The sequence below is a fragment of the Pan troglodytes genome, chromosome 19 (assembly GCF_028858775.2).
Source record: "Pan troglodytes isolate AG18354 chromosome 19, NHGRI_mPanTro3-v2.0_pri, whole genome shotgun sequence".
Lineage (NCBI taxonomy): Eukaryota > Metazoa > Chordata > Mammalia > Primates > Hominidae > Pan > Pan troglodytes.
Genome location: NC_072417.2, coordinates 18,844,154 through 18,910,448, shown reverse-complemented (window position 1 = coordinate 18,910,448; position 66,295 = coordinate 18,844,154). Strand labels below are relative to the sequence as shown.

General features: G+C 49.8%; 3 protein-coding genes, 1 long non-coding RNA gene and 1 other non-coding gene across 30 annotated transcripts; 3 read left to right on the top strand and 2 right to left on the bottom strand.

Moving 5' to 3' along the window:
* The first annotated feature begins 17,437 nt into the window (after nucleotides 1–17,437).
* On the top strand, nucleotides 17,438–17,509 carry TRNAQ-UUG (transfer RNA glutamine (anticodon UUG)). The gene has a single exon. It is a non-coding gene; the product is annotated as a tRNA-Gln (tRNA).
* A 10,476-nt stretch (nucleotides 17,510–27,985) lies between these two features.
* Nucleotides 27,986–35,489, bottom strand: GNGT2 (G protein subunit gamma transducin 2). Of its 3 annotated transcripts, XM_009431794.5 has the most exons (5): nucleotides 35,254–35,486; nucleotides 34,734–34,771; nucleotides 33,699–33,808; nucleotides 32,185–32,290; nucleotides 27,986–31,728 (listed from the first exon to the last, which is right to left on the bottom strand). In XM_009431794.5, the coding sequence occupies exons 4-5, from the start codon at nucleotides 32,266–32,268 to the stop codon at nucleotides 31,603–31,605; spliced, it is 210 nt and encodes a 69-aa protein (XP_009430069.1). In that variant the 5' UTR covers nucleotides 32,269–32,290; nucleotides 33,699–33,808; nucleotides 34,734–34,771; nucleotides 35,254–35,486; the 3' UTR covers nucleotides 27,986–31,602. The 3 variants fall into 3 exon arrangements, with proteins under 3 accessions (XP_009430069.1, XP_009430068.1, XP_001172632.1); XM_009431793.5 differs by lacking the exon at nucleotides 34,734–34,771 and having other exon boundaries at nucleotides 35,254–35,489; XM_001172632.5 differs by lacking the exon at nucleotides 34,734–34,771 and having other exon boundaries at nucleotides 35,298–35,472.
* On the top strand, nucleotides 35,409–48,098 carry ABI3 (ABI family member 3). 12 transcript variants are annotated; one of them, XR_010152792.1, is made up of 8 exons: nucleotides 35,471–35,695; nucleotides 41,421–41,588; nucleotides 42,569–42,803; nucleotides 44,438–44,523; nucleotides 44,756–44,851; nucleotides 45,069–45,223; nucleotides 46,969–47,103; nucleotides 47,429–48,098. XR_010152792.1 is itself a non-coding variant. In XM_063798274.1 (8 exons), the coding sequence occupies exons 1-8, from the start codon at nucleotides 35,579–35,581 to the stop codon at nucleotides 47,590–47,592; spliced, it is 1,098 nt and encodes a 365-aa protein (XP_063654344.1). In that variant the 5' UTR covers nucleotides 35,471–35,578; the 3' UTR covers nucleotides 47,593–48,098. The 12 variants fall into 12 exon arrangements, 9 of the variants coding, with proteins under 9 accessions (XP_063654345.1, XP_009430073.3, XP_063654347.1 ...); XR_675190.5 differs by having other exon boundaries at nucleotides 46,948–47,103; XR_675189.5 differs by having other exon boundaries at nucleotides 45,066–45,223; nucleotides 46,948–47,103.
* Nucleotides 48,099–48,234: 136 nt separating this feature from the next.
* On the bottom strand, nucleotides 48,235–55,816 carry PHOSPHO1 (phosphoethanolamine/phosphocholine phosphatase 1). Of its 13 annotated transcripts, none has more exons than XM_016931501.4 (5): nucleotides 55,564–55,799; nucleotides 54,242–54,356; nucleotides 51,517–51,628; nucleotides 50,526–50,647; nucleotides 48,235–50,001 (listed from the first exon to the last, which is right to left on the bottom strand). In XM_016931501.4, exons 3-5 carry the CDS (start codon nucleotides 51,559–51,561, stop codon nucleotides 49,116–49,118), a joined length of 1,053 nt encoding a protein of 350 aa, XP_016786990.1. In that variant the 5' UTR covers nucleotides 51,562–51,628; nucleotides 54,242–54,356; nucleotides 55,564–55,799; the 3' UTR covers nucleotides 48,235–49,115. The 13 variants fall into 13 exon arrangements, with proteins under 13 accessions (XP_016786990.1, XP_016786987.1, XP_016786988.1 ...); XM_016931498.4 differs by having other exon boundaries at nucleotides 55,455–55,786; XM_016931499.4 differs by having other exon boundaries at nucleotides 54,242–54,392; nucleotides 55,455–55,780.
* A 21-nt stretch (nucleotides 55,817–55,837) lies between these two features.
* Nucleotides 55,838–63,302, top strand: LOC107969136 (uncharacterized). The gene is made up of 3 exons (XR_008540374.2): nucleotides 55,838–55,911; nucleotides 61,150–61,349; nucleotides 63,210–63,302. It is a non-coding gene; the product is annotated as an uncharacterized LOC107969136 (long non-coding RNA).
* The last annotated feature ends 2,993 nt before the right edge of the window (nucleotides 63,303–66,295 follow it).

Genomic DNA, 66,295 nt, shown 5'->3' with positions numbered 1-66,295 from the left:
GAATTTGCCACGTGGACAGCCAGTGCTGTAGAGAAATGATTGAAATGTCTGCTCCTGTATCTACCAAACCTTTAAATTTCTTTCCCTGAATAGTTATTTCACAGGTAGGATGTTTATCAGTAATTTGATTCACCCAGTAAGCTGCTTTGTCTTGTTTATTTGTGCTTCCAAATTCTCCTATTCGTTTAATTTCACTTTTCCCCATTTCCACATACGGCACAATCAGAAGTTGTGCTATACGCTTTCCTGGCTCTGCTTTCCAAGGAAAAGAAGTAAATATAACAATTTGAATTTCCCCATTGTAATCTGAATCAATGACTCCTGTATGTACTTGCACTCCTTTTAAATTTAAACTAGATCTACCTAGAGGTAATCCTATCATCCCCCCTGGTAAGCATCCACAGACCCCTGTTGGAACTTTTTGTGGGGATTCCCCAAGCATAAGGCTCACAGCTTTTGTGCAGTATAAATCTACTGTGGCACTACTGGCTGTGGCGGGGGACAGACATTGTACAGGGGTGAGGGAGTGAGCTATAATATTTCCCTGTTGATCTGGGGGGTATGTCCTAACAGGGAACTGCCAAGCCTCTATATCACCCTCTTGTCTAGCTGGCTCAATTCCTGCCTGAATAGAACTGAGAGCAGTCACTCGAGGCACTGCTAGAACAGTCACTGGGGCAACTACTTTTCACCCAGTGTCCTCTGGAAAAGAAAGATCTGTAGGGTCAGGTCACTCTTTTTCTTCAAAATAATGAGGGGGTGAAGAAGAGTAGGGACAAACCTCTTCCTCATTTGCCGCTTTAGCTTCAGCCAGCAAACAAACCTGCTGTGTCATCTCTTCTGTTACTTTGTTATACTTTCCTTCCTTCTCATCATTAGTGTGAAAAGGTTCTAAGGTGGAACGCACCAGAGCCCACACTTGTCCCATTGTTACGCTGATGTTTCCGAGCTCCCCTTCTTACTCACCATGGGGATTGCTTAAGGGTACTCGGGTGTCCTCCAGCTTAGTTCCATATTCTCCAACCGTCACTCCGGCGACCCTTCAACTGGGGTTCAAGCCCCACGTTGGGCGCCACTTGCCGACACCAGCTCGGTCGTGGAGACCCTAACCCAGCGGCGCTAGAGGAATTAAAGACACACACACAGAAATATAGAGTGTGGAGTGGGAAATCAGGGGACTCACAGCCTTCAGAGCTGAGAGCCCCGAACAGAGTTTGACTCACATATTTATTGACAGCAAGCCAGTGATAAGCATTGTTTCTAAAGATTATAGATTAACTAAAAGTATTCCTTATGGGAAACAAAGGGATGGACTGAAACAAAGGGATGGGCTCTGGCTAGTTATCTGCAGCAGGAACACGTCCTTAAGGCACAGCTCGCTCATGCTATTGTTTGTGGCTTAGGAACACCTTAAGAGGTTTTCCCCCCTGGGTGGGACAGGTGTTCCTTGCCCTCATTCCAGTAAATCCACAACCTTCAGTGTGGGTATCATGGCCATCACGAACATGTCACAGTGCTGCAGAGATTTTATTTATGGCCAGTTTATGGCCAGATTTGGGGGCCTGTTCCCAACAGCAGATTCTATGACCACTTCAGCCCTGCCTTTACAGTTTCTGTTTACCTGTAAACTTTTTCTTCCTGTGGCCTAGGGTAGTTCAGGATCGCTAAAAATGTGTTCTGTGATATATTAATAAAAATTCCTGAAAAATGGACTTACAGCAAAATTGATTTTGGTACTCAAATAATTTTGAAAAATATTGCATGCTATGTCTCCTTCTTGTAAGGTTGCAGTTCACATTAGTGTAGTAAAGCCTCTGAGAAGACCTGAGGTAAGGAAATCTCTTTAACTTTGTTTAATTCAGCATTTCTGAAGTACAGTTAGAGACTAGCAGTCATTTTTTATTCTCCCAAAACAGAACTGAGCACACACCTCATTCATTGTATGTTGTAAAGATTATATTGCTATAACTTTTTTTGTATAGTAACATAGCTATAGGCCGGGCATGGCGGTTCACACCTGTAATCCCAGCACTTTTGGAAGCCATGGCAGGAAACTTGCTTGAGCTTCAGGAGTTTGAGGCCAGCCCAGGCAACATAGCAAGACCCCATCTCTAGTAAAAAAAAAAAAAAAAAAAAAAAAAAAAAAAAAAGATGAGCATAGGCAGCCTTTGATTGGAATAAAAAAAAAGATAAACAAGCATAGCTATATAGGAAAACAACATTGCATTGTCCCATCCCAATGCAGTCCCATATGACTCCCCTTAGTTCCAAGCAAGAAGAGCACCTACCTGGACCTTGTGCTCTAGAGTACCTTGCATGTCACAAACGTGCACTTACTGACAAAGCCCAGGGCATCTCTGTCACTTAGGATCCAGTGCTTGGCACTAGTACAGCATGACTGGTAACCCTAAACATCCATTCTTGGGACTAATGCTATTCAGGCCCCAGGGAAATACTTCTCCGCATCTCTTGCCTTGTGTCATCAAAAGACAATTGCATCCAAATGCAACGAAAGTTTGTGGACAGCGCTTTGGAGTACTGATAGGATTTTGGCTGCAATGTGCCTAGGTAAAAGGAAAAGACAAATTTTTAAATTTGCCAGATTCTGCCGGGCACAGTGGCTCAAGCCTGTAATCCCAGCACTTTGGGAGGCTGAGGTGGGTGGATCATTTGAATTCAGGAGTTTGAGACCAGCCTGGCCAACATGGTTAAAACCCTGTCTCTACTAAAAATACAAAAATTAGTCGGGTGTGGTAGCACATGCTTGTAATCCCCAGCGACTTGGGAGGCTGAGACAGGAGAATTGCTTGAACCCGGAGGTGGAGGTTGCAGTGAGCTGTGATCATGCCACGGCTCTCCAGCAGCCTGGGCAACAGAGTGAGACCCTGTCTCAGAAAAAAAGAAAGAAAAGAAAGTGTTGGTCAGGCACAGTGGGTCATGCCTGTAATCCCAGCACTTTGGGAGGCAGAGGCGGGAGGATCACTTAAACCCAGGAGTTCAAGACCAGCATTGGCAACATAGTGAGACCCTGTCTCTATATTTAAAACTTTTTTTAAGTAAAAAAAAAAAAAAAATTAAAGTCTTGCCATGAAAAATGTCAGCTCAACTAAAACCTTGTGCTTAGGAATTCTGACACAAGCCCTTATCTCATTGCAGGCTGATAACAAAGAGCTCCCAGACCAGGCCTCAGAGCACACTTTGAATAGAATTGCTTTAGATTAGTGATCAGCAAACATTTTTGTAAAGGACTAGATAGTAAATATCTTAGGTTTTGTAATCCACATAAGGTCTCTGTTACATATTCTTTTAAAAAGATAACTCTTTAAAACTGTAAAAGCCATACTGAGGGCTTAAGGGGCCATTCAAAAACAAGCCATAGGCTGCATTTAGCTCTTGGCTGTAGTTTGCTGCTTTACTTAAAACTGTTCTTAGAGTACAAATTATGTGAACAATCTTGATTATAAAAGCATAATTAGTGATTTTGTTGAAATAAAAGCAAGAAAATTAAATTATGTGGGATAAATATATGATAATTTACAAATTATATATATGTGTATGTGTCTTTGTTTTTTTGTTTGTTTTTGAGACAGAGTCTCACTCTGTTGCCCAGGCTGGAGTGCAGTGTTGTGATCTTGGCTCACTGCAACATCCGCCTCCCAAGTTCAAGCAATTCTCATGCCTCAGTCTCTCTAGTAGCTGAGATTACAGGCACCCACTACCATGCCCAGCTAATTTTTGTATTTTTTGTAGAAAGGAAGTTTCACCATGTTGACCAGGCTCATCTTGAACTCCTGATCTCAAGTGATCTGCCCACCTTGGCCTCCCAAAGTGCTGGAATTATAGCCGTGAGCCACTGCACCCAGTCAAGTGGTGGTTTTTTTGAACAACTGAGAGTAGGCAACATATCAAAGCAATGGAATTTATTTATTTGTTTATTATTATTATTATTATTTTGAGACAGAGTTTTGCTCTTGTCACCCAGGCTGGAGTGCAATGGCGCGATCTCGACTCACTGCAACCTCCGCCTCCGACATTCAAGCGATTCTCTTGCCTCAGCCTCCTGAGTAGCTGGGATTACAGGCATGTGCCACCACACCCGGCTAATTTTGTATTTTTAGTAGAGACAGGGTTTCTCCATGTTGGTCAGGCTGGTCTCAAACTCCCAACCTCAGGTGATCCGCCCACCTCAGCCTCTCAAAGTGCTGGGATTACAGGAATGAGCCACCACGCCCAGCCAATTTAATTATTATTATTATACATACCTTGGTGTTCAGTTGATGGATTATTGATGTTTGGATGAGTAAGAACAAATGGCTCAGTGCGGTGGCTCACACCTGTAGTCCCAGCAGTTTGGGAGGCTGAGGTGGGCTGATCACCTGAGGTCAGGAGTTGGAAACCAGCCTGGCCAACATGGTGAAACTCTATCTCTACTAAAAATACAAAAAATTAGCTCAGCACGTGGCATGTGCCTGTAATCCCAGCTACTCGGGAAGCTGAGGCACGAGAATCACTTGAACATGGGAGGCAGAGGTTGCAGTGAGGTGAGATCATGCCACTGCACTCCAGCCTGGTCAACAGAGCAAAACATATTTAAAAAAAAAAAACCCCAAACAAACAAAACCACCACCACTTTACAATTCTTTTTAATTTTGCCACTATAATGACATCTTTGTCAAGGTAAGAGGATAGAACATTAAACAGTTTGCTAGCTTCATTTTTTATAGCTTTAAATATTTACAAATAAGGATGTTGGTTTTCATGTGTACTCTTTTTTTTAATCTTTAGAGACAGAGTCTCACTCTGTTGCCCAGGTTGGAGTGCAATGGCGTGATCTCGGATTCAAGTGATTCTTGTACTTCAGCCACCCGAGTAGCTGGGACTACAGGCATGCATCACCATGCCCAGCTAATTTTAGTATTTTTTGTAGAGATGGGGTTTCACCATGTTGGCAGGCTGGTCTCAAATACCTGGGCTCAAGCAATCCTCCCACCTCAGCCTCCCAAAATGCTGGGATTACAGGCTTCAGCCACCACGCCTGGCTTGCTTAACCTAATTTGAGTTGGTTCCTGTTACTTATAAACAAAGTGTCCTAAATAATACAACCATGCTGTACAACTGCCTATTTCCAAAACAGAAAGGCATACATAAATAGAAGGTTTTCTCCTTTGGGCAGTTTGGAAGCAAAAACCAGGTCACAGACAATACCAGCCACATAGGCTTTCCTCCAGCCTTGAGTTTCAGACACAACCAAAGAGCCTGGACCAAACCAATGACAAAGCTATCCTTCCAGGACACTGAGTATCCCCCTGATATTTTCTGCTAAACTCCAAATTTCAGGAAAGCTGGGTACAAATAGCCAAATAATTGCATGGGCCTCCAGGGGGCGCTCAAGCCTGCCCTCCCTGTTTCCTTTACTTCTTCCCCACCCGCTTAACCCAGGAAAGGAAAACTGCTGCTGTGCTTTTGGAAAGGACGGATCTTATTGGCTACTGGGCTACTGGTCTCTTTCTTGCCTGCATAGGTATGTCTATTTCCTGCGGCTGAAATAGAAGTTCGGCCTGAGGTCAGCTGGCTTCTTCTCCACTCTTAGGAAGGTATTTGATTTTTTTTTTTTTTTTTTTTTTTGAGATGGAGTCTTGTTCTGTCGCTCAGGGTGGAGTGCGGTGGTGCGATCTTGGCTCACTGCAACCTCTGCCTCCCGGGTTCCAGCAATTCTCCTGCTTCAGCGTCCCGAGTAGCTGGGACTACAGGCGCGTGCCACCATGCCCGGCTAATTTTTTTTTTTTTTTTTTTTGTATTTTTAGTAGAGATGGGGTTTCACCATGTTGGCCAGGATGGTCTTGATCTCTTGACCTTGTGATCCGCCCGCCTCGGCCTCCCAAAATGCTGGGATTACAGGCATGTGCCACCACACCTGGCCAAAAATCTCATAATGGTTTAAGAAGGTTTACAAATTTGTGTTGACCCGCATTAAAAGCCGTCCTGGGCCACAGATTGGACCAGCCTGCTCTAGGAGAAGCACCCCTGTCCTTTACCTTCCAGATCTACATCTGGTGGGCAGTGGGCAGGTTGACCTTTCTGAAACCTACACACAGCTTTAACTGCTCACTTCCTGTTAGTGGTGTTCACAGGCGTGGGCATGGCCATAGGAGTAAAAACTCATTAGCTGTTAACAGTCAGGGTTTTAAGGAAACTGAATTGCCAATGAAATCTGATTGGCAGTTCCTTAAAACTTACAGGTTTCCTGTCACTTCCAGTCACTTCCAGACATCTCGTCTAGACATATCTTTGAGACTGGGGAACCTATTCTTGTAACCACAGGCCACCACCCAGGCCTCTGGCGCTCAGTTAAATGGCTTCTGCCTTGAGGCTATTCACAATAGTCGTCTCTAGTACAGAGGGACCATCTATAATCTGCTCTTTGCCCCAGTTTTTCCTCTTTGTGGGCAGAAAATGTTTAAAGCATTGTGATGCAGCAAGCTGGTCTCTTGCCCAAATCAGTGTCCTGCTAAGTCCCCTGTCTCTGTGGATGCTAACTTTCACTTGGGGTACAGAATTCAGCTTTTCCAGCCCTGTAACACTCCAAGTTGTAGGATTTCCGGTAAACTTGGATTGCAAGCCACTCTAAGCAAAACTGAAAACTTAAAACAGGGCACCTTCAGCCTAAAAGATGTCTCTTATAGGACCTGAAGACTGCATGAAATCACTAACTCCTGCCAGCATTCCAATTTTTTCCTACCATTTCCCCTAATTCTACAGTCCTGATAGGCACATAGTCTGTGTTCCAGACCCCAGCACCAATTTCAGGATCATTAAATTTTGAAGAGGTGCCTGCTCTCCACCCTACCTCTTCCACTCAACCCTGCATCTGTCTTGACAGAGGATTCAAGTTAACACACAGCTCTTCTTTTTCTTATTCCTTTGTTTGGATGCTGCTTCCTTTATGCCCTTCAGTTTCAAACAAGTTCAATTCAAGTTATATTCAAATTAGAATATAAATTCTAATTCCCTCATCTTTAAATTTTACCAAGGGATTATCAAGATGTTCCTCATGTAATTGAGTAATCTATATAACTGCATATGCCTCTCTCCTATCCCATTGTGCTTGTAAAGATCCCAGCTCTCCACATGCAAAGGACACAAAACGCATTCATCATAAAAGAAAAAAAAGATACATTTGACTTTATCCACCAAAATTTAAACCTTCTACTCATCAAAAGACATTGACATGGTTTGGCTGTGTCCCCACCCAAATCTCATCTTGATTTCCACGTGTTGTGGGAGGGACCTGGTGGGAGGTAATTGAATCATGGGGGCAGGTCTTTCCCATGCTGTTCTGTGACAGTGAATAAGTCTCACAAGATCTGATGGTTTTAAAAAGGGGAGTTTCGGCCGAGTGTGGTGGCTCATGCCTGTAATCCCAGCAATTTGGAGGCTGAGGCAGGCTGATAACCTGAGGTCAGGAGTTCAAGACCAGCCTGGCCAACATGGTGAAACCCTGTCTCTACTAAAAATACAAAAATGAGCCAGGTGTGGTGGTGCATGCCTGTAATCCCAGCTACTTGGGAGGCTGAGGCAGGAGAATTGCTTGAACCCAGGAGGTGGAGGCTGCAGTGAGCTGAGATCATGCCACTTCACTCCAGCCTGGGTGACAAAGCAAGACTCTGTCTCAAATAAATAAATAAGTAAATAAATAAATAAAAGGGGAGTTTCCCTGCACAAGCTCTCTTCTTGTCTGCCACCATGTGAGACATGCCTTTTGCCTTCTGCCATGATTGTGAGGCCTCCCCAGCCACATGGAACTGTAAGTCCATTAAACCTCTTTTTCTTCCCAGTCTCAGGTACATCGTTATCAGCAGCATGAAAATGGACTAATAGAGAAAGTTGGTGTTACTGGGGGTCAATTTTTCTGGCTGGAAATCTCTGTAGCCACAGTGCCTTTGCCTGAGTTCTTGTCCTGCATCCGGAAGAATGAGGTATGCAGACAAGTAAAAGGTGATGAAGAGTTTTATTTAGTGTTAGGACAGCTCAGAGGAGTGGGTACCTCCTCTCTGCAGGCAGGTCGTCCAGTCAAGTGTTTAGCTCTTAGCAGAGAGGAGGCCCTGGAGAGGATAGTTCCTCTCCTCAGCCAAGTCATTCAGATGTCTCGGTAGGTCTCTGAAGCTCTCAGCAGAGAGGAGTACACTCTCTGCTGGTCCCTCATCTCTGCAGTTCTCAGCAGAGAGGGTATTCCTCTCTGCAGCTGGTTGTCCTGTCCCATAGATGGTACTCCTCTCCAGAGCTGGAGTAGATGGTACTCCTCCTCTCTGCAGCTGTTTGTCCTGTCCTGTCCTGTCTCCCTGCCCTCTTTGTCCTCTGGCCATCCTCTGCCTGCTCTGGCTGAGCCCAGGGCTTTTATGGACCTCAAAGAGGAGGAAGTGCATGCCGATTGGTCCATGGGCAGCCATGGGCAGGCCGGAAGAGGTACCACAAGTCTGCACTCCAGTCTGTGGGACTGGCAGCCCAGCCCCCAGCCCCCAGCCTTCAGGCCCTCCTTGGCCTGACAGTGGGGCCTTACTAGGGACCCCACCCACTTCTGCCCAGGACTGTCTGCCTCCTTCTACTATTCATGGCTCTGGGGCTTGGCCTTAACCCTGCTCTGAGATGGGAGTGTGTGCCAGGAGTGGAGAGAGGCCAGGCAGTGGGAGCAGACACCTCTGAGCTTGCAGGGGGGGGGTGGGGGGGGGTCCTTTCTGGGGCACCCGAGGGTGCAGGGTGCAGAGACGCCTGGGTCCTGCACCTGGGAGGGCAGCCGCAGCTGCACCTGGGAACTCCTACCCTGCTAACTTGGAAGAGGCAGGCCTCCCGCTTGTCCCTGGCTCCTGCTTGCTTCATGGAGTGGGAGGCCAAGGTCTGCAGTTGCGCGTCTGGCAGCTGCCGCTGCACCCAGGAGGACAATCCTGTCTGGACCTAGCTCCCCCAAGAGCACAGGGAGGCTCAGATCCATAGCTGCAGTTTGCATAGCCCCAGGAGGGTGAGGCTTCTGCCTGCTCTGTAGAGCAGGAGGGCTGGGTCTGCAGCTACAGTTTGGGCAGCTACAGTGGCATGGGGCACCCCCGTCCCAACTCAGAAGGGGCAGGTCTCCCACTGGCTCCATGGAGTGTGCAGCCCCAACCATGCCTCCCTGATGCAGCTGGCAGAATGGCAGCAGCCACTACCGTCATTGGTATTGAGAGTGAGGTGCTGCTGAAAAGATACTCAAAAATGTGGCAGTGACTTTGGAACTGGGTAACAGGCAAAGGGTTGAACAGTTTGGAGGGCTCAGAAGCAAACGGGAAAATGTGGTAAAGTTTGGAACTCCCTAGAGACTTGTTGAATGGATTCAACCAAAATGCTGATAATGATATGGACAATGAAATCCAGGCTGAGGTGGTCTCAGATGGGGATGAGGTACTTGCTGGGAACTGGAGCAAGGGTGACTCTTGTTACGTTTTAGCAAAGAGACTGGCAGCATTTTGCCCCTGCCCTAGAGATTTGTGGAGCTTTGAACTTGAGAGATGATTTAGGATATCTGGTGGAAGAAATTTCTAAGCCTCAAAGCATTCAAGAGGTGACTTGGGTGCTATTAAAGGCATTCAGTTTTAAAAGGGAAACAGCACAAAAGTTTGGAAAATTCACAGCCTGACAACACAATAGAAAAGAAAATCCTGGCTGGGCATGGTGGCTTTCAGTCTTCAAAACTTTCTCAAATCTGTCTGGTCTCATACCTGTAATCCCAACACTTTGGGAGGCTGAGGCAGGCAGATCACTTGAGGTCAGGAGTTTGAGACCAGCCTGTCCAACATGATGAAACCCTGTCTCTACTAAAAATACAAAAATCAGCCAGGCATGGTGTTGTGTGCCTGTAATCCCAGCTACTCGGGAGGCTGAGGCAGGAGAATCACTTGAACCCAGAAGGTGGAGGTTGCAGTAAGCCAAGATTGCACCACTGCATTCCAGCCTGGGTGACTGAGCAAAACACCATCTCAAAAAAAAAAAAGAAAAGAAAATCCCATTTTCTGAGGAGAAATTCAAGCCAGCTGCAGAAATTTGCATAAGTAATGAGGAGCCAATGTTAATCGCCAAGACAATGGGGAAAATGTCTCTACGGCATGTCAGAGGTCTTCACGGCAGCCCCTCCCATCACAGGCCTGGAGGCCTAGGAGGAAAATATGGTTTCATTGGCCTGGTCCAGGGTCCTTGTGCTGAGTCCACCCTAGGGATTTGGTGCCCTGCATCCCAGCTGCTCCAGCTGAGGCTGAAAGGAGCCAACATAGAGCTTGGACTGTAGCTTCAGAGGGTGTAAGCCCCAAGCCTTGGCAGCTTCTACATGGTGTTGAGCCTGCAGGTTCACAGAAGTCAAGAATTGGGATTTGGGAACCTCCACCTAGATTTCAGAGGATGTATGGAAATGTCTGGATGCCCAGGCAGAAGTTTGCTCCAGGGGTGGGGCCCTCATGGAGAACCTCTGCTAGGGCAGTGAGGAAGGTAAATGTGGGGTCAGAGCCCCCACACAGAGTCCCTACTAGGGCACCACCTAGTGGAGCTGTGAGAAGAGGGCCACCATTCTCCAGAGCCCAGAAAGGTAGATCCACCAACAGCTTGCACTGTGCACTCAATGCCAGCCTGTGAAAGCAGCCAGGAGGGAGGCTGTACCCTGCAAAGCCACAGGGGGGTGCTGCCCAAGACCACATGAACCGACCTTTTACATCAGTGTGACCTGGATGTGAGACACAGGGTCAAAGGAGATTATTTTGGAGCTTTAAGATTTGACTGCCTCACTGAATTTCAGACTTGCATGGGGCCTGTAGCCCCTTTGTTTTGGCCATTTTTTCCCATTTGAAACAGCTGTATTTACCCAATGCCTGTACCCCCATTGTATCTGCTTTTGATTTTACAGGCTCATAGGCAGAAGGGACTTGCCTTGTCTCGGATGAGACATTGGACTGTTGACTTTTGAGTTAATGCTGAAATGAGTTAAGACTTTGGGGGACTGTTGGGAAGGCATGAATGGTTTTGAAATGTGAGGACATGAGATTTGGGAGGGACTGGGGCAGAATGATATGGTTTGGCTGTGTCCCCACCCAAATCTCATCTTGAATTTCCATGTGTTGTGGGAGGGACCCAGTGGGAGGTAACTGAATCATGAAGGCAGGTCTTTCCCATGCTGTTCTCATGATAGTGAATAAGTCTCACAAGATCTGATGGTTTTAAAAAGGGGAGTTCCCTGCACAAGCACTCTTCTCTTGTCTGCTGCCATGTGAGACATGCCTTTCACCTTCCATCATGATTGTGAGATCTCCACAGCCACGTGGAACTGTAAGTCCATTAAACCTCTTTTTCTTCCCAGTCTCAGGTATGTCTTTATCAGCAGTGTGCAAACGGGCTAATATAGACACTATTAAGAAAGTGAAAAGGCAGCTGGCCACAGTGGCTTGCACCTATAATCCCAGCACTTTGGGAGGCTGAGGTGGGCAGATCACTTGAGGTTAGGAGTTCAAGACCAAACTGGCCAACATGGTGAAACCCTGTCTCTACTAAAAATACAAACATTAGCCAGGCATGCTGGTAAGCACCTGTAATCCCAGCTACTCAGGAGGCTGAGGCATAAGACTTACTTGAACCCAGGAGTCAGAGGTTGCAGAGATTGTGCCACTGCACTCCAGCCTGGGTGACAGAGTGAGACTCTCTCTTAAAAAAGAAAAAAAAAGAAAGTGAAAAGGCAAGCCACAGACTGGGAGAAAATGTTCAACATACATATATTTGATAAAGGATTCATATCAGGATATATAAAGAATTCCTGTAAATTAATAAGAAATTTTTTTGTGTGAGACAGGGTCTTGCTCTGTTGCCCAGGCTGGAGTGCAGTGGCACAACCAGCCCAGCTAATTTTTTAATTTTTTGTAGAGATGGGGTCTTGCCATGTTGCCCAGGCCGGGAAAAACATTTTCTTAATGAATAAAATACTTGAAACAGCACTTAGAAAAGAACATATCTAAACAGCTAGTAAGCATGTACAATAGATGTTCAACATCATAACCATCAGGGAAATACAAATTAAAACCATAAAAAGAGATCATTATACACCCACCAGAATGGCTAAAATTTAAGAGACTAACAATGCCACCTACTAACAAAGATGTAGAACTGGAACTCTCCCATACACTGCTGGTAGGAGTATAAAATAGTACAAGAACCTTGGAAAACTGTTTGGCAGTTCCTAATAAACTTAAGTATACACATAGCCTATAGCCCAGCAATTCTATTCTTAGGTTTATACCCAAGACCAAAAAAGAGTTGTACAAGAGTGGTCATAGCAGATTTATTTATACTAGCCCCAAACTGTAAACAACCCAAATGTCCATCAACTGGAGAATGGATCAACAAATCGTGGTATAGTCATACAATGCAATATTACTCAGCAATGAAAGAATGTACTACCGATATATAAAATGACAAGGATGAGTCTCAAAATTGTTATTTATTTATTTATTTGTTTATTTATCTGAGAGGGAGTCTCACTCTGTCTCCCAGGCTGGAGGGCAGTGGCGCTATCTTGGCTCACTGCAACCTCTGCCTCCCAGGTTCAAGCAATTCTCCTGCCTCAGCCTCCCGAGTAGCTGGGATTATAGGCATGCACCACCACGCCCAGCTAATTTTTTTGCATTTTTACTAGAGACTGGGTTTCACCATATTGGCTAGGCTGGTCTCAAACTCCTGATCTTGTGATCTGCCTGCCTTGGCCTCCCAAAGTGCTGGGATTACAGGCGTGAGCCACCATGCCTGGCCTTCAAAATTATTGATTTAATTTTGTTGATTGATTTTGTGTCTGGCAAAAGAAACCAGACACAAAATACACTACAGATAAGTGAATTTCATATATGTAAAATTTAAGAGCAGCCAAAAGTAATTTATGGTGATAGAAACCAGTACAGTGATTCCAGGGAGGTAGGAGGTAATGGCTTGAAAAGAGTACCAGAGAACTTTCTGGGGTGATGGAAATGCTTTATATCTTGATCTAGGTGATGGTGACACAGGCGTATACATTTGTGTAAAAAAAAAAGTATTGGTTTCTCCAGTTACGATTTGTGCATTTTCCATTATATAAATAACAATTCAATTACATGTCATTTAAAGGGATAAGGCTGGGGGCAGTGGCTCATTCCTGTAATCCAGCAATTTGGGAAGCCAAGGCAGGAGGATCACTTAAGGCCAGGGATGCAAGACCAGCCTGGGCAACACAGCAAGATTCCTGTCTCTATTTTAAAAAATGAGATAGATTTTATATATTCTGTTATTGAACAATCTTCAACATATGCAACATACGGTGCTAATAAAACAAGGTGCAGAACAGTGTTTTGATTTTTTCTAAGAAAAAGAATATGTGCTGGGTTCAGTTGCTCACATCTGTGATCTCGTCACTTTGGTAGGCCAAGGCAGGAGGATCACTTGAGCCCAGGAGTTCGAGACTAGCCTGGGCAACATAGCAAGACTCTGTCTCTACACAAGAAAAGAGAAAAGGAATATTCATATTCATATACATGTATATTTGTTGGGTTTTATTTATTTTTTAATATTTGTTGGGTTTTATTTATTTTTTAGACGGAGTTTTGCTCTTTTTGCTCAGGCTGGAGTGCAATGGCACAATCTTGGCTCATCGCAACCTCTGCCTCCCAGGTTTAAGCGATTCTCCTCCCTCAGCCTCCCAAGTAGCTGGGATTACAGGCATGCGCCACCATGCCCGGCTAATTTTATATTTTTAGTGGAGAAGGGGCTTCTCCATGTTGGTCAGGCTGGTCTGGAACTCCTGACCTCAGGTGATCCACCAGCCTCGGCCTCCCAAAGTGCTGGGATTACAGGCATGAGCCACTGCACCCAGCCTCATTTTGTATTTTGTTCAGGAATGCCAGATCCTTCTGGGCAATAGGGCTTGGGGCAGAAGGGGCAAGCCCAGAGACTCAGGGCATCCCTCCTCACACTGCACAAGGAGGTGCTGGCAGCTTGTCTGGCTCAGCCGGGGATCCCAAGGTAAAGTAGGGGATTCGTGGCAGGTATCACCTAAGCTGGGTGATGAGGACACAGAGCAAGACAGATTCTATCCCAGCTAACTGTGAGAAGCTTCAGAATGGACAAAGGAAATGGACTGAATATGGCTATGACAGTGAACAGGAATACTTTCCATTTAACTACTCAAAGCACCTGTTATTCCATCCACTATATATTTACAGGCTTACAAAAAACTTGAAGTCCCTAATCCTTGCCTTCAGGTTTTTTTTTTTTTTTTGAGACAGAGTTTCGCTCTCGTTGCCCAGGCTGGTGTGCAGTGGCACAATCTCAGCTCACCACAACCTCCGCCTCCTGGTTTCAAGCGATTCTCCTTCCTCAGCCTCCTGAGTAGCTGGGATTACAGGCACGCGCCAATACACCTGGCTAATTTTGTATTTTTAGTAGAGACGGGGTTTCTCCATGTTGGTCAGGCTGGTCTGGAACTCCCGACTTCAGGTGATCCACTCACCTGGACCTCCCAAAGTGCTGGGATTACAGGTGTGAGCCACCGTGCCCAGCCTTCCTTCAGGTCCTTCCTAACCCCTGGCCTCACTGTTCTCCCCCTCTGCCTGATTCAGCCCTCAGTCTCAGTGCCAGGGCTGAAGCCACACTGACCCCACCTCTAGCAGAACCTAGGACTCTCCCATGCTTCAGGAGCCACTTGAGGAGGCTGGGTCTGTTCTCAAAGATGCCATGGGTTGCCATCTTTACAATGTCATGAACTGTGGCTTTATGTTAATAGAAACTAGTTATTCTGGGGAAGGAAGATTACATCCTGTCTCCCTTTTCTCTCTTATCATTAAAAAATTAGTAAATGTGGCCAGGCGCAGTGGCTCAGGCCTGTAATCCCAGCACTTTGAGAGGCAGAGGCATGTGGATTACTTGAGGCCAGGAGTTTGAGACCAGCCTGGCCAACATGGCGAAACTCTGTCTCTACTAAAAACACAAAAATTAGCTGGGCGTGATGGTGGTGCACTGTAGTTCCAATTACTCAGGAGGCTGAGGCAGGATAATTGCTTGAACCTGGGAGGAAGAGGTTGCAGTGAGCGGAGATCATGCCACTACACTCTAGCCTGGGCAAAAAAGCCAGACTCCATCTCAAAAAAGAAAGAAGAAAGAAAAGAAAAGAAAAGAAAAAGCTAGAGAATGGGAGTAGGGAGAAGTGGAAGTAGGAAGGTGGAGTCACCTTTACCCTCACACTGGACAGAAGGAACTATCTCCTATGCATTGTCAAAGAATATCATCATGGCCCTTTAGGGTTTCTAAAGTAGCTTTTGAGAAATTAATTTCAATGCACTCTCACTGGTGCTCACAGAACCCGCGTAAGGAAGAAATAAACAGGAAAGCTGAGGTCCAAAGATGCTGAAGTCATTCAACTTCAGCTTTAATAGCTCACCCTTAAGTCATAGGCGCTTAAGGGGAGATTGGCTTGTTTCCCAAAATGGAAAATCTTTACTGTTTCTTCTGACAATATACAAGAGTTATTCTTTTATCAAGCCATATGGAAAAACAGAAAAGTCCTTATAAATTTACTCCCCAGAGATAAATCATCAACAGAGCATTTCAGATTTAGGCTACCATGCTCTTGACTGCATGCAACGGAAAAGGACTGGGTACATTAAGCAAGAAAAGAGACTTTTTGGAGGGATGTGAGATAGCTCAGAGCACCAGAGAGAGGCTGGAAAAGCAAACTTCAGAAGATGGGCAGAGCCAAAGGGGAACTGGGCAGCCAGGACCTCAGGCAAGGTCAGGATCCTGGGCCGTGTGGTTAGGATGCCAGTTCTGCTGCCAGTGGGCATGGCCTGGCTGCCCCCACTGCCCCTGGGACACTGGGTGTCACAGCCACCACTAGTAGCAGAACGAGTTCTAAAATGCCCGTTTCTGGGCATCAGTCTCTGGATTTTAAGTCTAATTGGCCAAGCTACATCTCATTCTGACTGCTGGAGAGTGAGTATATCCACCTTGGAGCACAGCTGCTGTCACCCAGATCCACACAGTGTTGGCGCCCTCAAGAAAGGAAGTCAGATGTCACACGTCAAATAAATGGTAAATGTTCATTACACACATGTAGAACTTTTCTGTTTGTTTATAAGTCATGGGATATTATACATATTACTATATATTGTTAGTATATAGTATATATGAATTAGATCTTATTAGTATATATTATTAAATGATGTATTTTATTTATATATAATTAATGTTATATATAATTAATATATACTGTATTATTATACACACTAATTGGTACAACACTATTATACATACAAATTGGTAAGTAGATTTTACCTACTATTATCATATTGTTATACATACTAATCGGTATGTATACATACTAATTGGTAAGTCGATTTTATTATTATTATACATAATTGGCAAGTGGCTTTTTTGTTTTGGCTTTTTATATTATTACAATAAGTTATTCCCTAAATTCTTGCACAATATTTATTGTGTAGATATTGTTATTACCAATTTTCACTTGGACGTTTATTTTCTGTTTTTTACTATTATAAACAACACAGCTGAGAACATCCTGGAACATACGTCTTGGCACTTGCCTTGGTGTTTCCGTAGGTTAAAGTCTCAAAGATGAAACTGCTGAGTCAAATGGCGTGTAAAAATTTAATGTAGCCAGACTGACATGCAGAAACTTCCGTTTACATACACGCTCACTAAAATGGGGGAGAGAGCCCAGAGGGGAGTGTCTTTTCCACTGATCTGATTTAATCCTTGAGTTAAGGATAATCGCCCAGCAAGGAAGGGTATCTGAGTGTTATCTCAGCAGTCCCACCTGGTGGTTTTTAATTAGGCACACACGCATGTGGAGGCGAAACTTTGGAACGGTTTTCTCGTGAGCTCCAGCCACGTGAAACAGTAGGACTCGCACCGACGCAGTCAGGCTAGGGGCGCAATTTCAAAGTCTCCGTTCGCGCGTCCCTGGGGCGCCTGGGGTTTGAACCGTTGTTCCCCACATGCCAGTCCGCTTCCCTTCCCGCTTGGCCAAAATACCTTTTCTAAGGCACTTCCCACGTAAATAAATAAATAAACAACCCAGGCTCCGTGCGCCGCGCCTCCTGCCCTGGAGTTGGGGTTGGAGCAGGCTTTCCCCGGACCCAGTCCGGCCCCACATCGCCAACCCCGCCAGCCTGCTGCCTTTCCGACCTCCCAGCCCCCGGAGGAGCGCAGGAAGACATGATATCCCCGGGACCAGAAACGCCTGGAACGCGAAGGACGCAGAAGCCCTCGCCACGCCGCCCGTGGGGCCCCGGCCCAGTGCCCAGTCCGGCAAACACGGACACCGCTGCCGCTCTGAAAAGGCCGCCCAGAGCCCTCCTAGCTTGAGGAGACTCGCGGCCGCCTTAAGCAGCTAGCAGGTCCCATGGTGTAATGGTTAGCACTCTGGACTTTGAATCCAGCGATCCGAGTTCAAATCTCGGTGGGACCTCAGGAGACTTTTTGGTCCTACAATTCCTGTTTTGGAGACCGCTTCCGGCAGCAGCCACCTCGAGCTGTGTGGGTAGCCTCACTGATCTGGCCTACAGCGGCTTGGGGTCCCTCCTCCTCTCTCAAGATGTTTTCATTTCAGGGCCGTCCTGGGGGTGTCAGTGCGCACGCGCGAGAGTCGGGCAGAAAAATTAATGTGTTGATGGGAGAGCGAACGCGACTTCACCCTGGAGGGCAGCTTCCGAAAGAACCCGAAGGATCCGGAGGATGCTGCTTCGGGCGGGGCATAGCTAGGTCGGCCGGTCTAGGAGGTCCCAGGTTGCCGAGGGTGCCGTCATGCTTCTTATTGGCTACTGAGCAAGCGCGATGCGTTACTGCTGCCTGAGCCGCCAATGAAGTGGCTCGACCGAACCAAGGGGCGGGGAAACGGCGCCTGCGGGACTCCAATTGGTCACGAACAAATAACGAGGCTGCGGTCCCCAGAGGGGTGTGTTTTTGGGGTCTGGAACGCACCCTAGTGTGTTTGTCTAGGTTGTCCGGTGCTCAGTGAGGTTGTCTGTGTCTGTCAGTCAGAAAACAGGCCCTTAGGCTGTATGCGGTGGCTCACGCCTGTAATCCCAACACTTTGGGAGGCCGAGGCGGGCGGATCACCTGAGGTCAGGAGTTCGAGACCAGCCTGGCCAACATGGTGAACCCTCGTCTCAAAAATACAAGAATTAGCCGGGCGTGGTGACGCGCCCCTGTAATCTCAGCTACTGGGGAGGCTGAGGCAGGAGAATGGCTTGAACCCGGGAAGTGGAGGTTGCAGTGAGCCGAGATCGTGCCTGTGTACTCCAGCCTGGGAGACAGAGAAAGACTTCATCTCAAAAAACAAACAAACAAACAAACAGTCCCTGGATGCTGTAGTTGGTGAAAGAGAAGAGATTAAAAGAAAGAAAGAAAGAAAGAAAAAACAGTCCCTTAGATGCTGTAGCTGGTGAAAGAGGAAAGGAGAGGGAGAGAGACAGAGAGAGAGAGAAGAGGGGAGAGAGAGAGAGAAGAGGGGAGAAAGAGAGAGAGAGAGGGTGAGGGGAGGGGAGGGGAAGAGAAGAGAAAGAAAGAAGAAAAAGAAAAACAGTCCCTTGGCCAAGGGACCGGTTCTTCAGCCCGCCAGGGCGTCTTAAGCGAGTCCTCAGACGGATTGAGCGCGTCTCTCTGGGCGAATCTGTCCAGGATCCGTGTTTAGGGTGCCGAGCAGGCGCACGTGCTTTGCAGGAAAGGGCGTACCTTTAGGATTGTATGGGAGAGACCTGCGTGAAGCAGCTTCTTTGGATCAGCATCTCGGTTTTGAGAGGTGCCTGTCCCTCTAGGATAAGTAACAAGGGAGTCCGCTGACGCATTTATGATCTCCCCACAGGGTGATTGGCACTGTGGTTATATGTTCCCGCCCCTTGGGAGGATGCCATGGAAACACAGAGGATCCTCGCGCTGCTCTCCCACCTCTCCCCTGAGCACCCGTTCTCCCCACCCCACCCCACACTCTCCCTAAATGGTTGAATGGATCTGTGTGTATGAGCAATCCCAGCCTCAAAAATACCTAGCCATGAGACGTGGGAGGATTTGCTCCACCAGAGCGTAAAGCTTATTATCAACTGCAAGCTATAGAAATTGAGGTAGTTCAGTACTGGTGCGAGGATGGGAAAACATGCCAACGCAACAGAATAGGGAACCCAGATTCAGCCCCGCAAGTATCTGGACAATTGATTTATGACAAAGGTGGCACAACAGAGGAGTGGGTAAAAGAACTTTCTTTTCCTTTCATTCTTTCTCTCTTTTTTCTCCTCCTCTTCCTCCTCCTCCCCCTCCTACTCCCCATTCCTCCTCTCCCCTCCTCCTTCTCTTTTTTTCTTCTTTTTGACAGGGTGTTGCTCTGTCACCCAGGCTGGAGTGCAGTGGCACAATCACAACTTACTGCAACCTCGAACTCCTGGACTCAAATGATCCTCCCCCCTCAGCCTCCTAAGTAGCTGGGATGGCAGGCACGTGCCACCATGCCCAGCTAGGGCCTACTTTTCGATAAATTGTTCTGGGACAATTGAGTGTCCATATGGAAAAATACGAAATCGAATTCCTCCCTAACTTACATTAAACAGAGAAATAAATTCCATGTGAATTGTAGACTTCAATGTGAAGAAAAAACAATAAAGCTTCTGGAAGACAACATAGGAGACTATCTTCATGACCTCAAGGTAAGGAAAGTCTTCCCAAAAAAGACAAAAAACGTTCTAAAATGTTGATATACTTCACCATATTAATGTGATACTGTATGTTCTCCTTGTCAAAAGACCCCAATAATAAAATGACAAGGTCAGCCACAGAATAGGAAAAGATATTTGGGTTTTTTTGTTTGTTCGTTTTGTGTTTTGAGATAGAATCTCACTTTTATCCCCCCAGGCTTGAGTGCAGTGGTGTAATCTCAGCTCACTGCAGCCTCAACCTCCCAGGTTCAAGCGATTATCCTGCCTCAAGCCTCCTGAGTAGCTGGGATTAGAGGCCTCCAGCTAATTTTTGTACTTTTAGTAGAGACGGGGCTTTGGCATGTTGGCCAGGCTGGTCTCGAACTCCTGACCTCAAGTGATCCACCCGCCTCAGCCTCCCAAAGTGTTAGGATTACAGGTATGAGTCACTGCGCCCGGCCTAATTTTTGTATCTTTAGTAGAGACAGGGTTTCACCATGTTGCCCAGACTGGTCTCGAACTCCTGAGCTCAAGCGATCTGTCCACCTCCACCTCCCAAAGTGCTGGGATTACAGGTGTTAGCCACCTTGCCCAGCCAGGAAAAGACATTTGTAATGCATAACTGACAAATAACTTAAATATAGATTACAATAGAAAAATCCAGCCAGGAGTGGTGGCTCACACCTGTAATCCCAACACTTTGGGAGGCTGAGGCAGGCATTACTTCAGCCCAGGAGTTGGAGACCAGCCTGAGCAATACGGCAAATACCCATCTCTACTAAAAATACACAAATTGGCTGAGTGTGGTGGCACAGACCTGTGGTCCCAGCTACTCAGGAGGCTGAGGCAGGAGGATGGCTTGAGCCCTTGGGGTCAAAGCTTTAGTGAGCCATGATTGCACCACTGCACTGCAGCCTTGGTGACAGAGCAAGATCCTGTGTCAAAAATAAAATAAAGTAGGGAAAATACATAGTCAGTTTGGGTTTAAAAAAAAAACCCTAAAAATCAATAAGAAAAGACAATCTAATAGAAAAATAACAAAAGGCTTGAACGGGCACTTCACTGAAAAAGGAAACTGAAAATAACTGATATACATATGAAAAGATGCAAGAGATCATTAGTCATCACGCAAACGCAAATTAAAAACTCAATCAGATACCACTACACACTCACCAGAATGCCAATGCTGATGTTAAGAATATGGAATAATGTGAACCTTCGTAGAAGTGTAAATTGGTGGAAAACAGTTTGACATTACTATAGTTGGAAATGCTAGACCCTATGATATAGCAATTTCACTCTTGCCCATATATTCACAGAAATGTGTGCATATGTGCACCTAGAGACATACATAAGAATGTTAGGCTGGGCAAGGTGGCACATGCCTGCAATTCTAGCACTTTGGGAGGCCGAGGCAGGAGGATCACTTGAGGCCAGGAGTTTGAGACCAGTTTGGGCAACATAGTGAGACCCCATCTCTATTTTAAATAAAAGAAAACTTTGTCCACCAAGGGGAAGTCAGGATAAAGATTTTCTACTTTGGGCCAGTCAAACCACATCTGGAGGATTGAGATCAATTCTGGGTATCACACAAAGACATTGGTAAATTTCATCCTGCCACTAACTGGCTGGGTAATTTGGGTAAGCAATTTAAGTGTTCTGAGCCTCATATGCAAAAGGATAATAGTAGTACCTTTTGCATAGCAGTGTTGTGAGAATTAGTAAAATAGAAATGCAAAGTCTTTATATCTATATCTGATCCATAATATAGTCAAGAATGGTAACTGCTAGAGAAACAACTGAATAGTGAAGTCTATGGAAGCTCAGATACTTGAGAAACACAAATACTTACACCAGGAGGAAAACGAAACTTAGAGGTCACAAGATAGCTTTCTTAGTTTATTTGCTTATTTGTTCCTAGTCTGGATTACAACAGAGGCAGAGAATTAGAAGTCATGGGTGGAAGTTAGAGGGGCAAAGAGGATGAACTTTCTAACAACTTGAGCTGTCCATTGGCAGAACAGTGTATTCACCCAGGGGATTCTTCCTGCCGGCTGCACAAACCAAATCAATTCACCAAGACCTCAGCATTGCATTAAAGAAAGAGTTCAATTGACACTAGGTCTGCCACGTGGGAGATGGAGTTATTTTATTTTATTTTTTTAGACAGAGTCTCGTTTTGTCATCCAGGCTGGAGTGCAGTGGTATGATCTTGGCTCACTGCAATCTCTGCCTCCTGGATTCAAGCAATTCTCCTGGCTTAGCCTCCCAAGTAGCTGGGACTACAGGCATGCACCACCACACCCGGCTAATTTTTGTATTTTTAGTAGAGATGGGGTTTTGCCATGTTGGCCAGGCTGGTCTTGAACTCCTGACCTCAGGTGATCTGCCCGCCTCAGCCTCCCAATGTGCTGGGATTACAGGTGTGAGCCACCGCGCCCAGCCTGGAGATGGAGTTATTACTCAAATCAGTCTCCCTGAAGGCTCAGAAGTTGGGGTTTTTATGAACAATTTGATGAGCAGGGGGCTAGGGAATGGACACTGCTGACTGATTAGGGATTAAATCATAGGGGTGTGGAAAACAGTCTTTCTGTGCTGAATCTGCCTCTGGGTGGGGCCACAGGCCCGGTTGAGTCATGAATCACTGATCTAGGTGGGGTCTGTCAGTTGCCAGAATGCATCTCAAAAGACCAAGCCTAGGTTTTACAATAGTGATGTTATCTACAGGGGGCACAAATCACAAATCTTGTGACCTCTGGCCACATGACCTCGGAACAGTAAAGGATTATAGAAATTATGCCTACATTTTTGGTCCCTGAGCAAGGAGGAGGTTGGTTTTAGGGAGGGACTATGATCATCCTTGCTTTCAAGTTAAACTATAAACCAGATTCCTCCCATGTTTAGCTTGGCCTACGTAGGTGCAGGAGTGAGCTGAAGACAGCCAGTCTGTGAGACTAGAAGCAAGATGGAGTCGGCCATGTCAGATTTCTCTCACTGTCAGAATCTTTGCAAAGGTGGTTTCAACAGGCTTGAGAAATACTGAGCTGCTGGTGCCTGAAGTCTTCCAGGGAGGCTCAAAGCTCTTTGTCAGTTGTGAGTGTAGGAAGATTTCTGCACTCAGATGGAGATTGGGCTCCACAAAATGTACCCTGCCTTCCTCTCTGAGGTTTGGTTCATCTGTGAATCCTCATTCCCAGTTTAGGACTTTACTCACCATGAGCTTTTTCATTATTTCTCCTATGGCTTTCACCATTTTTTGTTTGTACTAAGACCCTCAGTAAGATATCTGTTTTTCATCAGAAACCAGTGTACACATACACACATGCACAAAACTGAAATAAAGGTTTAAGAAATAACATGTACTCCACTCCCATTACTTCACTTGACTAACCTTTTAAAAACAAACCAAAAAGAAATAAATTAAACAAAAATAATATTTGGCTTGGTGTGATGGCTCATATCTATAATCCCAGCACTTTGGGGGAGCTGAGGTGGGAGGATACTTGAGCCCAGGAATTTGAGACCAGTCTGTGCAATGTAGTGAGATCTCATCTTTACAAAAAATTTAAAAATTAGCCGAGCTTGGTGGCACATGCTCCTCTAGTCACGGTGACTCAGGAGGCTGAGGGAAGAGGATCACTTGGGCCCCACAGGTTGAAGCTGCAGTAAGCTGTGATCAGGCCACTGCACTCCAACCTGGGTGACACAGCAAGACCTTGTCTCAATTAAATAAAAAGAAATAATATTCACATGTAAAAGTATACTCTGATATTTTTTCTTTTCTTTCCTTTTTTTTTTTTCTTTTGAGACAAGGTCTCACTCTGTTGCCCAGGCTGGAGTGCAGTGTCATGATCAAATGATCCTCTCACCTCAGCCTCTCCAGGAGCTGGGACTACAGGTGTGGGTCACCACACCTGGCTAATTTTTGTATTTTTAGTAGAGGCAGGGTTTCACCATGTTGGCCAGTCTGGTCTCGAACTCCTGACCTCAGGTGATCCGCCGGTCTCGGCCTCCCAAAGTGCTGGGATTGCAGGCGTGAGCCACCACACCCAGCCTCTGATATTTTCTATGTATTTTATTTTTTTTAAACTGGTCACAATCTACTAACTTGATTCTAGAACCTATAATTGATAAAACACTTAGACACTCGCTACCATCCCAGCTGGCCTTCTTCTCCTAGCTCCAGTTTCTCTAAGACCTCCTCTATATGTCCGCCTCTTTCTATGCCCAGTAGCTTAGGAAGAACATCTTTTTCTCCTCACAGCAGTCTGAAAGCCTCTTCCAATGGTTTTATTCTGGTGAAGTGGCCCGGGGCATAGCACACTGTAGCCCCACATTTCTGGGTTCACGTGATCCTCCTGCCTCAGCGTCCTGAGCAGCTAGGACTACAGGTACAGACCACTGTGTCCTGTGTAAGCCTGTAAGTTATAAAATACGTACAGTCTTTTTTTTTTTTTTTGAGACAGGATCTCACTCCAATGCCCAAGCTGGAGTACAGTGATGCGATCACAGCTCACTGCAGCCTTGACCTCCTGGGTTCAATCGACCCTCCCACCTCAGCCTCCCAAGTAGCTGGGACCACAGGCATGCGCCACCACATCCGGCTAAGTTTTATATTTTTTGTAGAGATGGGATTTCGCTATGTTGCCCAGGCTGGTCTTGAGCTCCTGGGCTCAAGCGATCTGCCAGCCTTGGCCTCCGAAAGTGCTGGGATTACAGGCATGAGCCACTGCGCCTGGCCCACAGTCTTGTAATACCTACCATGTTCTTGGTGCTAGAAATACAAAATTAAAAAAGACTTAGCAGGGCGCAGTGGCTCACACCTGTTATCCCAGCTCTTTGGGAGGCCGAGGTTGGCAGGTCACTTGAGGTCAGGGGTTCAAGACCAGCCTGGCCAACATGTTGAAACCCCATCACTATTAAAAATACAAAAATTAGCCGGGTGTGGTGGCGCATGCCAGTAATCCCAGCTACTCAGGAGGCTGAGGCAGGAGAATCGCTTGAACCTGGGAGGCGGAGGTTGCAGTGAGCCAAGATCTTGCCATTGCACTCCAGCCTGGGCGACAGAGTGAGACTGTCTCAAAAAAAATAATAAAAATAATTAAAAAAAAGACTTGCTCCCTGCCCTCAAGTAGCTTGAAATCTTGACCAATAAATCAAAGGCTAAAGTACGTTGTAAAATGAAAAGCAAGGCTCGGGAGTATATGTGGATGAAATGTAAGTGAAATATAGGTGTAGGTAAGGTAAAAAAAGAAATCCAGACGAAAGCTCAGAATAGCATGGGAGTGCTACCGTTCGTGTAAAAAGGGGAGAACATTTATATGGCTTGTGTGTGCATAAAATATCTCTGCAAGGCTGCATGAGAAACTGGAACATTGATTTCTCCAGGAATGAAACCAGGGAGAGAAAAGGAGGAAGAGACTGTTCACTGTATACCCTTTTACACCTCTTGAATTTTGAACCCCCTAATTTTTCATTACTTCTTCATTCAGTCACAAAGTCTCTAGGAACTCAAGAAGCCAGAGAAAGCTTGAAGTAATGTTTAAACCTAGTTGTGACTTACTATCCAGATTAGCTAGATGAAGAAGCGGCAGCAGGCTAGGGGTGTTTCAAGCCCTGCATGAACTAGTCAAGGAATAAAAGAAGCTCCATATTGATGCGTGGAGCCTAGGGGGCCAGGGTAGGGGTTGGGGGTGAATAGGAGGCAGAGCTGAGGCCCCAGAGGTAATAAGGGCCCCTCATGCGGAAGGGCCTTGGTGGCTTTGGTGCCCAGGAGTCTAGATTTGGTCTCACAGGAAGTGGCGAGTGAAGAAGGGTATTAAGCAAGGGAGCTACAGAGAACCCACTAGCAGCCGAGAGCAGAGTGGGCTGCAGCCGGGCTAGGAAGGTGGGGAGTTCCGCAGGAGACTGTGGAATCATCAGGGTAAAAGGTGACCAAGCTTTAACTGAGGACTAGGCAGAGGGAGTAAAGCGATAAACAGATGAACATGTGAGAGCTTTAGAGGGTGGCTCCATCAGGAATTAGCTTGCTTAGGAATTAGCGTGATTAGATGGGCTGCCGCGGGGGAGCAGGGGAGCGGCAAGGCCGTGCGTGCATGGTTCTTCTTCCTTCTCTGTCCTCTCCCGGCTTCCCTGGTCCCTGCTTCCTCAGCTCTGATACTACAGGCGATGAGTCCCCCACCTCTACCATTTCCGTGGTCTGGTAGAGAATAAGAAAATCAGAGGGGCCAAGGGGACGTTGAGTTACTACTCCAAAGTCACCTCTCTGCCCCTCTCCTACCCCAGCTTCTGTCGGAAATGAGGGAGAAAGGAGAGGAGGGCAGGGAGCGAGATCCTTTTGGTGCTTAATTCAAACCCTGCCTGCAACTCTGCGCCTGCATGAATATCCTGCCTCCTCCATCAGACCAGGGCCTCTGTCTCCCTACACAGGATCAGCCATGGAATGCGTGGAGCTCAGTGTAAAATGAAAATGTGTAGGTCTTGTTCAAAAATTATTAAGAATTTCAAGATGAGGACAGCAGAGTGTTAAACCTAGCATGCACCCTTCTAAGCAGGGGACCCTGTGTGACAGCAGAGGTCGAAGGCCCATAAAGCTGGTTCTGTCCCCAGGCCTTAAGGTCAAGTAGGTAATTGGGTGGAGTTGGGAGGCAAGAGGCTGTGACTTACTTTTCCAGAGGTGCTGAGGTCATGGTGGGGTAATCCCTGTCCCCATCTCACTCCTTGCTGGCTTCATGGGTAAGATCCGGAAGGCCCAAGGGTGGGCGGGGCTGGGCTGTCTAACCTACTAGGAAGGATTTCTAGCTGCTACCAGCTCCAGGAGCTGAGGCCACATTAGCCAGTCAGCTGTTCCCCCTCCCTGCCTTCTAAGGCCGAGGAATCCCGTCCTGGAAGTCTCTGGTGCAGTGTGGAAGGAGAGTGATACAGAACTGGAAACTTAGAATGATTCAGTTCCATGTTACTTGACCAGGAAATCAAGGCGTTCAAGAGCATTCCCTTCCGCTTACTCCCTTTTCCTGGCTTGGCATCCTTTTACTGCTCAGGACCATTAGAATCTCACTTATGTGGTTTCTACCGGCAGTCTCACATGTCTGACCCTCTGTGCTTGGTCTTCCTCACACTCCTCTTCCCCCACCCCAGCCTGAGTTTCTGGAGTTACTCCAAACTCTATTCTTGGCCCTCCTTTCAATCCACACAGTCCTCTTGGTCAATCTCGCCCACTTTTGTTGTATCAGCTACTACCTCTCAGTGATCCTCAACAGGTGTGCAAAGGGAGGAGGAAAAGCCTGTGGAGTCACGTGGGATCACCTGGTGGGGAAGGCTTTCCAACTGGTGACACCGCCATTCACCTAGTCATCCATGGAGGAAACCAGAAGTCATCCTTGATAATTTCTTCTCCATCCTCCCAACATTCAATCAATCTCTAGGCCCTGAAAATTCTACTTCTTCACTACCTCTCCAGTTCATCTGCCCTCCATTCTTACCCTTCCTCCCCAATTCAGTTCCTAATCACGTTGGGTGGCTGGATCATAGTGATTCTCCTTTCTCTGGAAACTGACCTTCTGAGGGTGGCCCTGAAAGTCAGCAGAGAAAGGAATTTCTTCCTCTCTGATTCTTGGGAAGCAATTAAGGTTTGAGTCAGGTGATCAAGGTCTTGAAGCATAAGTGAATTGAAAACAAGGAGATTTGGGGAGAGCTTTGTGGCTGGACCTCTTTGGGTGAGCCTGGAAACTGAAAATACATGTCACAAACAGGTATACCAGAAGACTCCCTGCAAAAGAGGCTTTTCACAAGCCATAGACGGGATGACCAAGGGGCTGTCTAGAGCTCATGAAACAAAGCAAACAGAGAAGCAGGAATAGAGGCTATGCCTGGATGGAACAGCATGGACTTCTCTTCATCAAGGCCAGTGTAGGTCCACTACTGCCCAATGAGCTTGCAATGGTGAAACCCTGAGCCCCTCATACAGTACCAGACCTCAAGGAAACCATCCAGTTCTCTGGTGGCAGGTCAATGGAAGGGACACAGAATTGTCCTCACTGGAATAGGCACTTATTCAGGAATTGAGTTTGTATTCCCTCCCAACACCACCATCTATGGACTCATGTGATGTCTTCTAGGCGGCTATGGTGTCCTAGACCAGGTTAGCTCCAACCAAGAAGCTCTTCCCAGCAAAAGAAGTAAGGCGTTAAATGTGGGTCCTGGAACAGAAAAATGGCATTAGTGAAAAAGCTAGGAAAATCCAAATAAAGTCTGGAGTTCCGTTAACAGTGTTATACAAATGTTAATTTTTTAATTTTAAAAGTACCATGGTTATGAAGATGTTAACATTAGGGGAAGCCGGGTTAAGGGTATATGGGAACTCTCTGTACTAACTTTGCAACGCCTCTGTAAATCTAAAATTCTTCAAAATAAAACTACCAAAGAAACAAAAAGAAATAAGGTTGGGGCTACTGTCAACAGGATTTGCTGATCTCACCATGTGTCTGTTATTTAGAAGCAAGTGGCTGAGTGATAGGCTGCCCTAGTAAAGACCCAGGGTGGTGCCAGGTAGGTGGACACCACTTTGCAAAGACTAAGTAATGTCAGGAAGGTTGCTGGCTGTGCTATGAATGGAACCAGAAACAACTTACAGTGTTTTCCCTTCATGGCTAAAAAACTCAAGGATCTGTAGGCTAGAGGAGGGAAAGGATGGCTCAGATGGCATCAATGACCCACTCTCCGAATTATCATTCTTGTCCTCCTAATCAAGAGTGTGAAGGTCTGGGCATGCAAGAAAGGAATGCTGCCCGCTGGGCACGGTGGCTTACACCTGTAATCCCAGCAATTTGGGAGGCCAAGGCAGTCGGATCACCTGAAGTCAGGAGTTCGAGACTAGCCTGACCAACATGGAGAAACCCCATCTTTACTAAAAATATAAAATTAGCTGGGCGTGGTGGTGCATGCCTGTTATCCCAGCTACTTGGGAAGACTGAGGCAGGAGAATCACTTGAACCCAGGAGGCAGAGGTTGCAGTGAGCCAAGATCAGGTCATTGTACACCAGCCTGGGCAACAAGAGCAAAACTGTGTCTCAGAAAAAAAGAAGAAAGGAAGGAAGGAAGGAAAGAAGGAAAGAAGGGAGGGAAGGAAGCCACAGGGCACAATGTCATAATCCCTTTAGAAGCTGAGATTTCTACCGTGCCATTTGAGGCTCCCTGTGGCATTAGGAAGAGACAGAAAAGGGGGTCAGAATGTCAGGCTGATGACCGACCCTGAGACTCAGGGTGTCCTGTGATTGTTACCACACCCTGGTGTGGCCAGGAAAGGTACAGGAGGAAACAGAGAACACCTGGGGCACAATGCCCTGCGGAACGGTGGGCTGAAGAAACTGCTACTCTAATCAGAGTCCCACCAAGGGTTGAAGAGCCTCAGGAACAGAGGTTAGAGTTGCCGCTCTGGATCCAGAACCCCAACCAGTGAGAGCCTGCCTGAAGACAGGAGAATAAGGACTGGGCAGGTGGAAGAAGGAAGCTGTAGCCACATGGCCGATGGCTGCATGACTGGCCTCCCATCTTTTTTTCCTTCCTTACTGCCAGAGCCCTATGGAATATTTACCTTTCCCCATTTTTTGAAGGAAGGATTACTGTCTTTAATGTTTTTCCTTTCTCATTCCTCATCTTTTCCTTCTCTTGAGCAGAGTATATGGAGAGTGGTTGAATTGACACCAGCTTGCAGAATGGTGAGATGGAGTCAGGATGGAATTGGGAAGTGGAGATCCTGGATTTTGACCACAGAGGCCCTGTGACCTCACCCTTGGCATTTGGGCTGTGACCAGCTGGGGAAGGGAGGCTGCAGCTGTAGTATGTAGGATGACTATTAGATTAGGTTTGTTTTCAGAGACTTGCTTTCATTTCTATCTAGTAAACCCTACAAGCCAGAAACTTGGATGCCATCCTTGACAACTCATTCTCCCTCACTCATAACTCAAAGAAGTGTCAAGATCTGAAAACTTTATTTCCCAAAGAACTCATCAGCTTACCTACCGCCCCCGAGACTTATGGCCACTGCCCTAATTCAGGCCTTCCTCACCTAACCCCTGATGGAAAAATCACCTCCTTAACTGCCACTCTGCCTTTACTCTTTCCCTGTTCAATCTTGTAAAAAGCAAATTTCCAGCCAGGCTTGGTAGCTCACGCCTATAATCCCAGCACTTTGGGAGACCGAGGCAGGAGGATTGCTTGAGGCCAGGAGTTCGAGATCAGCCTGTGCAATATAGTGAGACCCTGTCTCTACAAAAAAATTTAAAAATTAGCTAAGCATGGTGGCACACACCTGTAGTTCCAGCTACTTGGGAGGCTGAGGTGGGAGGATTGCTTGAGCCCAGGAGGCAGAGGGTGCAGTGAGCCATGATTGCACCCCTGCACTCCAACCTGGGCGACAGAGCAAGACTTTGTCACCCTCTCCCCCAAAAAAGCAAATTTCCTTCTAACATTACCAAGTCATTCCCAGCAAATAAGTTTGTTTAGTTCAGCAAACAAGACCCCTCTAATCACCTCCAAGCCCTCTCTAGCAGCAGATCCTAAGGATCTAGACCTCTTGACATTCCCACTCCAACCTGATTGGTGCTCCCATTCAAACCATGGTCCTTTCTCATATCATGCCTCTGTTTATACTGGCCCACCAGAAGTGCCATCCATCCACCCATTGACAACTTAACCCTTTAGAACTCAGCTCCGGATATCACCTCCTTCTAAAGGCCTTTCCTGTCTTCCTTCCCAGGACTCAACGCACCCCTTCAGCAAGATTAGGTAGCCCTCCTATGGGATTCCATCATAGCCCTCGCAGACCTCTCCGCTGTTGCACTGAGCATATTGTATTGTGAGTGCTGGTTTGTCTGCGGCTCTTTCAGTCCTTTCCTTGCTGGCAAGGCCCAGGAATTGGTCTGATCCATCACTACATTCCCAGTCCTTAGCAGGATCCAGCCTCCCTTCTGCTAACCAGAATCTGCTTAAATACCGTCCTAGGCTTCCTATTGCTCTTAGGATAAAGAAGAAAGTTCCTAACTGAGTTCACCGAAAGGTCCTTCAAGACTTGACCCCAATCTCCCTCTCTAGCCTCATGCTTTTCCAGCCCCCATTCTGCACCCCTCGACGGCATTTACATTGACATTGTTCATTGCCCTGAATGTCTCTCGGCTGTGTGTTCCTACACTGCCCTTGACTCTCCCCATTGTAGCATTTATGGACTTAATTGTAAATTGTTTCATGTCTTCTCCACTAAATTCCATGAAAATAGGAGCCATGTTCGTCTTGCACACTCTTCCATCCATAGTGCCCAGCACTAACAGACTACTTGACAATATTAAAGAAATCATGAAATCATAACTTCACAAACTCTTGTTGTCATCAGGCCATCTGGGGTGATCTAAATGACTAGGAACAGGACCATAGGGTAGGACATGATATGGAGGGACAGGACCACCCAACCCTGGCCCCCAGCCCAAACTACTCTGGCGTGGAAATGCTTTATTCCTAGGATGAGAGTGGAGGGAAAAGACGGAGGGGTTCCCAGGTGGTGTAAGTGCTTCCTAAGGACTGCCCTCTGGGGTCTCAGGGTATTGCAGGCTCCTCACACCCCACCACCCATGGGGCCAACCGCTCGGCCAGCCACACTGTCCTCAGAGTGTTCCCAGCAAGGTCAGCAGAGACCCAGCAGGTGGAGGAAATAATGGGAGAAAAGAGTTGAAGGTGGGAGTGGGGAATGGGTTCACAATGCATTTGTTCAGGGATCTTTACTCATTCTGTGATGAAGAGAAGGTGACAGTTCACTGGCTCCCTGGGGGTCTAGGAGACTTGGGCTTGGCTGAAGAGGGACAGACACTCAGGGCGGGGCTCCATGCCATCAGCTTATCAGACAGCCACCTTTCTCCTTGAAGGGATTCTTGTCCTCAGGGATGCCTTTGAGAAAAGGATCGTTTCCTGCTTGGGCCTCCACGTACTCCTTGATTTCCTTTCCCGCTTTGGAAATCTGCGAGAACACAAAAAATGTTTTAGGTCCTTGTTACTGTCTCTGGATCCATGATTTGGTCAGTGCCAGAAAAACAGGCTTCTGGGCAGGGCAGAGACAGAGGCCAAAGAGGAGAAAGACATAGAGGACAGACAGGTGTTCGGGGGTGTGAGTTCCTTGATCTGACCCACAACACTGACCCTGACCTTCATGGGCTGCTTGGCCAGAGCCAGCCCAGACACAGGGCTGGACACGCTGAGCTCTCCAAGGCCCTGAAGCTCTCTCCTGTGCTCAGGGAGGCTGGCACCTTCACAGGGTCAACCCCAGCCTTTCTCTGCATCCTACCCCATCCCAGAGGTACCTCCTGCTGCTTCTGCGGCCCTGGAACAGTCCCACCACCCTTTCCGGTCACTTCCTCCTTCCCAGGGCTCATCAGGAACAGGAAGGGAAGAGCAGGGACGGGGCGAGGAGGCTCACCGGAATTCTTGTGTTTTTCACTTCTTTCTTCAGCTGCTCCACCTCCATCTTCAACAGGTCCTTCTCGCTGAGATCCTGGGCCATCCTGCCCTAGACAGACCTGATCCTGGAAAGGATTCAGCAGCCAGGATCATAAAGCTCATCAGCTCTTCCAGCTCCCTCCACACCTCAACTTCTAGCATCTTCCCTGCCATATCCCTCAGTTCAGGCCCCTCATCATTCAACAGATATTCACTCCATCCTTGCATGCCCTGCTTCTTCAAGAGTCTGGGCTCAGGAGGGGAGGAAGCTCCCAGTCTGATGGGGGAGGCACCATTTTTGCCTTTGGATTGTCTGTCTATGGAGGAAATTTGGATTGTCTGTCTATAGAGGCATCTGTCTGTCTGTCTACAGAGGAAACAGAGAAGAAAGAAAAAGGAGTTTCTTTCAGAGAGGAAGATCTGGGAAGCAACGTTATTGTTTCATATAGTGACTCAGAGTTTTCCTCTTTCTCTCCAGGTCCAGCAAGGGAGAGTATACAATAATGGTCAAGAGAAGGGGGTCTTGGCTGGGCGTGGTGGCTCACCCCTATAATCCCAGCACTTTGGGAGGCCAAGGTGGGAGGATCGCTTGAGCCCAGGAATTCAAGATCAGCCTGGCCAACGTGGCGAAACCTCGTCTCTACAAAAGATAGAAAAATTAGCCGGGGTGATGGTGAGTGCCTATAATCCCAGCTACTCGGGAGGCTGAGATATGAGAATTGCTTGAACCTGGGAGGTGAAGGTTGCAGTGAGCTGAGATCATGCCACTGCACTCTAGCCTGGGTAACAGAGCACAACTGTTTCAAAAAATAAAAAAAGATCCCAGGCACTGTGGCTCATGCCTGTAATCCCAGCACTTTGGGAGGCTGAGACAGGCAGATCACCTGAGGTTGAGGGTTCGAGACTAGCCTCGCCAACATGGTGAAACCCCATCTCTACTAAAAATACAAAAATTAGGCAGGCGTGGTGGTGGGCACCTGTAATCCCAGCTACTCAGCGGGCTGAGGCAGGAGAATCACTTGAACCCAGAAGACGGAGGTTGCAGCGAGCCGAGATCGCACCACTGCACTCCAGCTTAGGCGACAAGAGTGAAACTCCATCTCAAAAAAAAAAAAAAAAAAAAAAAGAAAGACAAGGGGGTCTGGAGCTTACCAGACTCCAACTCTGATCCCAGCTCTGCTGCTTCCTTATTGCTTCCTCAGTGTGGCCTTAGGGAAGTCACTCAACCTCTTTGAGTATTAGTTTCCCCAGCTGCAAATGGGTATTAAAAAAACCTACCACATGCAATTATTGTGGGTACTAAGAAAATAATGTCTATAAAGTATTATAATATACTACCTGGCACATAATGAACACTTAATACACTTATTATTATCACTAATAATGCTATTGTTATTATTATCACTGCAGGGTTATCAGGAAGGCCTTCCTGGTGCCTAGCCCCAGTGATACTAAGAGTAGATCCCAGCCCAGTGCAACCTCAGCCCCTCTCACCTGCCACAGAAGAGCGCACTCTCCAAGTCACTTGTCCTGGACTCAGGTAAGATAGTGTTTGAGCCTCCTAGTTCTTCATCAGCTGAAAATCTTCAGATAAAGCAGATGGCCTGGAAACCAAAATCTCTGATGCCTAAGCTGATCATAGGCTCAAAGTTCTAAGCCCATCACCCGCCTGAGCCTTCAAGCCCTCACTACAGCAGAGCAGAGAGACAGACATTCTCCCCACAAAAACAAACTCGAAAAGAGAAGCCACCTTTTCACCACCTTGCCTTGCGTTAGCCTCACTCTTTTGGTGACCTCACTAGCTTAGAGCTCGCAGCGCTTCTATTTCCCCACCTCCACCCTGCAGCCCCACTTACCCCGCTTCGCCTGCTTTCTCCTCCTTCCCTTCCCACCTCTGAGCATGCTCTGAGGCTGTCCTTCCTCCTGGGGCAAGTCCTAGACCGGCCCCTAACCTCCTAAACCAAGATGCTTTGTGTTGCCCATTGGATCCCCACAGTTTCACCTTACGAAGTTCTCCTAGCTCACTCTTCATCCACTCATTCAATAAAAATGTCCTTGCTCACCAAGCTGTGCCACTTAGTACTTGGGGCGTGGCCACCTCTAATGCCTCTGTTCAAGCTTCTTTGCTGCCATGCCTCCCTCTGAGCCCTGAATGTGGGTTCCTGAGCACAGAACCCACATCCTGGTTTTTTTCTTGCTGTCCCCCCAGGACCACCCAAGGGCTATGCCATTTAACAGACATTGAGCTCCTGCTCTGGTTGACACCCATCCAATGACAAGGGACCCGCTGGAGGAGCAAAAGTTAAGGGACCAATATGGTCAATGGGAGGTCCTCTTATTCTCCTGTCTCTAGGATGACAGGCTTGGTGGTGGGAGGGGCAGAGAGGAGGCCCGCCGTCCATCCTAACTTCCGTGCTCCAGGACCCAGTCCAACTCTCAGCTGGGAGCTCTAAGAATTTGAAATCAGAACAGGATCCTGGAGGTTGTCTGGTACAACTGTCCTGTTAATGCGTGAACCACAGCCCATACCTCCTAGGCAGGCTCAGTGCTCTGTCCACCGCTGCTTCCTAAAACCGCAAGTTGATCCGAAATTTGAACCTGGTGCTTCTCAAATCCAAGTCCTTCCTGTTGTCTAATCTGAGTCCCTCACATTACACTTGGTCAATTTCATCTTGTCCTGCCTTCATCCGCACAGAGCGTGTAGGGCAGATCTTCATCACACGCAACCCTTCGCAGGCTTGCTAACACCCCTCTGGGAACCTCTCTGGTCATGTCTTCCCAGTGTCCAACCCTGACCCCTCTTGCTGCCGCATCGGCTGTTTTCTATTTTTGCTGTGCTGCTGCCCCACAGTCCTCTGGTATGACGGATCTCCATATCCTATCCACCCTCCACTCCCCTGTCCCTTGGTGACTCATCCCTGAGCTTCCCAAGGAAGCCCCCACCCTCTGCCCTTTCCTCCCGCCTTCCATGAGTGGAAAATCCACCTCCGCCCCCTATAGCAGGCCAGCCCCCTTCCTCCCCAGTCTCCGACCCCATCCCCCAACCGACCAGTTTCCTCTCCAGGACCAGGGAGCAATCACAGCTGCCCCGACCTTGGTTTCCTCTGCTGGGTGGGATTGGGGGCTGGGCCCCCAAATGGGCCCCTGGCTTCCCCCTTCCTCTGGGCAGGGGACAGAGAGACACAGGCTCGGGGAGCAGGACTGACTTCCTCTTGTCCCGGAATGAGCATGCCTGCCCTTTGCAAGCAGGTTTGGGTCTCACGCAGAGGAAACCAAAAGCAATAAGAGGGAGGGAAGGCAGAGCAACCAATCAAGGGCAGGGTGAGACTCAAAACGAGCGGGCTCCCTGGGGAGCCAGACAGAGGCTGGGGGTGATGGCGGAGCTACAGCAGCTGCAGGAGTTTGAGATCCCCACGGGCCGGGAGGCTCTGAGGGGCAACCACAGTGCCCTGCTGCGGGTCGCTGACTACTGCGAGGACAACTATGTGCAGGTAGGTAGAGCGGGCGGAAGCCTGACACCCCAGCCCCTGGAGGGGGGACCCTGAGCCCTGCCCCAAGTGGGGCCCTGGGAGCCATCCTGACAGTGCTTGTCCTGGGCCTTGGCTGAGAAATCCTCCCACTCCAGGCTTCAGCTTCATCCCAGACCCCAATACTTAACCCTGACCCCATACTACCCAAGCCCCCACTGTGCCCCTTCTCTTAGAAGGTCTCTTAGAGCCTCAGAGATGCCTGGGACAGACAGTGCGATTCCATCCTGTTCTCAGGTGTCACCTCAGGTTCATCCTTCTGAGTTCCCACGGGTCAATCCAGAGACCCAAAGCCTCCGTCCTCACACAGATGCTGGCGATCATTCTATTTCCAGGCCGGCTCTGGGTGAGGCTTCAGAAGAACTTCCCAAACAGCACAGTGAACCTGAGATGGACAAGGGAAAGGGGTTCTTTCCCTGAGTTTGGGAAAGGGAGAGTGGGGATAAGGCAGAGTAGGCTGGGCTAAAGAGAGGGGATCTCATGCAGAGGCAGGGGGATGGCCCACATGACTGCTGGGAGCAGGCTTCTAGCAACAGATAGGGAGGTGGCATTGTAGAACAGGTTTTAAATTGTGTGGTTGTCCTGGGGCTGAGAACATAGATTCCTGGATTCAGGGAGGAGAGGCAAGGCAACTTAGCCATGATGGAAATCACTTCTGTTATTTCATTAATCTGTACAACTACCTTGTGAGACATGTATTATAATTCCTATTTTACAGATGTGGAAACAGTAGCTCAGGCAGGTGAGGTGACTTGTCTAAGGCCACACAGCTCCAAACAGCAGAGCCAGGCATTCCTTTTTTTTCGCTCTTGTTGTCCAGGCTGGAGTGCAATGGCTCGATCTTGGCTCACTACAACCTCCGCCTTCCGGGTTCAAGAAATTCTCCTGCCTCAGCCTTCTGAGTAGCTGGAATTACAGGCATGCACCACCATGCCCAACTAATTTTATATTTTTAGTATAGACAGGGTTTCACCATGTTGGTAAGGCTGGTCTCGAACTCCTGACACCTCAGGTGATCCACCCGCCTTGGCCTCCCAAAGTTCTGGGATTACAGGAGTGAGCCGCTGTGCCCAGCCAGCCTTTTTTTTTTTTTGACAGGGTCTCCTCTGTCACCCAGGCTGGAGTGCTGTGGCATGATCATAGCTCACGTAGCTTCACTGAAGCCTTGAACTCCTAGGTTCAAGCAATCCTCCCACCTCAGCCTTCTGAGTAGCTGGGGCTACAGGTGCATGCCACCATGCCTGGCTAATTTTTAAAATTTTTTTGTAAAGACAGGGTCTCCATATGTAGCCCAGGCTGGTCTTGAACTCCTGGCCTCAAGTGATCTGCCCACCTTGGCCTCCCAAAGTGCTGGGATTACAGGCATAAGCCACCACATTTGGGCTTCCCTGAATCCTGATGCCAAGCTCTTTCCTCTCCATCTTTCTACCTCCCTACACGCTATGTGACTTTACGACAGTTTATTAGCACTCTCTGTCCCCGGTTTCCTCTGCTCCCTGAAGAGCTGCAGACTAACCTTGTTACCCCTTGGGCAAAACTTTATTTTTCTAATCTGTACTAACCAAACTATGAGAAGAGGCACAGGGACCTCGTAGCATAGTAAGAATGTTGAAAAAAGAAGTAAATGAGTAACAAGTGCTCATGGGAAATGGCAGATTAAAGACAGTCAGTAATGACAGCAGTTAAAATGCTCTGGACCCTTCTTTTGGGCCAGGCATGTTACCAGCATGGCCTCCTTTCATCCTCATCTGAAGTCCAGTGAGGCGAGTCCCATTCCCACTTCACAATGAGGAAGCTGAGGTTTGGAAAGGTTAAGTCACTTTCCCAGAAGTCTCCTAGCTAGTGTCAGAGCCTGAATTCAAACGCAGAAATCTGATTCCAGAGCCCACTCCCTATGCCACTAACTGAAAATGCTACTCTGGGTATCATTTCGGTCTGTGTAGATGTTGAGTGACCACCTGCAGATGAGACAGAATGAGGCTTGCAAACCAGCTCATTCTCCTAGCATGGAAAGGCATGTTCCCTCTATGGACAAGGATCCAAGCAGTCCTTTCCATTCCTTCCATAACTTCTGCACACCTCAAAGAGCTTCCACAGGGCTCTCATTTGCACACACAGTGTGCACACACAATTTGGGGTCGCAAAGACCTAAGTCCAATTTCCAGTTCTGCCTCCTACCAACTACAGGAACTGTGGCAAGTTTCTCCTCTGATTCTCATGCCTGCCTTCAGTGGTGGCTCCATGGATTCAATATAAAAATGTATCAAAGCATTCAGCCTAGTGCCAGCCCCTTCAGAAGAGCAGGATAAATGGCAGCTCTTACAATGACCATCATTACCATTCATTGGAAGGATGGATAATAAGAATCAGTTCTAGGGAGGAGAAGCTGTCCTTGCAAAAATATGCAGGGCATGAGAAGCCCTGACCCAAGTTGGAATCCTTGGACTCCTGCTTCCTTCGTGCAGAGTACTAACTACTAGAACACACAACTTGTTACCTTTCCTGGCCTTTCTGAGGATCTTTGTCTAGGCAAATGCCTAGGAAGGTTCTGGATCTCAGAACTGCTGTTACCTAAGGCCTGATTCCCCTACCCTCCATCCCTACTTGCAGCCCCTCTCTCCCCACACCACCCAGACGCTAGGAAACCCATGGGGAATTAGGGAAGGCAGACCAGGGTCACCTGCAGAGTTCTCAGCCAGGGTTGACTGAGTTTACAGACACGGTAATTTGCATGATGAACAAGCACTCAGCCGCAGAGATGGATCTCAGACACTTGTCCCTGCAGACCTAACTTTGGGCTAAGAGCAAAGCCAGGTGTCCGTAGGTGTTCAGGCTGCAGATGCCCAGAGCTGGGCCCAAGCAGACACTTTTCCTGTTTGGGCCAACAATTCCACATGTTCGTTTGGGGAGGAAACTGTACAGAAGAAGGCAGGCAAGCTAAGAAATCTGGGTGGAGATGAAGGAGCAGTCACTGCTCAGTTCTGGGCCTGTTTCCTCATTTAGTAAAGGAAGGTCCTGAACTAAATCAAAATCTGCTATCCTGTCCGGTGTTAATATCCTGGGTTGATTTCTTTGCCTATTCAATATTCTTGGTGACCTATGCTGAGGAGATGTAAGTTTTGTTGCTTATGCTAATGAGATGTAAATGACATGCAAATGAGCATCTCTTTCCTGCTGTTGGAAAAGAAAGACGAGGAGAGAGCCATCGCATGGGCTGCCCAGAAGGTTCTGGCTCAGGCTCCATTAGAGGCTCCCAGGTGTCTCTCAGACCTTGCTCTGAGAGTTTGTAGGTCTGTTCTCCATTGACAGGCCCTGAGGGGCACCCGAGGGCTCAAGCAAGGGGACCCCAGTGTGCAGCCTTGCCTGTTGGCCCACTGGCCCTACTCCACATTCACCCTGGACTTGCCCCCTACCTGCCTTAGAAAGGTACAGGCTAGAGTATGGCAACTCCATGACCCGACCAGAGATGAGGAAGCTGCCCGGGGAACCAAAACACCGGAGAAGTTTTGCCCTAGCCCCCACTGCCTGATCTGGGACCAACAAAAAAAAATTTCTTGGCCAGGCGCGGTGGCTCACGCCTGTAATCCCAGCACTTTGGGAGGCCAAGGCAGGCAGATCACCTGAGGTCAGGAGTTGAAGATCAGCCTGACCAGCATGGAGAAACCGCATCTCTACTAAAAATACAAAAAATTAGCTGGGCGTGGTGGTGCATGCCTGTAATCCCAGCTACTCAGAAGGCTGAGGCAGGAGAATCGCTTGAACCCAGGAGGTGGAGGTTGGGGTGAGCTGAGTTTGTGCCATTGCACTCCAGCCTGGGCAACAAGAGCGAAACTCTGTCTCGAAAAACAAACAAAAAAAACTTCTTGCCTTCAGCCACTGCCTGCTTACTCCTCCTGCACTGACTGGCAGTGTGACCCTGGCCAGTGCCTGGCACAGTGCCTAGAATACAGTGGGAATGTGCCCAGAGAATGTTTGGGTTCCCATTCGACCTGCTAATTAACTCACGAGTGCATATTTATGAAGAATCTTTTGCGTGTTGGGTGTGATTCCATGACGGGATACAGGATGAAACAGACAAGCTCCCTGCTCTCACGACACTTCCATTTAAGGCAAGGGGGCGTAGATAACGAAAAAAATACATAGAGAATGTTTGATACTGCTAAATACCATGAAGAAAAGAGAACAAGGTAAATATGATAAAGAGGCAGTGAAGGCGTGGGCTGGGGGAAATCTTAGTGTGGTGAAGGAAGGTGTCTCTGAGAAGCTGAGGCCTGCTAATAAGGATTCTGAAAATAAGTACAGCACATGCCAAGGCCCCGAGGCAGAAACAGTTCAGCTTGTTCAGGAACAGAAACCCAATGGCCAATGTGGCTGGAGGGGAGTGTGTGAGAGGGGGAGTGGTGAAGTTGGATTAAAGGGGATGAAGGTAAAGAGAAAGGCAGGAGCCAGACCTGGAGGGGCTGTACGTAGGCCACGGTTAGAAGCTTGAATTTTATCCTCAGGGTATTGGAAAGCTATTAGAGGGAATGAATGAATAAAGTCCCTCTGTTCTGGGCCTCAGTTTCCTTATTTGAGTTCCCAGACACCAATCTGCAGACTGGAGCTAAACAGTCACATGGAAAGCTTTTTTTTTTTTGGTTTGATTTTGAGACAGGGTCTCACTGTGTCACGCAGGCTGGAGTGCAGTGATGTGATTTTGGCTCACTGCAACCTCCGCCTCCCGGGTTCAAATGATTCTCATGCCTCAGCCTCCTGAGTAGCTGGGATTACAGGCAGGCACCACCATGCCTGGCTAATTTTTGTATTTTTAGTAGAGACGAGGTTTTGCCATTGTAGCCAGGCTGGTCTCAAACTCCCGACCTCAAGTGATTTGCCCGCCTGGGCCTCCCAAAGTAGTGGGATTACAGGTGTAAGCCACCGTGCCTGACATGGTTTGTTGTGTTTAAAAATGTCGGCTGGGCACGGTGGCTCACGCCTGTAATCCCAGCAGTTTGGGAGGCTGAGGCGGGCAAATCACCTGAGGTCGGGAGTTTGAGACCAGCCTGACTAACATGGAGAAACCCTGTCTCTACTAAAAAAAAAAAAAATTACAAAATAAGCCGGGCGTGGTGGCACATGCCTGTAATCCCAACTACTTGGGAGGCTGAGGCAGGAGAATCGCTTGAACTGGGGAGGCAGGAGAATCGCTTGAACTCGGAAGGCGGAGGTTGTGGTGAGCCGAGATCGCACCACTGCACTCCAGCCTGGGCAACAAGAGCGAAACTCCATCTCAGAAAAAAAAAAAAAAAAGAATGTCTGCTCTAGCCAGTGTTGCCTTCCTCTTTCCTTTCTACTATTCACCCCCACTCCAACCCCTAAAAGGACAGCCTGTTACTGAAGTCTTCAGGAGGGTTGTACTATCATCTGTACTCAGTCCTCAGCTTAACTATTTGAGAATGGGTATCATTCCCTCCCTTTGCATCCATTCCCCAAGGCTGCAGATTCACTTTTTTAAAGTGAATTTAAAGTGATGTTGTAGCAAGTTCCTCTTGCTACATCATTCTGCTGGGAGCCACCTCAAACATCTAAGGGTTGCTGCTCTCTCCCAATCCAGCCCCTACTTTCCCTATATCCTCTCCCATCCCACCCCAGCCAGCCAAGGACCCAGTGGAAGATGCTGGCCCTTAGGCCAGGGCTGTGTGTATTTCAGGCCACAGACAAGCGGAAGGCACTGGAGGAGACCATGGCCTTCACTACCCAGGCACTGGCCAGCGTGGCCTACCAGGTGGGCAACCTGGCCGGGCACACTCTGCGCATGTTGGACCTGCAGGGGGCCACCCTGCGGCAGGTGGAAGCCCGTGTAAGCACGCTGGGCCAGGTAAGGGGCATGGGGCGTGGGAAGGCATCTTGTGTCAGGCCTCAACTCTTCAGCCCGACTCAGACATTTTCTACATCAAAAGTTCCTTCCTGCTTTCCTCCATGTCCAAATGCCCAACTCTACAGCAGAAGGTTGGCACTTCCCAAGCTTTTTGGACCTCCTTATCTCTGTGGCTACGCTACAAATTCCCCGAAGGCAGAGCTTTTTCTTTCTCGGAATTATATCCTGGACATGAGAAAGTGTTATCTACCAATCACAGCAGCGCCCTATACAGGAAAGAAGCAAATTAACCCTGTTTGCATCTAAATACAAGCAGTGCCCTCATAAATATCCCAGACCCAGGGTGCTAGCTTGACAAGGTCATCTTCAGCCCTGGAAGCACAGCCACCACCATACAGTATCCACCCTCCACCCCGCCACAGTGTTGTAGCGCACACACCCTCCTCCTTCCTTCCTGGATCCTTGACCGAGGAATTGCCCCATAAAGCACATGCACAGACCCAGCCACACATTTGGCCTGGCCTGTACATCACCCACATGTTCAGTGGGTGGGGTGTGTCTTTTCCTCCCCCGCCGCAGACCAGAATTCCCACCCTTTCGAACTGTAGGCTTTCTCCATGGAACATTCTGAGAGGAAGTCAATTTACTTATTTGTCCCCCAAAGGGGAGAGCTGATCCAGCCACCATTCTCTGCCACCTCCATATTCTCCCCCTCTGCTCCGAAGTCAGCCGGGTGCTTGTCTCCTCCCAGCATCCCCAGGGATGTTGTGTTTTCTCTTTTCCTCCTGTTCCTGCTCAGCTAATAATAACCCGTACTCTCTTTCCACCAGGAAGTTGCTCCAAAGTGGCTCCATCCTTTCCTGCTACTTTTCCCAATTGCTATGTAGCCTGGTGGGGGGCGGGGGGCGGGGGGCAGGGCCCTCTTTTTCTAGACCTGGCTGCCTCCCCCCCAGCCCAGTCTTTATCTTCTTCCTCCTTAGGGGGAAGGGTGCTGGACACAGACCACCCCTCTCCGTCACCTTGAACCCTGTCATGCAGATGGTGAACATGCACATGGAGAAGGTGGCCCGAAGGGAGATTGGCACCTTAGCCACTGTCCAGCGGCTGCCCCCCGGCCAGAAGGTCATCGCCCCAGAGAACCTACCCCCTCTCACGCCCTACTGCAGGAGACCCCTCAACTTTGGCTGCCTGGACGACATTGGCCATGGGATCAAGGTAGAGAGAGGGGCCTTCCTCTTTCCCTCCAACCCACCCTCTCGTGCCTTGTGGCCCCTTTCCCTCCAGAACCCCAGTTCTCCTGCAAGTTTTGTCCCCACTTGCCACTCCTTTCTTTCCCCGCTCCCTGAAACCACCACTCTGAGCTCTTCTCCCTCTCCCTAGATTTTGTAATCCCTCCCTCCAAAACTGGTCTGTACCGTCCTCGGAGGATCTGCTGAGTGTGAGATCCTGAACACCCCTCGCCCCCCCGCCCTGCCCCTGTGGGCACCGGGCGTGTGGGAAGGGGAAGAGGGGGAAGGGAGGATGTCAGGGTGTGCATGAGAATGGCTCCCAGCCACATGAGAACAGCAACTTCCTCTGTCTGGGGGTTTGAGGTCACTGCACTGAGCAGTCACCCCAGAGCTGCTGTTGGTGAGAAGAAGCGGGGATACAGCCACACAAAGGGGACTTGGTGAAGGGAGGGGAGCATGGCGCTGGCGTCTTCTCAGCCTATGTCCTTCTGCGAGGTCAGAAAGGGCACGCACTCACACCCGTCCCACCTTCAATTCCTGTCTCCACACCTTAACATTTCTGTATCAAAATGAGCCCCTTGATATCCTTATCAGCCCCCCTTAAAGGGGAAATGACACTCTCCCCTTCAACCACCAGGCCTCCTCCCCACCAGTAGTTCTCTGTTGTCCAACTTATATTCTTTTTTTTTTTTTTTTTTTTTTTGAGATGGAGTTTCGCTCTTGTTGTCCAGGTTGGAGTGCAATGGCACGATCTTGGCTCACTGCGACTTCCGCCTCCCAGGTTCAAGTGATTCTCCTGCCTCAGCCTCCCAAGTAGCTGGGATTACAGGCGCCCGCCACCATGCCCGGCTAATTTTTTTTTTTTTTTTGTATTTTTAGTAGGGATGGGGTTTCTCCATGGTGGCCAGGCTGGTCTCGAACTCCTGAACTCAGGTGATCCGCTCGCCTGAGCCACCCAAAGTTCTGGGATTACAGGTGTGAGCCAACACTCCCGGCCCAACTTATATTCTTTGTGCTTCAGCTCAAATCTCTTTTGTCTTGCCCCTGGTGAAGCCCATGAGGTAACACTGTACCCACCCCTTGGGGAAGTCCCATTGGTAACAGCAGTTCCCTCTTTCATGTAGGCGTTCACCCTGTCATTTGCGCATCCCCTCTAAGTGGCCTGGGTCTTGCTCCTCTCTGCCCTAACTCCCCAAAGCCAGTTCCACAAATCTTCGAAAATGAAAGTTGGGACACTTCTAAGTGTGATGTGTCCTCTCCTTTCTCCGCCCCCTCCTCAGCCCAATCAAAGTTAGGGACCACCAAGCCAGGGCCCCAGCTTCCTGGGCTCTGAGATGGTCTGGGGGAGGGACAGGGGTGCTGGGCCCACTCAACCCGCTGTGGCTGTGCAGAGGAAGTGGCTGTGGGCTTTGGTAGAACTGAGTCCCAGAACCCAGGCAATGACAAGGGGGTGGGGTGGGGGAAGTGTAGGAGAGGGGCCTGAGAAGTGGAAGTGGGAACTGGCTATGCCGGGCTCTCCCTCCCGGTTCCCGTCCGCCCCTCCTCCATTTCCTCTTGGGGATGAGGGTGGAGGGAGGCCCCTCACCCCAAATGTAAGCCCTACCTCCCGCTCCCTCGCAGGACCTCAGCACGCAGCTGTCAAGAACAGGCACCCTGTCTCGAAAGAGCATCAAGGCCCCTGTGACACCCGCCTCCGCCACCTTGGGGTGAGGCCTCGCCGCGACGCCAACTAGCCTAGCCTTGCCCCGCGCGACCCTGAAACTCTCCTCCCCCAGCCTCGCCACCCACCCCTGGCGCCCCCGGGTGCTCAGGCCGTCATGCTGGATGCCTGGCTCCAAACCTCCCCCTCGGCCACCTGCCCTTCCTGCTCGCACCCGACCCCTGCTGGCCAGAAGCCTTCCTCCTTCCTCCTAATACCCACTCCCTGCCCCCCGCCAGGAGACCACCCCGGATTCCCGAGCCAGTGCACCTGCCGGTGGTGCCCGACGGCAGACTCTCCGCCGCCTCCTCTGCCTCTTCCCTGGCCTCGGCCGGGTGAGACCTACAAGCCCACGTGGGTGGGTGGGGGTGGGAAGTGGCTTTTGAGAGGGGCCACCTGCCAGTGGTCATAGTGACTCCCGGGCTTCAAAGGACCCAGTTACTCCTGCATCACACGTGCAGGGCTGGGGTCAGGATTGGAGGGGTGGGGCCAGTTGGGGATGCTGCATTAGGGAAGGCGTGTCCGCCAACCGGGCTTTCTGGTGTTCAGCAGTGCCGAAGGTGTCGGTGGGGCCCCCACGCCCAAGGGGCAGGCAGCACCTCCAGCCCCACCTCTCCCCAGCTCCTTGGACCCACCTCCTCCACCAGCAGCCGTCGAGGTGTTCCAGCGGCCTCCCACGCTGGAGGAGTTGTCCCCACCCCCACCGGGTAAGGAGGTCCACCCTCTTCTTCCCAACCGTGGGGTCGCTTTTCCGCCTCCTGCCACTCCCCAGCCCACCTCTCTTGGATCTGCCCCGGCCAGCCTCAGTGAATGCCTCCTCCAAGGAGCCCAGCACAGGGGCGAAAGGAGACAGAGGAAGTGAACTAACATAACTTAGCGCCTGCTGTATACCAGACCCTGTGTTCGAAGATTCTCATCCATTTTCTCATTTGAACTTAATCCTGGCCGGGCGCGGTGGCTCACCCCTGTAATCCCAGCAGTTTGGGAGGCCGAGGCGTGCAGATCACCTGAGGTCGGGAGTTCGAGACCAGCCTGACCAAAATGGAGAAATCCGGTCTCTACTAAAAATACAAAATTGGCCGGGCGTGGTGGCGCAAGCCTGTAATCCCAGCTACTCGGGAGGCTGAGGCAGGAGAATCGCTTGAACCTGGGAGGAGGAGTTTGCAGTGAGCCGAGATCGCGCCATTGCACTCCAGCCTGGGCAACAAGAGCGAAACTCCATCTCAAAATAATAATAACAATAATAATAATAATAAACTTAATCCTAAGGGCCAGGCAGGTTGGCTCACGGCCGTAATCCCAGCACTTTGGGGGGCTGTGGAGGGCGGATCACTTGAGGTCAGGAGTTCGAGACCAACCTGGCCAACATGACTAAAAATACAAAAATTAGCCTGGCGTGGTGGCGCGTGCCTGTAATTCCAGCTACTCAGGAGGCTGAGGCAGGAGGATCACTTGAACCCAGGAGGCAGAGGCTGCAGTGAGCCGAGATCACCACACTGCACTCCAGCCTGGGTGACAGAGGGAGATTCCCTCTCAAAAAAATAAAATAAAGTCCGGGTGCGGTGGCTCACGCCTGTAATCCCAGCACTTTGGGAGGCTGAGGTGGGCGGATCACGAGGTCAGGAGATCGAGACCATCCTGGCTGACACAGTGAAACCCCGTCTCTACTAAAAATACAAAAAAATTAGCCGGGCGTGGTGGCAGGCGCCTGTAGTCCCAGCTACTCAGGAGGCTGAGGCAGGAGAATGGCGTGAACCCGGGAGGTGGGGCTTGCAGTGAGCCGAGATCGTGCCACTGCAATCCAGCCTGGGCGACACAGCGAGACTCGGTCTCAAAAAAAAATAAAACAAAATAAAGTTAATCCTGAGAGGGTCTTTACCACTCTCCGTTAACAGATGAAGCCACTGACGCTGAGGTTCAGTGACTTGCCCAAGAGCCACCCAGCTAATAAGAGGCAGAGTCTGACCGTCCTCTACTGCTGGATCTTTCAGGGTTTACTGAGCACTTACTATGTGCTAGCAGCACTGTGGGAAGTCCAGGACAAGAGAGGGCTGGAGGAAGATTGCATGAAATGGGTGCATTCTTTTTTTCTTTTGAGATGGAGTCTCACTCTGTCATCCAGGCTGGATGGAGTGTGTTGGCAAGATCTCAGCTCACTGCAACCTCCATCTCCTGGGTTAAGCCATTCTCCTGCCTCAGTCTCCCGAGTAGCTGGAATTACAGGCGTGTGCCACCATGCCCGGCTAATTTTTGTATTTTTAGTAGAGACAGGGTTTCACCATGTTGGCCAGGCTGGTCTCGAACTCCTGACCTCAGGTGATCTGCCCACCTTGGCCTCCCAACGTGCCTGGCTGAGATGGGTGGATTCTGGGGTCCAGCTCTTGAGCAGTTCCCTGACACACTGAAGGAGCTTCCTGTGCCACACTTACAGCCTTTCTGCTTTTCCCCCAAGACGAAGAGCTGCCCTTGCCACTGGACCTGCCTCCTCCTCCACCCCTGGATGGAGATGAATTGGGGCTGCCTCCACCCCCACCAGGATTTGGGCCTGATGAGCCCAGCTGGGTGCCTGCCTCATACTTGGAGAAAGGTACCTGACTTCTGGGACTGAGGGGCACCGGATCCCACTTCCTCTGTTGCCCTGATCCCCATTCTCCTCCCTCTGCAAAGGTGTGAATCTATCCCCCGGGCCCCCCACACAATTTTTCTGACGAACTGACAGAACTGGGGAGAGGGCAGCTGGCCTGGTATTAAATATTAACTAAGCTGGGGAGGGGTCCTGAAGGCTTGCAAGAAGGCCCCCAAGATGGCCCCTAGAGTCTAGTACTTGAGACCGTGCATCCCCATGGTGGTGGGGGTGAGGGGGAGAGGGCAAGAGGCATTATCTCACGGCACCCTCTTCTCTTGCCCTGCAGTGATGACACTGTACCCATACACCAGCCAGAAGGACAATGAGCTCTCCTTCTCTGAGGGCACTGTCATCTGTGTCACTCGCCGCTACTCCGATGGCTGGTGCGAGGGCGTCAGCTCAGAGGGGACTGGATTCTTCCCTGGGAACTATGTGGAGCCCAGCTGCTGACAGCCCAGGGCTCTCTGGGCAGCTGATGTCTGCACTGAGTGGGTTTCATGAGCCCCAAGCCAAAACCAGCTCCAGTCACAGCTGGACTGGGTCTGCCCACCTCTTGGGCTGTGAGCTGTGTTCTGTCCCTCCTCCCATTGGAGGGAGAAGGGGTCCTGGGGAGAATTTATCCAGAGGCCTGCTGCAGATGGGGAAGAGCTGGAAACCAAGAAGTTTGTCAACAGAGGACCCCTACTCCATGCAGGACAGGGTCTCCTGCTGCAAGTCCCAACTTTGAATAAAACAGATGATGTCCTGTGACTGCCCCACAGAGATAAGGGGCCAGGAGGGATTGAAAGGCATCCCAGTTCTAAGGCTGCTGCTAATTACAGCCCCCAACCTCCAACCCACCAGCTGACCCAGAAGCAGCATCTTCCCATTTCCTCAGTACCCACAAAGTGCAGCCCACATTGGACCCCAGACACCCCTCTGCAGCCATTGACTGCAACTTGTTCTTTTGCCCATTGCTTGCTGTGTGTGTGGTGTGTTCATATGTGGCTGGGCACTTGCCCAAGAGTGGGAACGATCTCCGTGACTTAAGCGGGGCTCTCCGAGAGCACCTCACTGTCAACTCTGAGACTGTCGCGAGAGAGATCTCAGTCATTTCTTCTCCCTTCACCTCCTTTATAGTTGTAAAACACCAGAGGAAGGAGGGGCTTGGGTTTCGCTGGTTCTGCTTAAAAACATGGCTTTCTGTTCCATGGGGGGTGGGGGGGATGCGTGGAAGGCCCAGCCCGCGAGTGTGACTTTGGTGAAGTCCCTGGTCTCTTGCTGCATAGACGAGGCTGGGATGCAAGGAGACACCGTCACTCTCTGCGAGGTTACTGGCTGTCCGGACCCGAGCCGGACGGTGCGCTACCTCGTACCACCACCAGGAGGCGATTGTTCCCTCTGGCTTTTCCTTTGGGGGTGCTAGAAGGGAGTGCGGGGGTCGGGAGGCAAGAGAGTGTGGACAGCACAGAAATAGTGTGGGGTCGCGGTGGGTGAAGCAAGATCGCAAAGGCCTGGGGCCATAGGTGGAGACCCTCTTCTGCCTCTGTGGGGAGTTCTTGCGGCCAGGAGAATTTCAGGATCCTGGGTTCCCTCCACAGTAGACTGGAGGAGGGGCGGTCACGCAGCCCGAGGCAAGTTACAGCGGCGGGAGATGTTCCTTCTCTCACCTGCCGGGGAGCCCCTTCCTCCCAGTTGGGAGGACCAGGAAATACTGCTGCCTTCCAAGGTTTGCGCGCCACCCCGCGATGGGTCAGACTCCAGAACTCAACCTTGCACAGTGGAGTGGGGGAGGCAGCCGAGGTGGGTTAACTGCATAGATAGGGACGGCTCTGAGCCCCCTTCCCCAAGCCCCCAAATACGAGATTCCAGAAATTCCCAGAGGGACATAACAAAGCCAAAGGGAAAAGGGAGTAGTAAAGCTGTCTTTGCCGAATCTCCCTTCCCCGCCCCCTCCGCCGTTGGCCCGGGTACCCCCCTGCAGGCGGCCAGACTCAGCACGACTTCAGCACCTGTTGCAGGTGGAGGCGTACATCTGCAGCCGTTTCCCAGGGCACCACGCTGGCGCGGAACGAGCTGGGCTCGGCCTTCTGGGCCTCCTGAATGAGGCGGTGCATGGGGTAGCCGCGGCGCGGGAAGGCCACGTCGCCGCCCGCCAGCAGCCCCATGGGGCAGAAGTCGTTGGCGCCGTCGCCCACGTAGAAGAGGCGCTCGAAGTGCACGCCGTCGTGGGCCCGCTCGCGCAGGTAGTCGCTGAGCACCTTGTGCTTGCACATGTTGGCGGGGCAGCGCGCGCAGCTGTGTGTGTGGAACGGCCGCAGAGCCAGCAGTCCCCGCGCATCCGGCCCCGACGGGTTGCTGAGGATGCGGCGGAACAGGCTGTGGTGGCCGGCGGCGCGCAGCGCGCTCTCCACGCCAAAGGTGTTGGCATCGGAGATGAGAATCACCTCGAAGCAGGCGCCCTGTTTTGCCACAAACTGCAGCAGGTCGCTCATGCCTGGCGACAAAGGGATGGCTTCGTAGATGGCGCTCAGGTCCCGCGGCCGCACGCCCTGCTCGCCCAGGTACTTGAAGACGCGCTGCATGTACTCGTTGTAGAAGCCCTCGCGGTAGGTGGCTCGCAGGCTCTCCGGGAGCCGCTGGCCCGGCGCGGCGCGCACGATCGAATCGTCGCTGTTTTCGTCCACGATAGTCTCGTCGAAGTCGAAGGTCAGGAGGAAGCGCGGCGCGCCCTGCGCGGCCATCCTGCCGTCCTGGGAGCAGGGGGGAGAGCAGCAGGAGGAGGAGGAGGAGGGGGCAAGCGAGAGGGGGCGCGGCCGGAGACCGCCCGGGAGAGGCTGGTTAGCGGGCCACGGCCAGAGGCGCTGGCACATCCAAGACCTGAGGAGGACCCAAGTCTGGTTAAGCTGGGAGGAGTACCCAATGCCACCACCTCTATCCCCAGCCTTCCCTGACTACTCCAGTGGCACCTCTTAGTTAACTGCAGTGGGGTTTATGCCCAGAGGGCTTCTCGGCACCTGTTTCCACTACTCTCATCGAGGGCCGATGGGGCTTAACAAGGGTCAAAAGAAGGGAAGAGCAGCTTCCAAGGATCACCACTTTGGGGAGGTTTCTGGACTGGACTGTTTTGGAGACTTCCAGTGGCCCCTGTTGTTGGTGTGGATCAAGAACGGGTGGTGGGAACTCTCCCCTCCCTCATTCCCTGAGGTAGGGTCAAGGGAAACCAACCGCCCATCCACCCAACTGGACCAGTTTCCTCATTCTCCTTTTGGGCCATGGGGAATCTATGGCTCTCTGGGAGCTGCTTCTAGCCCAATGGCACTGAACAGGGGTCTAGGGATGGGGCACAGCTTCTTCAGGGAGTTTTAGGGCCCTGTGCTGACAGCTCATCACTAATCACTTGCCAATTCCCCAGGAGGAATGTGTCAGCAGGTGGGGTTTCTGCCAGAGTCCGAAGCAAGCGGGCAGCAGGAGAAGCAGTGGGGCTTGGGGAGGTAAGAGCCTCCCGCACCAGGCCACGACACACCTGGGAGACAGGTAAGGGAGAAGAGAAGAGAGCAGCAGTGGCTGAAAAGGCAGAGGAGTGGGAGGGGCCAGGTAGTGGGGACTTGGGGGGTGTGGAGGAGAGGGCTGAGAGGAGGTCATTCTAGGGGATCTTGGAGACAGACTGCTGGACAGGAAGACAGAGTAGGGGTAGGGATAAGGGAGTTCCAGGAAGTGGAGACCTTGGGCCAGATTCTTGTTGGAGGGGAGGGTGGTAGGCAGCATGGGAGAGGACAGAGGACAAGAGGGGACATGTCTGGGCACAAGGAAAGGCAAGCAATGGAGGCAGCAAGAGCCCTCGGCAGCAAGTTTCCATCACCTTTGCCTGCCAGTGTGTGAGAGGCACAGAGGGGCAGTGAGCAGGTGACATGCAGCTTCCAGATACCCACACACTGCTTTTCTCCCACCCAGCTCCCACCCCAGTTAATTGAGATGGGATTGTTTCTCTTTCTGGTTTCTTCCTAAGCCCCTCTCTCATATTCCCGGCGTGCTTATGGCCTGGCACACCTTGTGAAAGAGAAACCCAAGCTCCTCATTTCAGAGCTGGGATTTCGATTGGCTATCTGCCTCCCTAACCAAGCTGTCCCTTCCACCTCATCCCTGGAGTCACCCTCTGGTCTCATCAACATCCAGTGGGCATTTCAGTGGCCCAGGATCCTTCAAATTGCAGATATAAAGCATCAGGACCCCACACCTGGGATGGAAGCTTCTAGGAATTAATGAAGCCCCAGTAGAGGTGAGGGTAAACCTAAAACAGTCTGGATAGGGCCTCTCCCAAGGCCCTATGGAAAGGTGATGGAAAACTGGGGGCTGAGGCCTCATCCTAGGAGACCCCTGGAGGGACCCACTTACCCTAGATAGGCAGCGGAGGCCAGAAACTGGAAAACAGCCACTCATTGTTGGTGCATTACCGTGAGCACCACCTGTAGGGACTCTGTTGGCCTCCAGCCGTCGTCACACGTTCCTGACAACCACAAAAGTTCATTTGAGGGTGCCCAGTCAGCTGACTTTGCTTCCACCAGGAATACCCACCTGGCCCTGGTCCTTCTGCTGAGCTACAGGAGGCATTCCCAGGGTCTTAGCAAAAACAACCCCTCAAATAGGCCCAGTGCCTACAACTCTAGAGAGGTTTCAGATGGTATTGGAGACCCAGAGAAGTTAACTGACTTTCCCAAAAGTCACCCACTGTAAATGGCAGGCAGATCTCAAACCCACATCTGAGCCTGAGTCCAGTGTTTTTTCTCTAGTATCATCATTGTCCCTTAAATGTGTTTGACACATCATAGTTTACAAATCACCTTCACTCATATTCTCTCACTACTCATCAGTCATGAATTCAGCCAATGAGAAGGGCTCAGAGAGGTTAACTAACCAGCCACGCTGTTTACATGGGGCATAGACTGCTTCATGAATGCTTGACTGCAGCTTTGCCTTCCTCATGCCCTCAAAAAGGAAGGAGCTAACCAAAGCTTACTATACCATAGCTGGGGTCTGGGACCCCCAGCCAGGTCTCATAGATGATCTGGGAATGGCCTCCCTGTTGCTCTCAGGGGTCCGGCAGTCACACAGAAGAGTCAGGTTGAAATCTTGGCAAGACTTTGGTGTGGCTTTGGGAACTGGGTTTAACCTCTTGGGGACTTCACCAAGACAGTGGCAAAGGACACCACCTACAGCTTCCAGTGCCTCTCTACTCTCCCACCTGTGCTCCTGGGGTTGAATGAGACCAGAAGCAGCTGGGACAAGATTTGGAAAGATAAAGAGAGCCAGGAGACAAGACCTTGAGAGAAGCAGGTCTGGCTGGCTGCTGCCCTCTGGTGGTGACAATGGTGACACTGTAAACCCCTCTGTCAAGGTGACACTCTCCCCTGACTATTCAGGAGGGAGAAGCAATTGCCCCAGGACAGAGACGGGGACATCCCAGGAGCAGGGTACAGGCTCTAGCAATATCCATCTTGCGGTACTCCCTCCCTCACAACAACCAGACCACACATGTGTTAAATCCTTCTGCAGGGATGGAATGCGGCTCTCAGTTTTTTCCAAGAACTTCTAATCTAGGAATTAGGAGAGGTGGTCAAAGCTGAATGAAGCAGTGGGCAAAGAGAGGGTGAGGGATGGGAGAGAAGACAGGTCAAGGAGGAGGTGGGAGAGAAGGGGAGGGTTGCATGAGGGACAAGGAAATGGCATGGGTTGGAGCTGTCCCCAGTCCCTATCTGGAGGGACTTCCAACCTTCCAGATTCCCAGCTGATATCACATGTCCAACCTCAGCCAGGCGATTTATGAGAGAAAGGTCAGGGATGCCACTCCCCTTGTAAAAGCAAACATGCAGCATCTGGAGAAGCAAGGGGTAGATACAAAGATTCCAAGGGGTCACCAACAGCTACCCAGAGACCAGCTTTCATCCTATAGAGAAGGGTCTCATTACTTTGCCCTTCCTTCCTTCCTGTCTCTCTCCTTCCTTCCTTCCTGTCTCTCTCCTTCCTTCCTTCCTGTCTCTCTCCTTCCTTCCTTCCTCCTTCCTTCCTTCCTTCCTGTCTCTCTCCTTCCTTCCTTCCTCCGTCCTTCCTTCCTTCCTGTCTCTCTCCTTCCTTCCTTCCTTCCTCCTTCCTTCCTTCCTCCTTCCTTCCTTCCTCCTTCCTTCCTTCCTTCCTTCCTTTTTTCTATTCTATTGATCATTAATTATGGTCAAAACTTCTCATTTTTTCAGCCAGGCAGGGTGGCTTAAGCCTGTAATCCCAACGCTTTGGGAGGCGAGGCAGGCAGATCACTTAAGTCTAGGAGTTTGAGACCAGACTGGGTGACATGGCAAAACCCTGTCTCTTTAAAAACAAAAATTAAGGCCGGGCGTGGTGGCTCACGCCTGTAATCCCAGCACTTTGGGAGGCCGAGGCAGGCGAATCACGAGGTCAGGAGATCGAGACCATCCTGGCTAACATGGTGAAACCCTGTCTCTACTAAAAATACAAAAAATTAGCTGGGTGTGGTGGTGGGCGCCTGTAGTCCCAGCTACTCGGGAGGCTGAGGCGGGAGAATGGCATGAACCCGGGAGGCGGAACTTGCAGTGAGCCAAGATTGCGCCATTGCATTCCAGCCTGGGCGACAGCGAGACTCAGTCTCAAAAAAAAAAAAAAAAAAAAAAAATTAGCTGGGTATGGTAGCTTGTGCCCATAGTCCCAGCTACTTGGGAGGCTGAGGCATGAGGATCACTTGAACCCAGGAGACAGAGGTTGCAGTGAGCTGTAATGGTACCACTGCACTCCAGCCTGGGTGACAGAGGGAGCAACCCCATCCCCAACACACACACACACACACACACACAACTCCTCATTTCTCATCATAAAATACAGTTACATTTTTCTGCTAATAATAGTATCTAGGGGATTCAGTTAAACACTTATTGTTTGCTGAGTTGCCCTTGTTTCTTTCAGTCTCCAAGGCAGAAAGTCAGGCATCTTGGGTTTCTTCCCCAGAAAACTGAGAAGGCCATGCTGTGACACCTCGTCCCCACCCCACAGGAGTCAGAGGAACCCCTTCCCCAGTTGGAATTTGGCTCCTGTGATGCTCCAAAAGGTCTCTCACCTCTGACACCTTTGTTCTGAGTCATCAAATCCTTTTGTGGTCACCAAACAGAGTCCCTCAGAGTAGGGGGCAGGATCTGAGCTTCTCTCACAGGCCAGAGCAGGGAGAACGGCTTCTGGGGGGTTGCAGGGAGTCCATATTCTAGTCCCACCTAAAAGCAGTGCCTGCCTCCTTAATTCTGCACCGGGTCACAGATCCCTGCCTGCCTCTCCCGCCTTTCACACAAATGCTCTTAGATTAAATCTGTGGGAAGGGGGTGGGAGGGAAACAGGCCCCTCTCTGATATAGGCCCTAAGTTTCAAATTCCCCTCTTACTGGGCAGATGGAGTTCCTAGAAAAGTTTTGGGATAGTTTTCCAAAGGAAATGTGCAGAATGAGGATGGGGAGGCGAGGACTCCAGAAAGACCACAGTAACAAGCCCTCTCTGTCCAAAAACAAGTCTCCTTGTATCAATCACTAGAAATCAGATCCAACAACTAAGCTAGAATTCCCTCCCTTTCCCAGACAGTGCTCCCAAACATGACCATCTTCCTTGCTCACCACGCCCGAGCAGCAGATAGGAAAAACAGAGGCCCAGAGAGGTCAAGCTAACATCCTAGGGGTCACACAGCATCGGAACCGCGATTAGAACTCAGGAGTCTCTGGCGCCTCTTGGGAAAATTGCAGCTGGAGCTCCCCCCTTGGCCCTGGAGACTCCAGTGGGCAGGGAGCTTGCGGTCCTGACCAGCTGGCGGTGGTGGCCCTGCGCCCTGGTGCCAGTGAGGCGTCTGGGTCTAGCAGTCACCTCTGGGCACTCCCTGGGTGGGAGGACAAGCTGGGAGGGGATCCTAGGGGCAGGGGCAGGGGCAGGGAGGTGGCAGCTGCCGGTAGGGTTGGGGGAGAGATATTTTTAGAGGTGACTAGGAAGCCAGCACTCTGGCGCACCCCCAGCTGGCGAGCGCTGGGCTCCAATGCGGGCGGGGGGTGCGCGGCTCGGGGAGGGGTATTGTGGGTGGCAGGGAGCAAGGGGACACCAATTCCTTGGCTTTGCCAGAGTCGGGGACGGAGGGATACCCCAGCACTATGTTCCTGGGTAGGAGAGAGAAGGGGACTCACTCCTGAGCTCCAGAACTCCCCCAGTGCCACGCGCGTGAAGGAGCGCCTTCAAACTCCACAGCCCCCACCCCGCGCCGGGACCCCAGCCCTCCCCTATCTCCCGGAGCCCAGGACTCACGTGGGGGCGGCGGCAGCAGAGGTCTGTCCCGGCTGAGTTTGGAGTGTAAGAAGTGGGGAAGGGGGCTAGCTGAGGTATTGGGGCGCAGGATGGAGCAAGGGGTGCTTACGGGAATTGGAGGGGACGCGGTGTCTTATCCACCCCCGGATTTCTGGGCTCCGGCTCACGAGTCCTTCCAGTCCCGAGGGACTGAGGATGATGTGCGTCTGAGCCGTCCCCTCCACTTGCCCCTCATCCCCCCCGGGCAGCCGCCGCGTCCCCTTTAAATGCCCGGGAGCCGGAGCCGGAGCCGGAGCCGCGGCCGGCGCTGCGGCTGCTGCAGCAGCGGAGCCCACCGCAGTCCCCACACGTCACAAGCGACTGTCCAATCGCAGCGGCGCCGGCGCACATCAAAGGGGCGGGCCGCCCGAGGCCACGCCTCCCTCCTGCCCCGGAGGCTCCGGGAGCGCCAGCTAAGGTGGGATTAGGCTCTCGGGGAAAGGGTAGCAGGGTGGGGATGGAGCGCTGCCCTTCCGAGGAACGTGGGTGGGGGCACCCTCACTAGAGCGGCTGTGGACATACGCTAAATCCCTGCCTACACACCCAAAATTGCTAGGGCTGTGGACTTTCTCATCCGCCGCCTCCAGGGCTTCGGTTCTTGAGATTTGCAGAAGTGCACCTCCACCTCCTGCCCATTCCGCTCTCGCGTCCTAAACCCAGTGGGAGGCACGGGATGACCCAGCCCTCGGGACCCTTTTCCCCAGATTATAAGTTACTGAGGATTGCGGGGGTTGGCGGGAGGAATGACTCCCCACCCCCACCCCCGCCCGTAATTACAGTTGGTGGAGCGGGTGGTGACAGACAGTTTGCCCCTTTTGCAGATGGCCCTATAAATAAAAAACGCACTTTCTCCCCTGCTTCCTAAGAGTGTGTTTCTCCCCCACCCTAATCTCCTCCTTTTGGCCCTCAAAGCCTGCTAGTGAAGAGAAGGAGAGAAGATTGTGTTTCGAGAGGAAAGACGTGAAACTAGTATTTGCTGAGAACATACTATGAACCGGGCATTCGAGCTAGGTCGCTGCGTTTATGGCTGAATGTTCACAACACTCGAGAAATTATTTGCCTAGCCGTTCAAACCCGGACACACCTGACTCCATTGGGTCACAAAGGGGTGTGTAGGTGGGGAGAATGCACTTTGGGAGGCCAAGGTGGGAGGATCGCTTGAGCCCCGGAGTGCGAGACCAGCCTGGACAACATAGGGAGACCCCATCTCTACAAAAAATTAAGAAATTAGCTAGGCATTGTGGCATGCACCTGTAGTCCCAGCTCTACTCGGGAGGCTGAGGTGGGAGGATAGCTTGAGCCTGGGAGGTGAAGGCTGCAGTAAACTGTGATCACACCACCACACTCTAGCCTAGGCGAAAGAGTGAGACCCTGTCTCAAAACAAAACAAAATAAAACAACAACAACAAAAAAGAGTGAGCTTGTCTGGGGTCACCCAGCTGGTAGGGCTGGGGTATCATACTGTCCCTGTCATTGTCTGTCATCCCTCCTCTCCTGTAAGCAACATGAGGACCATGTTTGTCTTATTGATGTACCCCCATCCCCTAGCATAGACAGCCTGGCTGGTGCACAGTGGGCCTTACAGATGTTTGTTGAGTGAGGCCAGGTGCAGTGGCTCATGCCTGTAATCTCAGCACTTTGGGAGGCTGAGGCAGGTGGATCATTAGAGGTCAGGAGTTTGAGACCAGCCTGGCCAACATGGTGAAACCCCATCACTACTAAAAATACAAAAAAAAAAAAAAAAAAAAAAATAGCCAGGCATGGTGGCATGCACTAGTAATCCCAGCTACTCGGGAGGCTGAGGCAGGAGAATCACTTGAACCCGGGAGGCAGAGGTTGCAGTGAGCCAAGATCATGCTACTGCACTCCAGCCTGGGCGACAGAGCAACACTCCACCTCAAAAAAAAAAAAAAAAAAAAAAAAAGATGTTGAATGAAACAAGTCCCCTGCTGTGTTTAGCTCTAGGTTAGTGCTCCATTTGTGTTCCTTCACTTTGTCTTCACAATAACAGATTGTTCCAGTGTTATCCCCATGTTATTTTATTTTATTTATTTTTGAGACAGAGTCTCGCTGTGTCTCCCAGGCTGGAGTGCAGTGGCGTGATCTCGGCTCACTGCAACCTCTGCCTCTTGGGTTCAAGCGATTCTCCTGCCTCAGTCTCCCAAGTATCTGGGATTACGGGCACCTGCTCCCATGCCCAGCTAATTTTTGTGTTTTTAGTAGAGACGGGGTTTTACCATGTTGGCCAGGCTGGTCTTGAACTCCTGACCTCAGGTGATCAACACTCCTTGGCCTACCAAAATGTTGGGATGTTGGGATTACAGGTGTGAGCCACTGTGCCCAGCCTATCCATCCCCTCCCCCTCCTCTTTTTTTTTTTTTTTTTTTTTTTTTGAGATGGAGTTTTGCTCTTGTTGCCCAGGCTGGAGTGCAATGGCGCGATCTCCGGCTCACCACAACCTCCGCCTCCCTGGTTCAAATGATTCTCCTGCCTCGGCCTCCGGAATAGCTGGGATTACAGGCATGTGCCACCACACCCAGTTAATTTTGTATTTTTAGTACATGTTGGTCAGGTTGGTTTCAAACTCCCAGCCTCAGGTGATCCACCCACCTTGGCCTCCCAAAGTGCTGGGATTACAGGCGTGAGCCACCACACCCAGTTTATCCATCCCCATTTTATAAAGAAATTGAGACTCAGAGATAAAAGGACTTGTTCAAGGTCACACAAGTGCCCTGGAGGCAACTGATTCAAATCCTAACCTTTTGAGGCAATTAGCAGCAGTTTCAGCCTGGTTTCCTAATTCGCTGATGGGGTTAGGGAGGGTAGGCAGATAACTTCCTTTGGCCACTGGTGGCTTCAAGTTTTTACTGCGGAGTTCTGCCTTCAGCCAGGTGGTGGGAGTGCCAAAGCTCGTGGGTGCTACCTAGAAACCGCCTTTGTGAAAAAGCTGTAGAAACTCCTAAAAGCCAGCTGGGCGTGGTGGCTCACGCCTGTAATCCCAGCACTTTGGGAGGCCAAGGTGGGCGGATCTTGAGGTCAGGAGTTCAAGACCAGCCTGGCCAACATGGTGAAACCTCGTCTCTACTAAAAATACAAAAATTAGCTGGGCATGGTGTCATGCACCTATAATCCCAGCTATTTGGGAGGCTGAGGCAGGAGAATTGCTTGAACCTGGGAGGCGGAGGTTGCAGTGAGCAGAGATCATGCCACTGCACTCCAGTCTGGGCAACAGAGCAAGACTCCGTCTCAGGGGGGAAAAAAAACAAAAAAACTCCTAAATGCCAAAAGCATCAGGACACAATTCTACCTCTCTTTCAGCTTTCTTTACTTTCCCTTTTCCTTGTACCAGTGAGTTGGATGATCAGTCATGTACCTAAACATGGGGATAGAAAGGGAATGGGAAACCCATCCCCCATTCGGTTAAGACCTCTGCCCAGCACATGGGCTGTAGATCCTCTTCTCCTCATGTGAGTTTCACCTTAGGACTCAAGTCAGCCAACCTGGCAGAGATCTTGTGAACAGGAGTCATCTTAGGTGACAGTGTAACCGCCCAAGGGGTTCGCCTTGTCTGCTGCCTAGGATAGCTGATTTATCAAGACAGGGTAATTGTAATAGAGAAAGAGTAATTCATGCAGAGCCAGCTGTGCTGGAGACTGGAGTTTTATTATTACTCAGATCAGTCTCCCTCAAAACTCTTTTATTATTACTCAAATCTGTCTCCCCAAAAACTCGGGGATCCGAGTTTTTAAGGATAATTTGGTGGGTAGTGGCCAGTGAATCGGGAGTGCTGGTTGGTTGGCTCAGGGATGAAATCATAGGGAGTGGAAGCTGTTCTCTTCTGCTGAGTCAATTCCTGGGTGGGGGGCCACAGAACTGGTTGGCAGGTCCAGGTGGGGCCCTCTGGTTGTTAGAAATGCAAAAACCTGAAAAGACATCTCGAAAGGCCGATCTTAGGTTCACAATAGTGATGTTACCTTCAAGAGTAATTTAGGGAAGTTGCAAATCTTATAACCTCCGGAATAATGGCTGGTAATATTTAGAATTCCAGCCCCTTTCATCTTGACTTGGTGGCTGGTGGCCTTTCATTAGTTTTACCAGAACAGTTTAGCCATTTGGGAAGGGCTATTATATAAACTATACACTAAATTTCTTTCCAAAGCTAGTTTGGCCTACGCTTAGGAATGAACAAGGACAGTTTAGAAGTTAGAAACAAGATGGGGTCAGTTAGGTCTGATATCTTTTACTATCATAATTTTCTCAGTTATGATTTTTGCAAAGGTGGTTTCAATAGGGCTCACTTGAGTTCCTGGTGAACCCTGACTCAGGCTGCCAGGGACAGCTCAATCCACCTGGTCTTCACAAAGAGGGTGTGTCACTTGCCCAAGGTTTCAGTGTTAGAGCCAAAGAGGCCAAGAGTCCAAGAATGTGGCCTCGTGCTCTCCAGCTGGCCTCCTTCCTGGTGGTGGGAGATGCAAATGTGGGAGGGAGGGGCAGATGGGCATGAGTTCAACCCTCACACTCCACCTGGGAAGGATGAACGAGTTTTGGGAATCAACTAGGTACCAGGCACATGATCCCCCCACCACCCTGGAAATAGGGTTTAAGCGCAGCATTCCCATTTTCTTTTTTCTTTTTTTTTTGAGACGGAGTCTCGCTCTGTCGCCCAGGCTGGAGTGCAGTGGCGCGATCTCCGCTCACTGCAAGCTCCGCCTCCCGGGTTCACGCCATTCTCCTGCCTCAGCCTCCCAAGTAGCTGGGACTACAGGCGGCCGCCACCACGCCCGGCTAATTTTTTGTATTTTTTAGTAGGGACGGGTTTCACCGTGTTAGCCAGGATGGTCTCGGTCTCCTGACCTCGTGATTCGCCCGCCTCGGCCTCCCAAAGTGCTGGGATTACAGGCGTGAGCCACCGCGCCCGGCCAGCATTCCCATTTTCACACATGAAAAAAGCAGAAGCTCTGGGACATTAAGAAAGCGCCTTGCGGGGAGCAGGGAGGAGGGGCCAAGGTTGAAAACCCATGTATTGGGTACTGTGTGCTCACTTCCTGAGTGACAGGATTAGTCATACTCCAGACCTCAGCATAACACAATATAGCTTTGTGTTGTTGTTTTTTGTTGTTGTTGTTGTTGTTTTTGAGACAGAGTCTCGCTCAGTTCCCAGGCTGGAGTGCAGTGGGGTGATCTCAGCTCCCTATATACCTTTATAATCTGCATGTGTATCCCTGGAATCTAAAATAAAAGCTGAAAGACAAAAACAAACAAACAAAAAACAAAGAAAGCGTCTTGCCCAAGGGCTCCGTGTGGCAAGTGGTGGTCAGGCTGGATGGTGGGTGCAGGTCTGCACTGCTCTATCTGCCCCCCAAAAGCAGAAGGACAGGGCCCTCAGTGATCTAAGGACTGATGAGGGTGGGCTCAGGAGGAAGAGGCCACCGAGGGTGTCCTCGTGCTGGCAATTCTGCAAGATGTGTTGCAGGGCATTCTGCGACTAAAACCTTGTGCTGGGGGTTAGTGACCAGGGCTGACTAGACCCCTTTCTTGGCTTCACAGTTCCCTTCCAAGACAACGAAAAGCACATACTGCATGCTCAGCACTAAGAGGCTCCACTTACTTCATTCTCACATCAGCCCTGTAATCTACTCATTCTCCCATTTTACAGATGAGAAACAGGAGGAACAGGATGTATGTAACTTGCCCAAGGTCACAGAGCCAAGAGGTGGCTGAAGCCAGACTTGAACCCAGGCATTCAGCTAAGAAACTGCATTCTTAAGCAAAACATCACAAGACCTGCTCTAGAGAAAGTGTTCCTGCCTCCTGCTAGGCAAGGTGATGCCCTAGGGGAAAGGAAGGAGGAGAAAGGTTTGTGTTCTTAAATTAAGTATTTTCTTTAGGGATCGCACCTTTTGACCTACTAAGGTTGAGAATTCCTTGAGTTTTGGCTTAGAGAACAGTCTGACTTGCAATCAGGGTAGCTGAGTTTGAACTTGTGTGACTTGAAACAAGATGCTCTTGTTTGTGTTATTTGTTTATTTAGACAGAGTCTCACTCTGTCACCCAGGCTGGAGTGCAGTGGCGTGATCCTGGCTCACTGCAACCTCCGCCTCCCAGGTTCAAGCCATTCTCATGTCTCAGCCTCCTGAGTAGCTGGGATTACAGGGGTGCACCACCACACCCAGCTAATTTTTGTATATATATATATATTTTAGTAGAGATGAGGTTTCATGTGTTGGCCAGGCTGGTCTTGAACCCCTGAACTCAGGTGATCCGCTTGACTCGGCCTCCCAAAGTGCTGGGATTACAGGTGTGAGCCACCACACCCAGCCATAGACAAGTTGCTCCTCTTTGGACCTCATCTCCCTACTTGGGCAGAAGCTTGTCAAGATCTCACTGGTTTTGAGGATCCTTTGTTATTTAAAGAGACTAGAGAGGGAGTCTTGGTTGGCTCCCCCTGCTCCACAGCATAGTAGAAGCAAAACTGCCTCCAAGAACCCTCATTTCCAAACTAGAGCTAGCCCGAGCGTTTCCTCTCCTCAGAGCCCCGGAAGAGGTCCAAAGGGCAAGGCTAGAGCAGGGACAGGGGCTAGAGGGATCTCAGGAAGTACAGGAGGAGCTGGGGGCAGAAACATCTCTGCTCCCTTCTCTGCACAGGCAGCAGCCTGCCTGGTCACCTGGGTCCCCAGCCCAAGGACGGCTCTGTAATAAACACTTTTGAAATATTCTGGCCTGTGTCCTTGAGTTCACTCGAACGCGCAGAAACCTGTCTGCTTTCCCTGTGGCACTCGGGCATTCACCAAATCTGCCTCCCATCCACTTCCCCCTAGAGTAAGGCTTAGTTTTATTTTCCAACCCTGGGCTGTGAATTGGTCCTCCAAAGTCTAGTAACTGGCTCACGTATCACCCTGTGGCTCTGGCTAGCCTGCTAAACCTGAGTTTTGAACTGACCTTTAATTGCTCTAAATGCGCTATCCCACCCCACCCCATCCTGGGAAGATTCTGGCAATGATATAGATCAAGGCTTAGATCTTTTTTTCTTTTTTCTTTTTTTTTTTGAGATGGAGTCTCGCTCTTGTCCCTCAGGCTGGAGTGCAGTGGTGCAATCTTGGCTCACTGCAACCTCTGCCTCCTGGGTTCAAGTGATTCTCCTGCCTCAGCCTCCTGAGTAGCTGGGATTACAGGTGCCTGCCACCAGGCCTGGCTAATTTTTTTATTTTTAGTAGAGATGGGGTTTTGCCATGTTGGCCAGGCTTGTCTTGAACTCCTGAGCTCAAGTGATCTGCCCACCTTGGCCTCCCAAAGTGCTGGGATTATAGGTGTGAGCCATCCACCCAGCCAAGGCTCAGATCTTTGGAGCCAGATCCTGCAGGTAGTGGTGGACAGTCTATATTCTCCTGCCCTCCCAGGCATCCCTGCAACATGGCATTCATTTGTTTGTGCTCTCATTCGTTCAATGAATATAATGAAATTAACTGCATCCGGCCCTGGGAGATATGATATTGAAAAGACATAGATCCTGCCCTCTAGGAGCCTTTTTTTTTTCTTTTTTTTTTTTCTGACAGGATCTCACTCTGTTGCCCAGGCTGGAGTTCAGAGGTGCGTGCAGTCATGGCTCACTGCAGCCTCGAAAGACTCAAGCTATTCTCATACCTCGGCCTCCCGAGTAGCTGGGACTACAGATGTGCGTCACTATGTCTGATAAAAATTTGTTTGTATTTTTTGTAGAGATGGGGTTTCGCCATGTTGCCCAGGATGATCTTGAACTCCCAGGCTCAAGTGATCCTCCTACCTTGGCCTCCCAAAGTGCTGAGATTACAGGTGTGAGCCACCTTGCCTGGCCTCAGAAGTTTATAGTCTAGAGAAGAGACCTGGCAAGCAAACAGCCCTTTCCAAACAAGCGTGAGGGGCTTTCCAAACAAGCCCTTTCCAAACAACTGGCAGATCTGCTGTGCCCACCAGGGGAATTCTGTCCTGTCTCATCTTTTTTTTTTTTTTTTTGAGACAGAATCTCACTCTGTCGCCCAGGCTGGAGTGCAGTGGTGCAATCTTGGCTCACTGCAATCTCCACCTCCCGGGTTCAAGCAATTCTCATGCCTCACCTTCCCGAGTAGCTGGGATTACAGGTGCCCACCATCATGCCCAGCTAATTTTTGTATTTTTAGTAGAGACGGGGTTTCACCATGTTGGCCAGGCTGGTCTCTAACTCCTGACCTTAGGTGATCTGCCTGCCTTGGCCTCCCAAAGTGCTGGGATTACAGGCGTGAGCCACCGCACCTGGATTGTCCCATCCACTTCTTGTTATTGGTTGCTGTGGGCGGTCCCCTCCTGTCACCCCTCCACCTGCCCTTGGCAGCTTAGAGATGATACCCCATCTACATCCCTCCTTCCCTGCCTTCCCCAGTCCCAGGCCCCTCTCCCTACAACAGACTCACCCTGACAGAGCTGTCCACTGTCCTCCTCACTTAGCAGCAATAATGGGGGGACCATGGCAGGGGGAACAGGACAGAGAAGTGAGTGAACAAACAAACGAACCCACTTTCTGTCATCCAGCAGATACCCACAACAGGTGAAGGAGAGAAAGCAGTCCCACAGACACCCCTCTCTGCTGGAAAGTCCTTCCTATCTGACTCCAGTCCCACTTGCTGGAGGAGTTCCCCTCATTTTGTTTCTGAGACAGCCTTCTTCTGTGTAACAACTATTCAGAGACTTGAAATCTGCCTCTCTGGTTTCTTCTGTCTTTGCAAATGTCACATTAAAGAGAACAAGGTAACTTGGTCTCTGCCTGCCTTGTGTTAATTCTCTAACCATGTCTGTGTCCCCAGTCCCCCTCACTCTGCCCTTTAACCACACACGCCTTCTTTCCAATTTTATTTTATTTTTTTTTTGAGACTGAGTCTCACTCTATTGCCCAGGCTGGAGTGCAGCGGCGCAATCTCGGCTCACTGCAACCTCCACCTCCCAAGTTCAAGCGATTCTCCTGCCTCAGCCTCTCGTGTAGCTGGGATTACAGGTGCCCATGACTATGCCCGGCTAATTTCTGTATTTTTAGTAGAGACAGGGTTTTATCATGTTGGCCAGGCGGGTCTCAAACTCCTGACCTCAAGTGATCCACCCGCCTCGGCCTCCCAAAGTGCTGGGATTAAAGGCGTGAGCCACCATGCCCAGCCTCTTTCCTAGTTTCAAAAGAAAACCACAGGCCCTTTGCACTTGCTATAGCCTCTGCCCAGGGTATTTCCCAACCCATCCATGGCTCCTCACTGAGCTCAGGGCTGAGCTACAAGGAAGCTTGTCCTGCTCTCCCTGTCCCTCCCCACCCCAAGATCAGGAGCTCCCACATTACACAGCTCCACAGCACCTTTATACTTCTCCTGGGTGATTAATTAATGTCTTCCTCCTGTCAGCTTTGAGAGGACAGCGATCGCAGTAGCTTTGTTCTCATAGAATCCCCGGTGCCTAGCACAGGCCTTGGCCCATAGTAGCTGCACAGATAAATATTTGTTGCTTGAATGTCTGTAGGATTCTCAATCTAGTCAACTTGTATAGGCTGTTGTCTTAGACCTGGAACCAGACCAAAGCAAGCTGGCCCAACCTTGGTTGTGTCCTAATTTGGCCATCTGACTATGAATATGCTAACAAATGACAGGCTTAGCCTCCAGCATTTCCATTCCTTCCCTGGAGCAAGCTCCCCCACCAGCAATCTTCCCAGCCCTAAGGCAGGTCTGTGTTGATGGGGCTAGAGGCCAGAGGACTGGTTGATCTGATCACTCAATTCCTTCTGCCTAACTTCAGAAGCTTCTTCCAAAATAAGAGACCTTTTTTTCTGGATTTTTTTTTTTTTAAGATGGAGTCTTGTTCTGTCGCCCAGGCTGGAGTATAGTGGCACGATCTCTGCTCACTGCAACTTTTGCCTCCTGGGCTCAAGCTATTCTCCTGCCTCAGCCTCCTAAGTAGCTGGGACTACAGGTGCATGACACCACACCTGTCTATATATATATATATTTTTTTTTCTATTTTTAGTAGAGACAGGGTTTCACCATGTTGGCCACGGCTGGTCTCGAACTCCTGACCTCAACTGATCTGCCCACCTCAGCCTTCCAAAATGCTGGGATTATAGGCATGAGCCACGGCTCCCAGTGGAGACCTTTATGTTTTTAATGGGTTGTGTAGCCCACAAAACACCCTTTGTCATTCACACTATTTTTCTGATAAGGAAAATGAGACTTAGGGAGATGAGGTGACAAGTCCAAGGTCATACAGTTAGGAAGGTGGCTAAGGCAACACTTGAAGTCTTGTGAAACCAGCTGGTTTTCTGAAGGGGATGTGCCAACCAGCAAAGATTCTCAGATTCTGGGCTTTTTGGCAGTTGTTTGATTCTTTTTTTCCATTCATTCATTCATTCATTCACTAATTTGTTTAGGAGATATAAGCTCCAGTCATTGCCTTCAAGGAGGCCAAAGTCTCAGTTTGGCATTTTGAATCTAAGGTCTGGTAATGGTCTGAAATGATTGTATGTATATATATATATATATATATATATATATATTTTAGTGGAGACGAGGTTTCGCCATGTTGGCCAGGCTTGTCTTGAACTCCTGACCTCAAGCTATAAAATATATATACTATATTTTATAAACTATATATATAAATATAAACTATAAAATATATGTTTGTTTGTTTTATTATTTTTTATTTTATTATTTTTTATTATAGTATTATATTTATATTATTTTTATATATTTATATTATTATATCTGTATTTTATTATTATGATTATTTTTGAGACGGAGTCCCACTCTATCGCCCCGGCTGCA

Bases quoted from the DNA above. Each gene is read 5' to 3' on its own strand.
- ABI3 (XM_009431795.4), top strand. From the start codon at position 35,579: ATGGCGGAGCTACAGCAGCTGCAGGAGTTTGAGATCCCCACGGGCCGG. The intron at 35,696-41,420 runs GTAGGTAGAGCG...TGTGTATTTCAG, and splicing joins GCGAGGACAACTATGTGCAG to GCCACAGACAAGCGGAAGGC. The intron at 47,104-47,428 runs GTACCTGACTTC...CTTGCCCTGCAG, and splicing joins TGCCTCATACTTGGAGAAAG to TGATGACACTGTACCCATAC.
- PHOSPHO1 (XM_016931500.4), bottom strand. From the start codon at position 51,561: ATGAGTGGCTGTTTTCCAGTTTCTGGCCTCCGCTGCCTATCTAGG. The intron at 50,648-51,516 runs GTAAGTGGGTCC...CCTGTCTCCCAG, and splicing joins GCCTCCGCTGCCTATCTAGG to GTGTGTCGTGGCCTGGTGCG. The intron at 50,002-50,525 runs GCAAGTGATTAG...GGTCCTCCTCAG, and splicing joins ACATTCCTCCTGGGGAATTG to GTCTTGGATGTGCCAGCGCC.
- GNGT2 (XM_009431793.5), bottom strand. From the start codon at position 32,268: ATGGCCCAGGATCTCAGCGAGAAGGACCTGTTGAAGATGGAGGTGGAG. The intron at 31,729-32,184 runs GTGAGCCTCCTC...GTGTTCTCGCAG, and splicing joins TGAAAAACACAAGAATTCCG to ATTTCCAAAGCGGGAAAGGA.